A 72,089-nucleotide genomic window follows, 5' to 3' on the forward strand; every position below is an offset into this window, starting at 1 on the left:
GTTTCATATAGCAATTTTTCGAAGGAATTACTCCATACTTCAAGGATATCTTTTTCTCAAGTTTTCATGTCACCTTTATCATCTCTAATTCTTTTTTGCAGCACTCTTTCCTCCATTTCTGAGCTTTTTCAACAACCTCCAGAATATCTTTCCACCTTCTTAATATTTATTATCTATGTTCTTGCTAACGCCTTCCCATGACTTTGTTTAGCTAGTTTTACACATTGTTCAGCATTCTTGCATTTGTCTCTATATTCTCTACAAGCAGGAGCTGACCTATTTGTCAGTAACTTTTGATATGCTTTCTTCTTCTCGTTAACTTCCTGTGACCAACATGGAGTTCTGATATTTCTATCCTTGCAGACTACCTCACCACATGCCTCTCTGGCAGAATCAATCAGTATTTTCTTCAGGGCTTGCCAGTGAATCTCCAAGGTTTGGTTCCTGTTCTCAAACTCTTTCAGTTTTTCTTCAATAATCTTTGTGTATTTTAGTCGACAGTTCACATCTGAGAGCTGCTCAACTTTTATTCACTTTAAAACTTTCTTACATGTTCTTCTTTTCAATATGAAATTCCATTTTATCCTGCTCAAGACTAAATGATCACTTCCTATTTCAAATCATGTGTACACTCGGGTGTCCTGCACCAGGGAGAAAACATCACTATCAACAATAACATAGTCAACGAGACTTTTCTTATTCCTTGCCTCTTCTCTCCATGTGAATTTGTGGACATTTTTATGTTGGAACATGGTGTTAGTAATAACCAGTCCATCTCTTGAACAGAAATGCATCAGATATTTGCCATTTTATTAGCTTTGCTCTTTTCTCCAAATTTTTCCCAAATATTTTTGTATGTCAGCCAATCATTTCCTACTCTGCTATTTAGATCCCCCAATAAGGACCATTTTTTTCATTGTGTCAATTGCTTGCTTTAAAGCCTCAAATTCCTCCACTTCTGCCTTAGTAGAAAATTCTGTGGGACCAGAGGCACAAATAAATCTAATTTTCCAGTTCCCCATTTTCGTATTTGCCTACACTACTCGAGACTGCCTGCCGTTCAAGAATATTAGCCTCGTATTTATTGTGTTGAATACTATGGCTACTTCTTTTACTTGATTATCATTGCCTGAATATAATATTTTGTATTTATTGCTCAGAAAGATCTCACCAGTATTTGTATTTTTTTTCCAGTCACCCTATTATGTCGATATGATACTTATCCAGTTCCTTAGCTAACTCCATTTCTTTGGCATTCTGGCTTCATACGTTGATAGTCCGATCTTGAACTCTGATGCTGAGTTAGGGTGGGTTTTATGATTTTTTCTAGTTGTGGATTTTTCGCTGTTTGACCTGGTTCCCTGGCGAAAACCACAGGGGCCTTGTTTAACTGGACGATGCCCTACCCGACATGAAATTCTGTCATGTTGTACCATCATTTTATGTTTTGATTTAAGCCAATAAGAATACAATTTGTTCAGCTAAATCCCAAATTTCCAGCCCATTCTCGTTCGTTCAGTATCCAGGTAGATACCTACCAGGGCGCACCACGAGAAGGTGAGGATTGGACATTAGGTCAGAAGCCCTGATTGGTTCTTCACATTCCTTTAAAGGCTATGTGAAGGTCTCTTCTCAGTTATATAGCTTTGATCCTTAAGCACCCAATATATATATATATATATTATTCTCCAATTGGGATAACAGGCCTTTTGTTCTGACTATTTGGTGGCAGCAAACTCTAACCTTAATTGTCAATGATAGCTCACCACCACTATCATTAATTTCCATAAGCATCCTGAAGAGAAGAGTACGGCGGCCAGTCGTAATGTCATGATTCCTTATTCTAAATCTAGAAATTCGACAGTATACCGCACAATTCTGGACAATAATGAGAGTTCTATGGTCGATTTTCTTGGATTGTGATGTTGAAACACGTTTTCGAAAGAAAAAAAGCTTGCTTCCCTGTTCTAAAGATAGACTACTTTAGGAACTTGCCAAAAATCCTAGAAAGAGCTTTGAGCTCTGCTAGTTGGTGAACTAAACTTGTAACGGTCTCTCTTCTAGCAATCCAGCGGTGCGGAAACATTTATTTCCACAGGACTACATAGACAGCTTTGCAACTCTTGTTTTTGTTTTAGATGTTTCATGGTCTCCAGTTCTGTAATGCGTTTATATTTTCAATATTTTGTAATTTTAAGTATAACAATATGACGCTTGTTTTGTGCAAAGGGAATAACGACGGATGCTTTGCTTGGAAAAACCTGAGTTCGATTCTCATCATAACGAAAGGAATCTTTATATAGTGAGTTACATGACCTCATACAAAGGTTGCAGGGTATTTCTCCCAGAAAGTCGTTTTTTTTTTTTTTTTTTTTTTGTTTCATGAAGGCAAATCTGCGCTAGTGCACGCAATTTACAAACAAAATATGGTGTTAGTGGCGGTAGATGGCATTGTGCAGGCAGGATAGTGCACATGGTGAATTGAGTGGAGTGCCCTCTTGCTTTGAATCCTTGGAGGTGACACTTAATATTTTATATACGAATTACCTACTTTTTTAAGTTTAAAAGCTTACTGATAGAATTGTCATGTCATGATTCCTTATTCATGGGATTCTTCATTCTTTATGAAGAACTTCTCTGCCTCTGAACAAATTATGAGAAATTTGATTTTGATGCTATTGAATCTAGTATTCGTGTAAACACGAAAGGTATGAAATTACCAAAATACTAAAACTTATTCTACAATTAGTTGTAAACCGTAGGTAATTTAGTGCGATGCATGAATAATTTCCAGGCCATCGTAGCAAATACTCAAAGGATATGAAAAATATATTAGCAACTTCTAGAAACGGTATTTGTGGAATGGTTCGGGGTTCAGTTTCCGAAATGACTTGAAGGACAAAACAAATTATCAAGGGGAAAAATTATCTTCACTATCGACAATGGCGTAGTATAAACTGGTTAGGAAACGTTCCTCTAGTCGGCGACTATAATCGATCCTAGGTCATTCCCTGGGTGATCTAGCGCTAAGGAGTTCAAACGCCACTTCACTGAGCTAGGATTCATTGCGGGAAGCTACTGCATATATTATAATCTACTATATTTATTTGTGTGTGTTTATTACCATTCCTAAATATTTTTGTATAAATCATATTATCATAAGGCTTGTGTAGCTCAGTGGAAGTGGCGCTTGCGTTCTCTGCGCTTGAAGTTAGACCTAGGTTCTAGTCTAGTCGCTGACTGGAGGAACTTTTCTAAGCCTATCTTCGACCCGTTTCCGAGTTCGTCGATCTCTGGCACAGGCAAGCGCGTTTTTCCTCCCGGAAACTCGGGTTTTTCGTCCCGTAAACTCAAGAAAATCGACCGTAGTACCCACATTATTTCAGACAGTGACATATCTTGTTAGGGTTAGGTACCAAGCGATGGCAGCACTTGTTTACCAACCTCTTTATCGGCTGCTGCTATAATTAGTGATAGACATGGGTCAATATATCTGATTGGCTACCGGGGGCGATTGAACTGCCAACTCAGTCTCCAAAAGCTAGATAGGGTATAAAGGCCTCGCCTACTCCCTATTAGGGAATAAGATATAAATATTGAAAGTGCTAAGAAAAAAGATGGCGGCTCGTGTGTTAGTATTTAGTGTCGTGTATTATGGATGATGAATTGGTTTGATATGTTTTTAGCGATTTATATTTATGCTTATTTATTAGTAATAGTAGTTAATTGCTTGCTACCATAAACAGTCACTTTATTGTCCATAGTGCTTTATCCAGGTAAGTCATTTGTAATTACAAGGGAAATTCGCTAGGCCTACAGCCGCTAGTATCGCCTTTGTTTCTTATAGTGACATTTTATTGCTGGTAGACACCTAAGAGTGTCGACGGGATTTGCTAGTAGACGTTCAAAAGTCCACAGGATTATCTTTACCTGCTCGGGACACCTGAGAAATCTCTACTCTTTCTCCATCTGTCTTGAAATGGCTAAACTTGTGAATGAAACCAAATTCGTGGAAGTATATAAGGAATTCCTCAGACTGGGAAAGCTGCTGAGTGATAATTGGCCGGGAAAAGTGAAATTGTATGACACGTTTCCCCCGAATGTGTCTCAGACGTTGCCGCTGAAGATCATTTAGAATCGGTGCCTTCTACTTCTTCAGACTTTGTAGAAGTGCGCGCACGTAAAAAGCGAAGAACAACAGATGAACCGCACAATGACTACTGAAATGGAACAGGATTCTCAGGGTTCGGACGCCGCTATTTCTCCCAAAGAAAAGGATATCTTTTCTTTGGGAGAAATAGCGGCGTCAATGTCCAATTTGCATAATGGCTTCATTAAGGCCAAAAACATGGATGAAGGCATAAAGATCCAGCTAGTGACAGACTATAGAAGGTTGTCCAAAGAACTGGACGACAGAGGCATCCAGTATCATACCTTTGCGCTGAGCTCCGAAATAAACTTAAAAGTAGTCCTTCGTGGTTCTGTGAAGACATTGACACAGCAGAAATAGCTGCTGACCTAAATTCTCAGGATCTGCCCCCAGTCAAAGTGAGCAGAATGTACAAAGCTGACAAGACTCCCATGCCATTGGTCCTTGTTGAGATTCATAAAATATACAAGGATATTTACAACTTAAAAACAGTCTGTGGTCTCATCGTCACACCGGAACCACTCCGTAAAAGATCATCCTCTGGGCAGTGCCACAGGTGCCAGAAGTTTGGCCATGCCCAGAATCTATGCAGAGCGGAATATATATGTTTAAAATGAGGAGACCGCCACCGAACCAATATCTGCACAAAGCCGAGGACTACCTCGGCCAAATGTGCCAACTGCAGTGGCCCTCATCCCGTGAACTACAAAGGATGTACTCAACACCCAAAGAACAGAGGGATGGAGGCAATCAATCAGCCCTCCTCCTTCAGCACAAGAACACCAGAGGCCCAGACATCAAAACCGGAGACTCAGCGGCCTCAGTCGGAGACCTACAATAATAGAGACACCCGAAAGCAAACAAGAAGCTATGCTGATGTGACCCGTACAACTAGACCAAATCCAGAACAAAATCAACCAACAGCACCTAAAAACCTAACAGCTGTTATTACGGCCTCACTAGCAAACATACTACAAAATTTCAGCCTATCCAACCCTACTGAAACCTCCACTAAAAGATTTCTTCGTGAAACACAGGTCATGCTCACAGCTCTCATAAATGAATAATAACAAACTCATTCCAGCATCTCTTCAGATAGTTGCGTGGAACGCAAATGGCCTTAAAAACAAAATTCTGGAACTCCGACACTTCACATCTAGGTATCAACCAGATGTTATTTTAATCAGTGAAACTCATTTAAAACCCTCAGACAATCCTAAAATAAGGGGCTATCACCTATACAGAAATGACAGACTACTCTACAGAGGCGGCGGCACTGCCATCTTTATAAAAAACTACATTAAGCACCACTCTGTGAGTATTCCTTCAACCACTAACCTTGAGATCACAGGAGTGGAAGTAGTCACTTGCTCCACTGGCAAACTGAAAATCTACTCAGCTTACAACCCTCCCCAAAAATCTCTACTTCACTCTGATTTTAATGCCATTTTATGCAGCAGAGAGCCCACCATTATTGCCGGGGATCTGAATTCCAAGCATCCTGTGTGGAATTGTACAACCACAAACAAGAATGGTTGCATCCTTTACAATTACTTAGGATCAAGCAACGCTGTTGGGGCAGGCCCCACCGAACCAACTCATCTCAGTACGTTCGGCACTGCTGACATCCTGGATATAGCTATCCTTCAGGATATTAAACTTCAATTCAGCATCATATCTATGGATGAACTATCATCCGATCACAATCCAATTCTACTACAGCTGGGAAATCAAGAATACCCATGTCCTCCTTCTCACTCCTACATTGCATGGGAAAGACTATCAGCAGCATTGAAGGATTATATTGGACCTGTTCCTCACTTATGCACAAAAGAAGAAGTAGGAACTGCAGTTACAAATCTCGCACAACAGATTAATTCTGCTATTGGACCTGTTCCTCACTTATGCACAAAAGAAGAAGTAGGAACTGCAGTTACAAATCTCGCACAACAGATTAATTCTGCTATAAAGGTAGCTTCCTCCTACAAATCTGCCCGCAAGCCAGATCGTTTGCCTGAAGACATCATGAACTTGAGCAGAGACAAAAACAGAGCTAGGAAAAGATACCGAAACACGTGTGCACCACAAGATAAAATACATCTAAACAGATTAAATGGGGCAGTAAGAGATGCACTCAAAGCCCATAGAGACCAAGTATGGGATGAAAAGTTATCCTCCATTTCACCTACTGATCACCTACTCCATCTGGGGACTACTGAAAACTATCAAAAACAAAGACAGATCCCTTCCCCCAATATTCTCTGACCAGGGCCTTGCTCACACAGATGTAGACAAAGCAGAAGTTATAGCACACAACTTAGAGGAGCAATGCAGGCCTTCGTATGGAAACCTTGACTTTGACCACATAAGGTTCACAGCACGGTCAGACACTCACTCAAATTTCCTATCTCCAGCACTGACCATATTGCACCAACATCACCTGCTGAGTTATGACATTATTAAAAAATTAAAGAACAGAAAAGCTCCTGGGCCAGCTGGCATTACTAATCGGGTGATTAAACTTCTGCCCCGAAAAGCAGTATTGCACCTGACCAGTATAATATAAATGCAATTTTAAGATTTCACTATTTTCCTTCCACCTGGAAACTGGCTGACGTTATTCCTATACATAGCTCAGGCAAAGACCCACACCTACCGCAAAATTATCGTCCAATCAGTCTTATCTCAAATCTGGGTAAGGTTGCAGAAAAGGTCATCCTCTCACGACTCCAAACCTCAGTAAATGACCTAAACATCCTCCCTAAAGAACAGTTTGGTTTCAGGCAACACCATAGTACTACCCAGCAAATCCACAGAATTGTGGAATACATCACCACCAGCTACAACTGGCACCAGTGCACAGGCGCTGTTTTCCTAGACTTATCCAAAGCATTTGACAAAATCTGGCATTTTGGACTCCTGCACAAACTTATCTCAGCCGGTACCTCACTAAAAATGGTTCACTTAATCCATTCATATCTTCAGAATAGATCAATGCAAGTAAAAATCAATGGTTCTACATCCTCCCAGCGCCACATCTTTGCTGGAGTGCCGCAGGGATCTCTACTGGCTCCATTGCTGTTTTCTATATACATGTCAGACATCCCACACAATCCGATGACTTCCATTTTGGCCCTGTATGCAGACGATACAGCAATACTAACCAGATCTCTCAAACCCCATTTCATTACCAGAAAGCTTCAAGAAAACATTCTAAAGCTGGAGGGTTGGTTCTCTAAGTGGAGATTGGAAGTCAACCCCCAGAAAAGCCCAGCCGTTTTTTTCTCAAAAAGGCCAAAGTCTCCTGTAGGAGATGTGTTACTATTCAATACTAAAATTACCTGGGTGTGATTCTCGACAAAAAGCTATCTTTCAATCAGCATACTAAGTCTGCATGCACAAAGGCATCTAAAGCCATAGCTCAGATCTATCCGCTAATTAATAGAAATAGCAAGCTCAGCAACAGAATCAAATTGCAACTATACCTGATGACAATTCGTCCTATAATCACCTATGCCTCTCCGGCCTGGAGCCACACCTCTAATGCTAACATTGTCAAAATACAGCGAGTGCAGAACAAGTGCTTGAGAATGATTCTGAACGCCCCGTGGTATGTTCGAAACAATCAACTCCACCGAGACACAAATATTCCCTATATTTTCTCTTTTCTACAATCCTTAGCATCCAAGTTTTTCCTAAAGACGTCCACACATCCCAACGATTTGGTTCAGCAAGCTGCAGCATACGATCCAACGGACATATTCAAATATAGAAGACCAAAAGCTATATTAGCTTTTGGTCTTCTATAATCTCCATGCCCTTTCAGGGCGAGCAATCTGCTCATAAATTTTACCTTCACTGTAACCACAACAGACAGTGGGGAATATGAAAAGCATCTTGCTTCACCCCTAAAGTCATAAATGTCGATTGTCAATTAGGGAATAAAAGGCGTTAGTTGATTTTTTTTTCATATTATCATAAAATTAATATTAGGACAATAGAAGGAAATGAATTGCGCAAAACATAATATTTAAGTGTAATAAATAATATTCCCTTTCTTATTTTGCTAACATTGCTGATAACGATATCATGTACACAGATAACATTTTTTGATTAAGCTGCATTCTGTTCTTCTCTTTGATCTGCATAATACTCATGCCAAGTTGCATACATGTATCAGATGGAATGTCCATTTCACAAAATCTGCATCAAGAAATATTAATATTATTCTATTAAAATAAAATTATGTGAAAAATTTTTTTTTTTCATATTATTACACACACACATACAGCTGAGTAGCGAAGTGGTAATTATTCGGCTAGTAGTGCAAAAATTAATTTCGTGTCGTACCTTTTTATTATCTAGCTCGTAATGGATTACACTGTACGCTGATACAGCTCCACCGAGAGGCTCGCTCCTTGCTTTGGTTAACCATCTATAATTTCCCGAAGGTGGAAGAGAAAGTGTGAAGATGCTGATCTTGTTCATAACAACATAAAAGTATAACATAACAAACTCGTGCTCGAATTTTTATAGTTCTGGACCTCCTGCGCTTATCTTGTACTTTTTTGTCGCTTAAATTTCACGAACTCGTTTGCTAGAGTGTATGTTACAAGTATGAGAGGCATCGTTTTTTCTCCTTGTTTGTTTGAGTCGCTGTGTAATGAGCTAAGTTTTGGTTTTAATTATTATTGAAATGAATTGTCTTACGCTATATTATGTAGATGACATTGTGGATTTAATATTTTAGGTAAGTTTAGTTTAAATGGAGTTTAATAGTTGTCCTTTGCACTTTTGTCAGTAATGACATGTACGAGTGTTTGTAGTTACGTCAAATGAAAAGCAAGTATAGACTTAACTTGTTTGATACCATCTCGGAATAAATTAATAATTATTAAAATTGTAACAGCACAAAAGTGCTCCTTGTGTATATTAATTTTCTGATAAATCTTCATGCAAGATTTACGAGAGAGAAAGTGAAAACCAATCCAACTCCAAACTTAAAAAGAAGCTTCTTGCTGGTTAAGTTTTTATTAAGGAGCAGTACAGGTTCTCAGACAGTTTTGGGAAAAGTGTTGATTGACAGCTATTAAAAAGCAACTGAAAATGTGAAGAACAAAGAACGTAATGAATTATTCAGTTGGCTTCTCCATAGCTTGAAACCTTGTTGAGCAGGCCCCTCTTACACATTATTACACGTCTATTCATACCTCACTCTCCAAACAGGAAATGTAGTCCTCACATCCCTGTTACTTTTTTTTTTTTACTGAATTTCCAAGGGAAATTGAAAATTTTTCTTTTGCATCTTTCTCTGAAACCTAGTAATAATTTAATAATAGTAAGACAGTAATTATAATAATTTACCCATTTTAATTTTTATCATCCAATTTTTGAAGAGTCTCCATACCCAGTTAACCAGCATGATGACCTGGGTTCAATTCCCCTTTAAGGAAGCAAACAGCCTTTATAAAAAATTGAACACGAGTTACCTAGTCACATATGAAGGTGGCAGGAGTTTTTTTCCTACTCCAAGAAACTCGAGGTTTATATTCTCTATAAACAAGCAAACCAGCCTGTTTTATGTAATTAACAGAAGACATTAGCCTCATAATAATTACAGAACAGCATATAGCAGCATTAAATTCCTTATATACTCTCATGGAGTGTATAGGGTGCTATGATGGTACTACATGAATATGTTTATTACAAAATGTATTAAATAATTAAAACAGTTGCAAATTATTAAAGTTCAAAAAGTATATAGGTAAGGTTTTGTTAATTCGTGAAAAATTTACAAGAGTAGATTTCACATCTTCATTGGGTGAAAAGGTTGGAGGTATTGCCTGAATGGGTGATTATGACCTGATAGTTGCAGTTGGTCAACCATTCTTGATATTTATTTTAACCTAATGAAGTGTGGATTATATATGACCAAGAATGTGTCTGTGGATTTCAAGAGAATTTTATTGATAATCATATTAAATTGTGAATTTGCATTAGAACTGTATAACAGAAGGAAAAAAGAAGTTTATAATAATTTCTTTGTTTAGTGGTATGTAAGGAGACATAACTCAAACTGGTGCTAGATTGATTTATATAAAATACAGAAGCCTTGTATATTCAGTTTAATGAAGGCTGATTCTCTGTTCTTAATTCTACACCATCTGTGTAAACTTGGACAGGACAAAATAAAACTTGGGAAAAAAAAACAACATTCAAATCCTTACCTTCTCAAATTTATAGGCTCAACAATTCATAAGATCTATAACCCATACACAACTGATCTATAAGATCAGTTGTGTATGGGTTCTAAACTGATTATTGTGGTTTCTAAGAAAAGAGTACAACTTAAGGAACCCCCCCCCCCCTGTACTCTGCTTCACCAATAAAATATATGGCATCACACTAGATGAATTGTGAATTAGCTTTGATATTTGTTGTTCTGCTCATGTATGTCCCCCAGAAAACTCTTTTCAGAATAAAAATTTTATACTGAAGATGACTTTTCTGGAGACTTACATGAGCAGAGCAAAAATATCAAAGCTAATTCACTTATTTCTAGTGAGAGAGAGAGATTCTAGAAATTATTATTGCCCCAAGACCTCATGGAATCAAAGACTCACCTGGGAGGTCCTTTTATCACACACACACAGCTCATCATACAGTGTCTTAAACACACTCAAACACCTTGCAGACACCACACTCTCAGGCAAGGTATTCCAATCATTTACAACTCTGCATGAAAAAAAACCTGCTTCTCACTTCCCTACTCACACCCTCTTTATACAGTTTCCAGGGATGACCTCTGGTTCTCCCCTGATCTCCCACTATTTTCTGTAGAACTTCTCCAGCATTGATCCTATAACAACCCCTTACTAACCTGCAGGTCTCTATCATATCTCCCCTCTTCCTGTCCACCAGACTGCAAATTACATCTTCTCAATCTTTCCTCATACTCGACATTCCAGAGGTCAGAAACTACCTTAGTCAGTTGCCTTTGGACCCTTTCCATCATCTCTTCATCCTTCTGAAAACCAGGTGACCAAATCTGGGCACAATAGTCCATGTGTGGCCTAATCATAAGCCTTATACAATGGAACAAGAATCTTCCTACATCTACAAGTCTGTGTCCTCCGCATCATTCCCAGAAGCCTTTGTTGTCGTCACAATTTTGGCTATGTGTCCCCTAAATTTCAGATCCTCATCCACTATCACCCCAGATCTCTTATTTCCTCTACTTCCAACAATATATTCTCACCAAGCATAAATTCTGCATCCCATCTTTGTTTTCCAAATTTTAAAACCTTACATTTTGCAACATGGAACTCAAATCCCCATTTCCGTGCCCAATCACTCAACTTATTCAAGTCTTCTTGTAAAGCCACAACATCTCTACTCTTCATGGTTAGTCCCAAATTTGCATCATCTGCAAACAACTGAATATCTCCATCCAAATCTTCACCAATATCATTAATATACAAGTTAAACAGTAATGGCCCTAAAACAGACCCCTGAGGCACTCCACTAGTGACTTTCCTTTTCCTGAATATTGCTCCCCCATAACAGCTTGTTGATACCTATAAGATAGCCAGTCTCCAATCCAATGCATTAATCTAATATCCAACCCCATCTGCTGTAGTTTAACTGTCAACTTATGAGGTAATCTATCAAAAGCCTTTGCAAAATCCAAGTATATTACTGTGTATCCTTCTCCTCTGTCCAAGAAAGCAATCACTTTATTGTAATAAGTAAGTAGATTACTAAAACTTGACCTCCCTTTAGCAAATCCATGCTGTCCATCAAAGATAATACCATTGTTGTCAATCCAGTTCTGGATCCTAGTTCTCACAAGCTTCTCCAACAACTTAACCACAATCCCTGACACACAGATAGGCCTATAGTTTGATGCTTGAGTTCGATCACCTCCTTTATGAAGTGGCACAATCTTGCCCTCTTTCTACTCCTTAGGAACTTGACTGAGTGTAAGACTTGTGTTTAAAAAATATGTCAAGGCAGGTGTCAACTCCCTGGCACATTCCTTCAGAATATGTGGTTATATATTATCAAGTCCCACAGCCTTATTAACATCTAGTTTGCTCAACTCCCCATACACCGCTTGCTCACTTACAGTCAGTCTCTGCTCCCCATCACCAACTGCTCTCCTCTCAATCTCTCCATGAAGTCACATTCACAAGATTGAAAGACCTTCATGAACTGCTCATTAAGTATCTCCACCACACATTCTGCAACAGCTGTCTTTATGCCGTTTTCTCCAATCTGTCATCCTTCCATAATTATTATAATAAATTTAGTTTAATCCTTTATCCAAATGTAAGCAAACAAAGTTTGCACCTAAAAAATATTTTCAGGACTGAGGTAAGGTGGTACAATACTTTGGCAACTCGCAGCAAAAGTTGAACAAACTCTCATCACTCCTTGTCTCAGTATCTCCCATAATGCAACTTGTATAGGTAAATTTGCTCTCTCCTATTGCTTCTGCCTTAGTATCACCACTTCTGGGTCTACCTCCCACTGACGAGACCTCAATAAAGGTCAAAACCAGTATGGGTAGTGGCTCTTACCTTAATGCATAGCATTATACATGTCTGCAAGGAGATGTGCTTTGCATTATGGGAGACACTGAGACAAGGAGTGATGAGAGCTTGGTCCACCTTTGCTTTGAGTTGCCAAAGTATTGTACCACCTTACCTTAGTCCTGAAGATATTTTCAGGCGCAAACTTTGTTTGCTTACACTTGGATAAAGGATTAAACTAAATTCATTTAGTCTAATCTAACCAAGTGAATAATAAACTCCATAATCATTCTTTCTTTTCCTGACTACATATCGAAAGAACTCCTTAGGATTCTTTTTGGCTTCATTAGCTAACTGCTCTTCATACTCACTTTAGCTATCCTTGCCAACCAAGTCACCGCCTTGCCTGGTCTTTGTAAACCTCTTGGAATTGGTTATTTCCACTTCTCTTATGCTGTCTCCATAATGCCCTTTTTCTCTGTATTGCATGCTTAATCTCTTTATTCATCCATCTCACACCTACCTTATTTAACCTTCTCACCATTGGAATACATTTAGACATTCTATCTACTAGATAGTTTTTGAAAATCCCCCAAGCTGCATTGATCTCTTTTCCAGCTAACTCCTCATTCCATGCTACATCTGCAAGCTGTTTCCTGAGCGCTTCATAATATCACCCCTCCCCCGTAGTTCCACATATACCCTTTTCTCATAGAGATCCTCACACTGCTGGCAATCACCCAGGTAATCACCTCATGGTCACTCTCACCAATTACCTCATTTATAATTACATCCTCTGATGAGATGACCAAATCCAAGACCCTGAATCCTTGCTTGCCCTCTGTTACATACTATCTGAGGTAGTTATCCCTCAAAAACTCAACTCATTTTCTTTACTTCCAATTGCTATAGTTTGCCCACTGTTTGTAGGTCTCTGCTTGGCGTTTTGCCAAGAATAGTCTATTCATGCTGAAGGGGAGAAAGAAATGAAGGACGTTTGAATTGGTTACCAACATGCAAAATCACGTGTTTTATAGGTAAAATTTTCCAACTGTTATACAAGCAACATAGTTAACTACAATAATCATAAAAGAGAAGTTAATTTTCCGACCTGTAATAATAAAGAACTCATTCCACAATACAGACCGATTACCCTATTATCGGAATGGATTCTCCTTTTTCTGACATGTGCAGAAGTGTCGAAGGATCTCTAATTGGTGGGCGAACTAAATCTCATCATTCCAGTCTATTTTGCCATAATTAAAATTGCCCATAATATCACCCTTTTCTTATTTGTTTGACTAATTTGATCATACATTTCATTATCACCACCATCCACATTACCTGGTCTATAACAACATCCAACCAAGTATTTGATTCCATTCACCTCTATCTCACACCCTACTGCCTCAAAACCACTGGCACTATTTCCCTCTTGCATCTCTACTTTGTATGGACATAACTCTTTCTCTATCATCAATGCTATTGATGATAGAGAAATCCCTCCCTTTTTACCCCTTCTATCCTCATGAAACACATCATACCCTTCCATCTCTATTCCTGTCAGGATGTCATCCTCTTCCAACCATATCTCACTTATTCCAACAATCTTTGGGTGAACAGACACAATTAGTGCAACCATTTCATCTGCCTTATTTCTTATACTTATAGCATTTGTATACAAAGACAACAGCTCATTTCTGGATCTACAGCTAGTTCCACTGATACCACTCATTCGATGTGATCTCTCCATGCTCGACTGGGGCCATTTCCTTTTCTGCTTATTCATTTTAGAACCCTCTTGATCCCAGGTCATCTCATTCCTTTCCTGTCTACACATCCTCTTGGAGCATCCACTTTTCTCACGCTGTGTATCCCTGTCCACCCTGAGCCTCCCCATTTCCCTGTTCCTCTTGCACACCCATTCTCTCATTTTGTATACTCATGCCACTGACTTCCCCATTCATAACCACCTCTTCAATCTCTCTCCTGCTCTTCCTCATCACTTCTCACTTGATCTGATTCATTCTCTCTACTCACTTCTCTACCTTTCAGCAGCAGTCTCCAAATGAATCATTCATTTCTAGAATGAGGATTCCTTAATATATTCACCAGTTTTTCCCTCCCTTCTTGGTAACAATTACATGTAGCATAATTTTGATTTCATTGCATGGGCTCCAGGTGCTATCTTCAGCCACTTTGATAACCAACGAGACAGTAGGTGATTTCAGCCTGAGTAATCCATATATAAAAATCATTTTATTTTTACATTTTTGTGAGTCTTTATTTTAATATGCAATATTTAAAAAGTCTGATCATACAGTTATGTCACTTAATGAATGCATGTTTATTCATTATTCACAAACGAAATTATCGATGCATGCCATGAATATGAAACCCACCCCCTAATAAAATAAAAAATGAGTTGTGTATAATGCAAATCTTCCTTAATTCTTAAATTTGCAACACAATTTAAATATTGTCTATAAAAGTGGAAATAAAACTGCATTGTGTTATACTAATTTATTGTTATTTTGATTCTGCTTTTTAGGAATCCATGACTGCAGTGAGTTACTTATTCTAATACAGATCACAAAGAAAACTGATTGTATTCTTAAAGATTAGAGAATGAGTTAGAAAGTTGACGTGAAAGATATTTCACATCAACTTGAGAGTGTGGTAGAATGTTGGAAATCAAGCCTTAGACAAAATGCCATGCATCTAGAAATTGGAGAGCTTGAAAAGTGCTTAACAAAGAGTAGGGAAGGTATGAAACAAAACATGCAAAGAATTAATGGAAGGCTCAAGAAAGAGATGAAAACATGATACATTAATCCTTCGATTAATGCACCCCCGATTAGTGCGTCATTTTTTTTTTCAATACCCAAATTCGATTAGTGTGCCTATATACATCTTAAAAATAAATAGTACAGATTTTAAAAATGTTCTATGTATACATTTTTATGGCTAACTATTTTAAAAAATCACTCACCAGAATGAAATAATTTAGTTACCGATTTAAAACATTTTACAAAGTTATTTTTAATGGCATACTACACAACTTCCATGTACACTCTGTATACTATGTTCCAAATTTTACCTCCAAAATTTATGTTGTCTGCTATTGTACGTGCACAGATTCAAAATCCTTTGAAACTTCTGCGCATGTCACAAAAAAGAGTCCATTCCGATAATAGGGTAATCAATCCTTCTATGATGAGTTGTTTATTATTACATGTCAGAAAATTAAATTCTCTTTTATGATCGTTGTAGTTTTAAAGTGGTAACTGTTTTGCTTGTATAACAGTTGGGAAATTTTATCTATAAAGCTTGTGATTTCGCGTGTTGGCGACCAATTCGTACGTCCTTCATTTCTTTTTCCCCTTCAATGATAACGTCCAAGAGTTAATTAAATCTCATTCTGAAGAATTGAGTGATTCCAACCTGCTAAATTTAGATGCACAGCGGGAAGATCCCGAAGAATAGGAAGAAAATTTAACCACTGATAGTCAGCCAAAAGAGATTTCACAGAAACAATTTGAAAATATTTTTCGCGAAGTTTTTAAGCAGCTTTTAAGTTTTTAAGTTTAGAGCCTGACCCTGATGAAAAGAGAAGCAGTAAAATTTGCAGAAGAGTAGAAGAGGCAATAGGACCATACTGTCAGTTGTATGAAAAAAAGAAACAAAATGCCCACCAAACTACATTAGCTCAATTCTTTGTAAAGAAGTAGAATAATAAAATTTATATTCTGAATATGTTTTATTGCCTTTCAGCTTCATGGTTTTCCTTTAACTAGGTCCTGAGACATACCTTACTTCTTTTATAAAAAAATTAATGTTCAAAAAAGAAATTTGAGGAACGAATTATACATTTTCCCATGGGTTATTATATTCGATTAGTGCATTTTCGATTAATGCACCTGTTTTAAAGAACACATTACGTACACTCATCAAGGGATTGCCGTAGTTGTATATAATGATTCCATGATTATGGGTATATGTACTAGACCACTGAGCAATGAAAACGTCTTTTTCTAGCATGTAATGATGTATGACATGACTAAAGCAATAAGTAGAATGAGTTGACAGTGTTGGTTGGAAAGAATTTTAAAAAAGTTATGAGTATGGTATGAAAGAGTTGTGGAGTAAGGCAAAACAAAAAAGAAAAAGAAAAAGAGTCAAGATTGAATCTGTTGCAGGAATGAACTAACAAAGAGAGCTGTAATTGCAAATGTTCAGTACATAGATGGCATTGATGGACAAAAGGATCTGTACATGCAAGATGGACTGCACTTAAGTGCATGAAGAAACTGATATTCATTGAAAGAATGAAAGTTAACAATCAGAGAAGTTGTTGGAAGTTTTTCCCACTTGGTTATATTATAAATTAAAGATGCCAAGATATAATAGCCTGAATGGCAAAGAAATGGAGCTAGCTGAGGAATTAGATAAGTACCAGATTGACATAATAGGGGTGACTGAAACAAAAAAGACCAAAACTGGTGAGATCTTTCTGAGCAATAAATACAAAATGTTATATTCAGGCAATGACAATCAAGGAAAAGGAGTAGCCATAGTATTCAACACAAAATACGAGGCTAATCTTCTTGAATGGCAGTCAGTCTCAAGTAGAGTAATGTGGGCAAATATGAGAATGGGTAACTGGACAATGAGACTTATTTGTGCCTATGGTCCCACAGAAGGTTCTACTAAGGTAGAAGTGGAGGAATTTTTTGAGGCTTTAGAAAAAGCAACTGACACAATGAAAAAGGAAAAGTTGGTCCTTGTTGGGGATCTAAATAGTAGAGTAGGAAATGATTGTGAGACATACAAAAAATATTTTGGGAAAATTTGGAGAAAAGAGCAAAGCTAATAATAATGGCAAATATCTGTTGGATTTCTGCTCAGGACATGGACTGGTTATTACTAACACCATGTTCCAACATAAAAATGTGCACAAATTCACATGGAGAGAAGAGGCTAGGAATAAGAAAAGTCTCATTGACTATGTTATTGTTGATAGTGATGTTTTCTCCCTGGTGCAGGACACCAGAGTGTACAGAGGATTTGAAATTGGAAGTGATCACTATTTAGTCTTGAGCAGGATAAAATTGAATTTCATATTGAAAAGAATAACATGTAAGAAAGTTTTAAAGCGAATAAAAGTTGAGCAGTTCTCACATGTGAACTGTAGACTAAAATACAGAAATATTATTGAAAAGAAAATGAAAGAGTTTGAGAACAGGAATCAAACCTTGGAGATTCAGTGGCAAACTCTGAAGGAAACATTGATTGATTCTGCCAGAGAGGCATGTGGTGAGGTTGTGTGCAAGGATAAAAAAACCAGAACTCCCTGGTGGACACAGGAAGTTAAAGAGGCAGTGAAGGAAAAGAAGAAAGCATATCAAAAGTTCCTGACAAATAAGTCAGCTTTTACTATTACAGAATACAGAGACAAATGTAAGAAAGCTAAACAGTGTGTAAAACTAGCTAAACAAAAGTCATGGGAGGACTTTGGCAAGAATATAGAAAATAAATATCAAGAAGGTGGCAAAATATTCTGGAGGTTGTTGAAGCTTAGGAATGGAGGAAAGAGTGCTGTAAAAGGAATTAGAGATGATAAAGGTGAAATGAAAACAGGAGAAAAAGATATCCTTGAAGTATGGAGTAATTACTTTGAAAAACTGCTAAATGAAACAAGCAGTGATGACAGCACAGTGATAAAAAAAACACTGACCAGGCATGCAGTCAGGAATACATATCCATACTTGAAGTAGAAAAAGCCATCAAAGGCTTGAAATGTGGAAAGGCAGCAGGAGTAGATGATATTCGACCAGAAATGCTGAAGTATGGTGGTATAAGAGTCTTACAGTGGCTGCACTGCATAGTTCAGAAAGCCTGGACAGAGGGACGAATTCCTGATGATTGGAGTAGAGCTCTCATAGTACCCATATATAAAAAGGGAAATAAAACTGAATGTGAGAATTACAGAGGTATTTCCCTACTGAGTGTTCCTGGCAAGATCTATGCAAGTATACTTGAGAAACGGTTGAGAAGAATTGTGGAAGAAAAGCTTGGTGAAGAACAAGCTGGATTCAGGCCAAATAGAGGCTGTCAAGATCAGATCTTCACTTTACGACAAATAGTCGAGAAAGCATGGGAATATAACAAAGATCTGTATTTAAGTTTTGTCGATTTGGAAAAGGCATATGACAAGGTGCCAAGAGAGAGAGAAGCTATTCAATACGCTGCAGTTATATGGTGTCAATGGGGCATTATATCAAGCAATACTTAGTCTTTATTTGAGTTGTGAGTCAGCAGTTAGAATCGAAGGAAGTACAGGAAGATGGTTTAATGTTAAATCTGGTGTGAGACAAGGATGTACATTATCTCCTCTGTTATTCATTATCTATATGGATAACATTATGAAGGAATGTGGTATTAAACCTGATATCAAAATTGGAGATGTTAATGTCAGCTCTTTGCTTTATGCGGATGATGTTATACTTCTAAATAAATCCGCTACAAGTCTGCAAGATTCTCTGACTAAATTGAATAGCTGTTGTAATAGATATGGTATGAAGGTCAGCAATAAAAAGACAAAGACAATGAAAATAGGCAGAATCATTGAAAATGTCAACTGTGTTGTGAATGGAGAACCTGTGGTACAAGTAAAACATTTCAGCTACTTAGGCACAATTTTTACTGAAGATGGTAAACTAAATATAGAAATAGACAATAGAATCAGCAAAGCTGGTATCGTGGGAAGTCAGTTGAATAAATTCATATGGAATAAGAAAGAAATTAGTCGGAACACTAAATTAGCTGTATACAAGACTGTGTTCAAACCAATTTTAACTTATGGATCTGAGAGCTGGGTCAGAAGTAAAACACTTGACCAAAGACTAGAGACCGCAGATATGAGAGTCCTGAGAAAGATTAGAGGCGTGAACAGATGGCATCAATGGCAATATCATATTAAAAATGAGGATATTAGGAAAGAACTTGACATTGTCAGCATCCAAGAATGCGTTAGCAGAGCTAATCTCAGATGGTATGGTCACTTAAATAGAATGGGAGAGGAAAGATTAGCAAAACAAGTGTTCTCTGCCAGGTTGGCAGGAAAACGACCCAGAGGAAGACCAAGATATAGGTGGATTGATACGGTACAAAGTGCCTTAGACGATAGAAATATAAGATCTGATAATGTTGGAGTCTTGACAAGTAACAGACTGATTTGGAGGAAAATTGTAGATAGGAAGTTAGTAATGATATAATTTTTTCATGTAGTACTGTCATATCCTGTACACCCCTTGAGGGTACATGGCAGGAATTTGATGATGATGATGATGAGATATAATATTCTTGGTTTAATTCTTTATTATTATTATGTTACACCTCTAGGGAATCCAAAGACTCATTGAGGGAGGACACCTACTCTACAACACTGTCTCCACCAACTACATCAACACCATCTACCACCTACTATCACCACTAGTATTTTCAGAGACAGTTGCAAACATCCATGTCCACAGCAGGATTCAGACCCGCAGCCTTTTGGCTGAAGAGCAAATATCACTCAGCCAACCAGGCCAGCAAGTTCTGAAATATTTCCAGAACAGGACAACTCATATATAGAAGCTAATGACTGCACATCACTTGTCTTAGTATCCTATAATGCAAAGCACATATCCTTACGGACATGTATAATGCTATACATTATGGGAAGGGTCACTACCCAAATCAGTTTCAACCTTTATTGAGGTCTCATCAGCAAAGGTTGAAACAAGTCTGGGTAGTGACCTACCCATAATCATGGCATTATACATGTCCATAAGGATATGTGCTTTGCATTATGGGATACTAAGACAAGTGATGCAAAGTCATTAGCTTCTATATATGAGTTGCCCTGTCCTGAAAATACTTCAGGTGCAAACTTTGTTTGCTTATACTTGGATAAAGGATTAAACAAGAATATAATATCTTGGCATCTAATTCATAATATAACCAAGTGGGAAAACTTCTAACAACTATCTCTAATCCAGAGAATTTTAATAATAAGGTGTGACACCTTTTGGCTACTTGTATATGGAAATATTACTTCAACCTTGGTATCACCTCTGCATCTCCACCCACTGATGAGACCTCAAAGGTCAAAACCAGTCTTTGTGGTTTTGACCTTTGATATTCCCATAATGCATAGCATTATATATGTCCATAAGGATATGTGCTTTGCATTTTGGGATACTAAGACAAGTGTTGTGAAGCCCACTCTTCTCTGAACCCTTTCCAACATATCCTCATCACCATGAAAACCTGGCAACCAAATCTGTACACAATAATATGAGGCCTGATCAAGGCATTATACAATGGAATCATAACTTCTCTATTTCTGCATGTCAGGGTCCTCTGCATCATTGTCATTATTCGATGTGATGTCTTCATAATTTGTGCAATGTGGCCCCTGAATTTCAGGCCCTTGTCCACCATCACTCCTAGATCTCTAATTCCATTAAAGTTTCTCTACCAAGTGTATACTTTGCATCCCATCGTTGCTTACCAAATCTTAAAACCTTACACTTTGTAACATTGAACTGATAGTTCCACTTACCTGCCCATTCATGCAATCTATTCAAGTCCTCTTGTAAGTCAATAACATCCACTTGACTCTGCATTGCTCTCCCCAGTTTTGCATCATCTGCAAACAGCTGGATATCAGTAGTTAAACCCATCTCAATATCATTAACATATAAATTGAACAACAATGGTCCCAAAACTGACCCCTGCAGTACACCACTAGTGACCTTCCTCTTACAGGATACCACACCCCATATACAACTTTCTGATACCTATTCAACAGCCAGTCACTGATCCAATTCAGAAGTCTGTTATCCAATTCCATCTGTTTCAATTTATTTAAGAGCTTGTTGTGTGGCAGTCGTGTCGTGTGCCTTTGCAAAATCTAAGTATGCCACTGTATATGCATCTCTCCTGTCTAAGGTATTTGTCACCTTATTATAGTACATAAGTTAGTGAATAGTACATAATCTCCCCTTAACAGACCCATGCTGATAACCACAGAGAATATTGTTATTATCAACCCATTTCTATATCCTACTTCTCACCAATCTCTCCAGGACTTTCACCACAACTCCAGATATACAGACCTGCCTATAATTTGAAGCTACAGCCTTATCACCACCTTTATGCAGTGGAACAATTTTACCTTCCTTCCACTCCCTTGGAACCTGTGCTGTTGTAAGACGTTTATTAAACAGGCATGCCAACGGTACTGCCAGTTCTCTGGAACATTACCTTAAGGTGCATGGTGATATGACATCACACCCTATTGCCTTAATGACATCAAGGTTGTTTATTTCCTTAAATACCTCCTGCTCACTCACAATTAACCATCCCCTCCTATGTCCTCTACACTAAATTTCCTCATGATTTTGCCCTGATCAGGATGAACTATCCTTATAGTTGATCAGTGAATACTTCCATAATGTCTTCTGCAGTTACCATTCTACCACTTTCATCCCTTAACTTAATCTCACTATGATCATTCTTCCTTCTACTTGCCACATATCTAAAAAAACTCTCTAGGGTTTTTCTTTGCCTGATTTGCCAATTTCTGCTCATATTCTACCTTTGTTTTCCTTACTGAGTCACTCTGTTGGCTTGTTCTTTATACTCTTCATGTGACTGATTATTACCATTATTCATCTTGTACTTCCTCCAAAGTCCTTTCTTTTTCCAGATTTCATGCTTAGCTCCACACTCATCCATTTTACAACTACCTTATTCAGCCTTAAGGGAAATATTATTATTGTTAGACACCTCCAGGGAGTGCTAAGACTCATCGAGGGAGGGCACCAACTCTCCGTCTCCACCACTCAATCTCATCCACAAACTGTCTCATCTACTGTCCACCATCACCACTATTATTTTCACAGACAATCACAAATATCCATGCCCACGGCAGGATTCGAACCCGCATGGAGAGCAGATACGCTAACCACTCGGCCAACCAGGCTGAGTGGTTAGCGAAATATAGATTACACTATGAAAGAAAGTGATATTAAACCTAATATCAAAATGAGATAACAGTCTATTCTCTTTGCTTTATGCAGATGATGTTATACTGTTAAATAATCCAACACATATTGTCAGAATTTCTTAATAAAATTGAATAACTGCTGTGACAAATTTGAGACAAAAATCAGTGACACAAAGATAGACATGAAAACATTAGTTTCAACCTGAATGAAAAACCTGTAGAATAAGTAAACCCTTCAGCTACTTAAGCAAATTTTTAGTTAAAATAAAACAAATTAAATTTTTTCAGAATTCTTTAGTTTCCAGGAGAGCAAGCTGATGTATGGTATATTCATTGCTAATGAATATAAAGCGATATAACCCTTGGGGTTGTCCTGTGTCTCTCTGTTGTTTTGAGGACGGCGGTATAGTTGTTTATTGATAGTTTTTGAAGAGTAACCATTATTTATGAAGGTTCTTTTAAGATGTTGTAGTTCATTTTTTATTGGCAGAGTACTAGACCTGGCATAATTAGCCAGAGTGGAGATGATACCTAAATTTTATGCTGGATAGTGGTATGAGGATGCATGCAGGTATCTATCCGTGTGCATTGATTTTCTGAAGATCGAGATTTTTAAGGAGTCAGACATCTTAGTAAGTTTGATGTCTAAAAACAGCAGAGGTCCATTTTCTTCAATTTCGATGGTAGACTTGATGTCTGGGTGGAAGTTGTTTAAGTGATCTAAAAAATGTGAAGATTATCTATACTATATTCCCAAATAAGGAATATGTCATCCACTTAACAGAGCCAGATTTTAGGTTTAAATGTAGCAATAGAGATGGCCTTTTCTTCGAAATCCTCAAAAAATGTTGGCTAGTATTGGAGACAGGGGGCTGCCCATTGCTAATCCCTTATTTTGTTTATAAATTTTTTCTTCAAACTTAAAGTAGCCTGAATTAATACAATGTGAGAGCAGAGCAAACATCTTTTTTTTTGAGATCTTGTTACTTAAAATATTGAGAACCTCTTGAGTTGGAACATTTGTGAAGAGTGCCACTACACTATACAGGGTGTTCGGGATAAATTTGACAGTTTCGTAAGGAAAAAGAAAATCTTCTTTGTATCTATTAAATTTAATGAATTGACAAAAAAACATTACAGGCAGAGTTAATTACAATACTATCAACAAGATTTACTCAAAATAACCACCATTAGCATCGATCACAGCTTCAATTCTGCTTCGGAACCTCGAACAAGCTGATGCTACAGTCTCCCTGGGAAGGGCCGCAAAAACTGTTTTAATTTTATCCATTAACTGGGCTTTTGTATTACTGGAAGTGCGATTGGTGTCTTTTTCAACTGCGCCCAATACAAAATAATCCATGGGGTTAAGGTCTGGGGAGTTTGGAGGCCAAACATTTGGACTGGTGAAGTCGTAGAAATTTTCAGACAACCATTTTTGACTTTTCCCAGAGGTGTGGCAAGGGGCCGAATCCTGCTGCCATACATACGGCCTACCATTGGCTACCCTTGTTATCCAGGGCTTGACTACAGTTAGCAACTCCACGAACAAAGCCCGAATTCCAATGCCAGGGTTCTTCAACACCTGTTCCTGCAGATTTGCGAGGAATTCTGCTGTACGAACGCAATCAGATCGTCTGCTAGGGATCTTTCTTCTTGCTACATCCTCGTAGTCACCATTGCAAGTCTCTAGTTCATGCCTGATTGTTTTTACTGTATTCAGGGAGCATTGGGCAGCAGTCGTAATATCCTTATTTTGATGGCGGGCACGAATCATCATGATACAAGTTATTCTCTTCCATGATTCAGGTGGGTTCCAGCTATCCATCCTTTCTGACATCTTGTATATGAATGAAGAAGGGTCCAAACTTTTAAATGAAGAGAAGTGTGTGTTAATACATGTAACTTACGGAAAAATATAATTAATTATAAATATGTCAAATTTATCCCGAACACCCTGTATGTGTGTGTGTGTGTGTGTGTGTGTGTGTGTGTGTGTGTGTGTGTATGGAGATTGATTTACTCGGTTGTTATACATATTTTTAAAAAGAATTGAATGACTTAAACTGAGAGAAAAGGAAAAAAAAAAAGGTTTATTATTATCACACAACCAGTTTCAGTTTTTTGACAGCCTTTGTAAGGTGCACATTATAAAAGCAATAACCATTAAACATGGAAGAAACAACTGTAAACATCACAGAAAGTAAATGTATATATTTAATGTTAAAACGTTGCAGTCACCATATTCAAAGCTGCTGGTTTTGAATATGTTGACTGCAATGTTTTAACGTTAAAAATATATACATTTACTTTCCGTGAGTTTACAGTTGTTTCTTCTATGTTTAATGGTTATTTCTTTTATAATGTGCACCTGACGAAGGCTGTCAAAAAGCTGAAACTGGTTGTGTGATAATAATAAACCTTTTTTCCTTTTCTCTCGATTTAAGTCATTCAATTCTTTTTAAAAATATATACATACACACACAGAAGTATGTGTAATTCATATTCTTAATATAGTTCATATTCAAAAAAAAAAAAAACTTTTTGTACATAGCCCATCTCTTACCCTATTCATTATCTCATTATCATTATATACTTACTAGATAGGGTGACAAGGTGGGGAAAAAACAGCTTCAGTCTTGCAAATAATAATGAAATGAATATCAACCACACACACACATAATGATTTTATATATTCTTCAAACTGAAAAACAGAATCAAACAACAACAAAAAAAAAACTACATTACTATTTTTATTGAGGTCTCATTAGTGGGAGCCAAACCCAGAGAGTGATAGTAAGGTTGAAGTAATGCAGAAGTCATTTTGATATATATGAAAATATGGCTCTCACTGATGAGACCTCAACAAAGGTCGAAACCAGTCTGGGTAGTGACTCTTCCCATAATGCATAGCATAGCATAGCATTATACATGTCTGCAAGGAGATGTGCTTTGCATTATGGGATACTAAGGCAAGTGCTGTGGAGTCTTAGCTTCTCTATATGAGTTGCTCCAATCCTGAAAATAGTTCAGGCACACTTGTTTGCTTACATTTGGATAAAGGATTAAACCAAGTATATAATTTCTTGGTATCTTTAATTTACATTACTATTATACTGTAAATGTCAAAATTCAATAAAATTGCATAATCTTTTTGTACTACCAAAAAAGAAACATTTGTCTTGTTATTTCTTCTTTAGTTTTGCCCAAGTGAATTTATGATATGCTGACGTTGGATGTTATTCACATCTGTCAGCATGTCACAAAGTTTATTACTCTTGTTTTACAAAATGAAAAAAATAAAGCTGCAAGTGGAGTTTGCTTTTATAGTGCTAGGCCACTGAAGAAATACCATTCTAAGTTTAATTCTAGTTTCTGACTAGAGGAAATTCTCGTAGGCCTTTTTTTCAACTAGATCCTGAGTTAATCTGCCTTTGGCACAGGCAAGCAGTGTTTTTCCTCTCAGAAACTTATTTTTTTTTTTTTATCTTGCAACTCATCTGCCCATAGAACTCAAATTATTTCTGATTTCAGGCAATAATATGTAGTATTAGTAACCACAAGATAGCAACAGTTGTCTACCACCCTCTCCTTCCCAGATGCCTTTAGATCATTGATAGTAATTGGCCAGTTATCAGTGCGCTAAGGGACTGACTGATGCCATCAGTCTTAAAAAAAAAAAAGAAAGTCTAAGACAAAAAAAAGTTAAGCTAAAACAGCCTTGTCTACTCCCTTTGGGGAATAAAAGACATAGCAGAATTTTTATTTAAAAAGAACAAATGATATCATCGTACTGAGAAGGTAAAAATCATCTCCTGTGTTGCTTCTGTTTAACATGTTCATTGCCAATTACGCGATATCGTGCGATGCGAGTTCTCACCAAACGGCCGATCACGCGTTAGCGCGTGGACGTCGTTAACTAAATAAAAAAATTTTTAAAATTTGACCACCACACGAAATTCCAATTTTCAGCTTGTCAATGAAAGTGTTAATGAGAGCAGTGATATTGCAGCCCAACTTGGATTTATGAGATGAATTAAAATTTTTATTTCTGAAGAATTTGAAACTTTGCAGTTCCTTTGAAACTTCAAAGGAACTGCATTTACCAAATATATTTATTAATGAAATGGACTTTTCATGAGAGCTTGACAAAATTGGAGGTTGAAAAAAATAGTTTGTACAGCTTATAATTATGGGTGTGGAGGAGACTTAAGAATCATGGACTGCAAGAATGACTAATAAGAATGTTTTAGAGAAAGAGTATAAAGACAGAATGCGCCTTGGAGGCAATGACCACTAAATGGAAGTTAATGTACTTTGAGCATATTATGTGATCAGATGAAATTGGAAAAGACAGCTGTGGAAGATTGAGGGCATGAGAAGGAGAGGAAGACCTCAAAAGAGCTGGATGGAACACATACAGGATTTCAAACTTACAACTGTGGAAAGAAAAGACAAGGTCGTTTGAGATGGAGAGCCTTTATTCATAAGATCACTAAATGTCCTAAACGACCAGATGGCACATAAAACATATTTCCCAACAGATATCGTATAACCCAGTTTTGAAATGGGCATAGTTATTCCTGTTATTAATTTCATTTGCACTAATATATATTTTAATAGTTAGGTCTCTTTACTCAAAGCAGAGTTCTTATCAATATCTTCATTTCCTCTTTCTTAAAGAATATTGGAGGTGAAAGAATATAGTCAGTCAAAAAAAAAAAAAAAGCTAAAGTATTGTGTACCCTAAACATTAAAGTTTTATTTAATTTACATTATAAGAGCATGTATGTGTTTGTATATGTGTGTTATTAAAAAAAAAAAACTTGCAAGCTTGATATATTTATTCTATTTATAGTACTGTGAACATTTTTGGACCTCTAAAAAATGGATGGCAATGATGAGGACTCCACAGTTAACAATTTGCAATCGGGACCTTCAATAAGACCTTCTTTTGTTCGATTTCTTAATTGGACGCAGCGTCGAGTTGATGTGATATGGATCAATTATGATGGTGTAAGAGTAAGATACAAAACACTCCAACCACGTGAATTTTTTGATGTTGATACTTATGTCAATCATCCATGGATTTTTCGGGATACTGATACACGAGATGTAATGGTAGTCAGCAGCAGTGAGGTCTTTCTTCCAGAAGCTTGGGATGCTTCACTTCCAAATGATGGACCTCGGTCTCCCCACCGAAAGCTGATTTGTATTACTTTGCCAGGTATTTATACTTCATTGATTTATGTTGGACATTATTACTACTTTATGCACAGTACTTTCTGTATGGAAACTAAGTTGAAGGTTAATTTTTTTACATTACTACTGTGATTACAATTTACATTAGCTTAACTACATTTTTTGTTAACTGAGTTAACATCTGTGAAAATTTCTATAATCATCAGTAGTCATTTAGTAAGATTCGTTTAGATGTGCATTCAACATTATTTAGATATACATAAATGCTTTTGCAGTAAGGTTCTGCTTGGTTGTTATCAAAAAAAGGAGCATCACTTCTTACCCTGTGTAAATCCTTAATGTTGGTTGTACATTTGCAAAATATTATTATTATTATTATTTTGGTAACCTCCATGGAGTCTGGAGTCAACACTCATTATGGGAGGCCCACTCAACCAGCAATATGTCTCTCATAAATGAGCTTTGAAGTTATTTACACTGCCTGCATTCACAATGCACTCTGGCAATGCATTCCACTCACTAACAACTCTACATGTAAATCACCATATCTTTATACAACTTCCAGGAATGGCCTCTTGTTCTTCCTATCTTAACATCCACTCTTTTTACAATTCTTTCTGTATTAATCTGATAGAATCCCTTAACTAACTTGAAGGTCTCTATCCTATCTCCTCTTTTCCTCCTATCCACCAACCTCTGTAATCCACATTCCCTCAAATGCTCTTCATAACCAATACTCTAGAGTCCTGATATCACTTTGGTCATTCGTCTTTGGACCATCTCTAGTGTTTCCAGATCACAGTGAAAACTAAATGACCAAATCTGAGCACAACAGTCCATATGTGGTCTGACCAATGCTTTATATAAGGGCACTACCACCACCTTCTTATCCCTGCATGTCAGTGTACTTTTTATCATAGCAACAATAAGAAGTGCAACCTTTGCAACACTTGTGATGTGCCCTTGTAACCTCAGTCTGCTGTCTACCATCACTCCACGATCCCAAATCTCATCCACTTTCTGAAGCACATCTACAACAATCTAATACATACCTTGTATCTTTGTATCCCAAAGTGTAACACCTTGCATTCATTGATATTAAAGTAATCCCAGTCATTTGCCCAAGCTAAAAGTCTATTCAAATCTTTCTAGAGAGATAATTAGATAATTCCTGTAGAGATTAACATCAGCACTACTGCTGACAGTTCTACTTAACTTTGCATCATCAACAAAGATTTGAAGATCCCCCAGTCAATCTATATGAAATGTTATTAACAAATAAGTTAAGCAGTAAGGGGTCCCAAGAACAGAACCCTGAGGCATGCCACTGTTCACCTTCCTTTTCTGAAACATTGCTTCATCATACACAACTTGCTGATATCTTTCAGAAGGCCAATCTTCAATCCATCTAACCAATCTGCTCTCTCTAATTCCATCTTCTACAGGCTTATAAACCAATCTGTCATGTGGTAAACTATCAAATGCCTTTGCAAAGTCAAAAAAAATCACTGTGTATGAATCTCCCTTACTCAACACATTCATCACCTTATCATAAAGCATAAGCAGATTGCTAAAACAAGACCTGCCCTTCACAAACCCATGCTGACCATCATAGAAAATCTTTTGTCCATCCATCCATCCAGTCCTGTATTCTATTCTGAACCAATTCTACAAGACTTTGATCATAACTGCAGATATATACAGACCAGTCTATAATTGGAAACTTTTGTTTTAGAACCATGCATGGTGAGAGGTACTATTTTGCCTTCTTTTCACTCCTTACAAACCTTCCTCACTGCAAGACTTGGCTAACTCTTGCACATTCTTTAAAGATACATTTTGATATGCCATCCATTCCCACAGCTTTATTAACATCTAACACAATAAATACAGCATCATTTACACGAATATGATACACACTGATGAAGTGCACATTCAATAATTCCACTACATTCTTTGCAACAATCACTGTTGCTATTACTATCCACCAGTGTCAACCTGTGATAATTATTTTTCCTCTTGCTTACCATATAGCAGAAGAATTTCCTTGAATAACCTTGACCTGACCAGCCAATCTCTGCTCATAATATACCATTTCTTTCTTTACTATGCTCATCACCTTCCTAGACTTCACTTTATACTCTTCCTGGATCAGATCGCCACCAACTGCTTTGTACTTCCTCCATAACATTTTCTTTTCCACTTGCTTTGATTTCATTGTTTATCCATTTCACTCCTGCTCCATTTACCCACTTTACATTGCTTCTATCAGATACTAGCTTATGAATTTCCATGCACTCTTACCATCTTTTCTGTAGCTCATAAAGAAGCCACTGTTTAGTTATCCCTTGATAATTTCATAAGAAAGAATTGAACAGCCAAATTAAACATTTTTTTTAAGAAATTTTATATTTTCTTATACTATTTATACTGTATTATATTAATTTGTATTAATAATTACATACTGAAATCCAATTTGTGTGTGACTTCTCTGACTGAAACCAACAGATTTAACTTTTAAAACATTTTAATATATTACCACATGCACAAATTGTAAATAAGCCCTATGTGATTAACGGGTACAGGGATTAAATCTGACTTACTTAAAATTCGAGTTGCATACAGTTTGTGTAATGTAACTCTTATTGGAACTGTTTGTATTTAATTAAGAATTATTAAAGAAGTCTCATAAATATGCTATAATTGAAGGCACTGTATGTGGGTGGTCTGAAATGTTCTTGGCCTCGACCATAGATAGCAACACTATCGGCAAGATTTTTTTTTTTTTTCCTATGTTGGTCGAAATTGCAAGTAATTTGTTTTATAAACCTGTCTGAAACAAAAGTGCTGTCTGTATCCCTTGAAATGGATAAAATTGAGTATCGTGCAGCTATAAAATTCTTTGTAAAAGAAGGTTTAATGCCAAAAGAAATTCATTTGAAGTTCATAAAAGTTTATGGTCACTCTTCTTCTCCATTTTCGACAATTAACAAATGGGCTGCCGAGTTTAAACATGACCATAGCAGCCTTGAAGATGATCCACTTGAAGGATGTCCAAAAAGTGTAACAACACTAGAAATCATTGATCAAGTGCACAATATGGTGTTGGATGATCGGTGAGTCAAAGTGCATGAAATTGCTGAGACTATAGGCATTTCAAAGGAACGTGTAGGATATATTTTGCATGAAGAATTGTAAATGAAAAAGCTTTGTGCAAGATGGGTGCCATGCTTGCTCACAGCAGATCAAAAACGTACTCACATGAAAATCTCTGAACAGTGCTTGGAGCATTTTAACAAGAACAAAACTGATTTTGTGCATCGATTTATTAGTATGGACGAGACTTGGATTCACCATTATACACCAGAATCCAAATAGCAGTCAAAACAGTGGACAGAAGTCAGTTCAGCTCCAAAGAAGACAAAGTCGTTTCCATCGGCAAGAAAGGGCATGGCATCAGTGTTTTGGGATGCTAAAGGCATTTTGTTTATTAATTATCTTGAAAAGGATAAAACAGTAACCGGAGAATATTATTCTGATCTTTTAGCCAGACTAGACAAAAAAAATCATGAGAAAAGACCTAGTTTGCAGAAGAAAAAAATCATCTTTCATCACGACAATGCACCTGCTCACAAAGGTGTTTTGGCAATGGGAAAATTAAGGGATCTGCACTATGAATTTTTTGAACAGCCACATTATTCCTCAGATTTGGCTCCCTCTAACTTCTATCTCTTCCCAAAACTAAAACTCTTCCTTGCTGGTCAGTGTTTTTCTTCGAAACAAGAGGTGATTGCAGCTGTAGAGGGGTATTTTGCAGATCTTACTGAGAACCACTACAGGGATGGGATAATGGCACTGGAGCATCACTGGATTAAATGTATTGGTCTTAAGGGAGATTATGTTGAAAAAGAAAAATAATTTTGAAATTATAAATTCATTTTTTCATTATTAGGCCGAGAACTTTTCAGACCACTCTCATATGTTCTCCAAGAATGTGCTTTCCATTTTTATCATAAATTAATTATGCCAAGAAATTATATTCTTGGAGTCATCCTTTATCCAAGTGTAAGCAAACAAAGTTTGTGTGTGAAATAACTTCACGACTCAGCTACTTGTATATAGAGGCTAATGACTTCACATCAATTACCTTAGTATCCCATAATGCAGAGCACATATCCTTACGGACAAGCATAATGCTATGTATTATGGGAAGGGCCACCACCCAGACTAGTTTCAACCTTTATTGAGGTGAAAAAGTAAAGGGATGCTCAGTATAGGCTTAGAGTAGTTAGTATGGGGGTTGCAAGAGAGCCTGATAGTATTAAGAGAAAGAAAAGGCAGATAGATAGATATAGTATGAGAGATAGAGAAAAGGCCTCAGCTCTTTTATATCATCGTATAGCCAAAGGCTGTTAGTTTTCCTTTTTCACCAATCTCATGTGGATGAACAACCAAAAAACCAATTGAAACTAGATGACTGATATCCATGTGGTTAGCCTTATCTGAGTTAACTGCCTTGAGTTGGCCTTCTCTGCCTGGGATTGCTTTACAGTCATTGGAACCATTAAGAGGATGCAAGGGCGTGCCAGTAGTGTCTGGTACCTGTGTGCAAAACCCTTCCCCCCCCCCCCCCCACTTAAAAAAAATGTTTTTTTTTAAAGTATTTCCTCTTGTTTGGCACCTTCACTATCCTGGCACTTGTGCATCGCACGCATTGCACATATGGCCAGCACGCCCCTGAGAGGATGGAACTATTTAAAAAACCTCTCATAGCAAAAACAGACTGAATTTTATTTTCCACTGGTGAATATTGCATAATGTGGGTGGTCTACACCATCCAGTCAGAAATTTGATATCTCCTAGAATGCTTCTTTCTAAATACAAAAATCGTCTGACTGAACAATAAAATTTCCAAAATATAATATTATAAACATTTGGATGTCATATTGCTAGTTTTCAAATTCATGTTTCTTTCTAACCTTCCATAGGTATTTTAATTCATCATCATCAAAATCCTGCAATGTACCCTTCAAGGGGGTATACAGGATATGATAGTACTACATGAAAAATTTGCATCATTACTAACTTCCTATCTACAATTTTCCTCCAAATCAGTCTGTTACTTGTAAAGACTATAACATTATCAGATCTTATATTTCTATCATCTAAGACACATTGTACCGTATCAATCCACGTATATCTTCATCTTCCTCTGGATCGTTTTCCTACCAGAGAACACTTGTTTTGCTAATCTTTCCTTGCCCATTCTGTTTAAGTGACCATACCACCTGAGGTTTGCTCTGCTATCGCATTCCTGGATGCTGACAATATCAAGTTCTTTCCTAATATCCTGGCTTTTAATATGATATTGCCATTGATGCCATCTGTTCACGCCTCTAATCTTTCTCAGGACTCTCATATCTGTGGTCTTTGGTCAAGTGATTTGCTTCTGACCCAGCTCTCAGATCCATAAGTTAAAATTGGTTTGAACACTGTCTTGTATACAGCTAATTTAATGTTCTGACTAATTTCTCTCTTATTCCATATGAATTTATTCAGTTGATTTCCTACCATATACCAGCTTCGTTGATTCTGTTGTCAATTTCCATATTTAATTTGCCATCTTCACTAAAAATCGTGCCTAAGTAGCTGAAATGTTTTACTTGTTCCACAGGTTCCCCCATTCACAACACAGTTGACATTTTCAACGATTCTGCCTATTTTCATTGTCTTTGTCTTTTTATTGTTGACCTTCATACCATATCTATTACAACAGTTATTCAATTTAGTCAGGGAATCTTGCAGATTTGTAGCGGATTTATTTAGAAGTATAACATTATCTGCATAAAGCAGAGCTGACATTAACATCTCCAATTTTGATATCATATTTAATACCACTTTCTTTCATAATGTGATCCACATAGATAATGAATAACAGAGGGGATAATGTACATCTTGTCTCACACCAGATTTAACATTAAACCATCTTCCTGTACTTCCTTCAATTCTAACTGCTGATTTACAACTCAAATAGAGACTAAGTATTGCTTGATATAATGCCCCATTGACACCATATAACTGTAGCATATTGAACAGCTTCTCTCTTGGCAGCACCTTGTCATATGCCTTTTCCAGATCGACAAAAAACTTAAATACAGATCTTTGTTATATTCCCATGATTTCTCTATTATTTGTCGTAAAGTGAAGATCTGATCCTGACAACCTCTATTTGGCCTGAATCCAAGTTGTTCTTCACCATGCTTTTCTTCCACAATTATTCTCAACTGTTTCTCAAGTATACTAGCATAAATCTTACCAGGAACACTGGTAAGATTTATAGGGAAATACCTCTGTAATTCTCACATTCAGTTTTATTTCCCTTTTTATATATGGGTACTATGAGAGCTCTACTCCAATCATCGGGAATTTGCCCTTCTGTCCAAGCCTTCTGAACTATGCAGTGCAGCCACTGTAACACTTTTATATCACCATACTTCAGCATTTCTGATCGAATATCATCTACTCCTGCTGCCTCTCCACATTTCAAGTCTTTGATGGCTTTTTCTACTTCAAGTATGGATATGTATTCCTGACTATGCCTGTCGAGTGTTTTTTACTACTATACTATCACTGCTTGTTTCATTTAGCAATTTTTCGAAGTAATTACTCCATACTTCAAGGATATCTTTTTCTCCCTTTTCATGTCACCTTTATCATCTCTAATTCCTTTTACAGCACTCTTTCCTCCCTTTCTAAGCTTCTTCAACAACCTCCAGAATATCTTACCACCTTCCTGATATTTATTTTCTATGTTCTTACCAAAGTCTTCCCATCACTTTTATTTAGCTAGTTTTACTCACTGTTTAGCTTTCTTACTTTTGTCTCTGTTTTCTCTAAGAGCACAAGCTGATTTATTTGCCAGGAACTTTTGATATGCTTTCTTCTTCTCCTTTACTATCTCGTTAACTTCCTGTGTCCACCATGGAATTCTGATTTTTCTATTCTTGCTGACAACCTCACCACATGTCTCTCTGGATGAATCAATCAGGGTTTTCTTTAAGGCTTGCCACTGAATCTCAAAGGTTTGGTTCCTGTTCTCAAACTCTTTCATTTTTTTCTTCAATAATCTTTGTGTATTTTAGTCTACAGTTCATATCTGAGAGCTGCTCAACTTTTAATTCGCTTTAAAACTTTCTTATATATTATTCTTTTCAATATGAAATACAATTTTATCCTGCTCAAGACTAAATAGTGATCACTTCCAATTTCAAATCCTCTGTACACTCTGTTGTCCTGCACCAGGGAGAAAACATCACTATCAACAATAACATAGTCAATGAGACTTTTCTTATTCCTTGCCTCTTCTCTCCATGTGAATTTGTGCGCATTTTTATGTTGGAATATGGTGTTAGTAATAATCAGTCCATGTCCTGAGCCGAAATCCAACAGGTATTTCCCATTATTATTAGCTTTGCTCTTTTCTCCAAATTTTCCCAAAATGTTTTTGTGTGTCTGACAATTTAGATATCCAACAAGGACCAACTTTTCTTTTTTCATTATGTCAGTTGCTTTCTCTAAAGACAAAAAATTCCTCCATTTCTACCTTAGTAGAACCTTCTGTGGGACCATTGGCACAAATGTTTCATTGTCCAGTTCCCCATTCAGATATTTGCCCACATCACTCTACTTGAGACTGCCTGCCATTCAAGAAGATTAGCCTCATATTTAGTGTTGAATACTATGGCTACTCCTTCTTTTTGTATTTTGAAAACATTTTGTATTTATTGCTCAGAAAGATCTCAACAGTTTTTGTCACCCCTATTATGTCGATCTTTTACTTATCTAATTCGTCAGCCTAGCTCCATTTCTTTGCCATTCAGGCTTCTTATGTTGATAGTACCGATCTTTATCTCTGGTGATGTTGAGTTGGGATGTGTTTTCAGATTTGTTCCAGTGGCTGACTTTTCGCTGTTCGCCCTGGTTCCCTGGCGAAAGCAACGGGGGCTTTGTTTAACCATGTGACGACCCAGCCGTCATGAAATTTTGTCATGTTGTACCATCATTTTGTAATTTGGTTTATGCCAATAAGAATACAATTTGGTCAGCTAAATCCCAAATTGTCAGCCCATCCTTATTCGTTCAGTATCCAGGTAGATACCCAACAGGGTGCACCAAGAGAGGGTGAGGATTGGACATTAGGTCAGAAGCCCTGGTTGGTTCTCTGCATTCCTTTAAAGGCGATGTGGAAGTCTCCTCTCAGTTATACAGCTTTGACCCTTAAGCACCCCTGATAGTATTTAATTATAAAAATCAAAATTCTCTTCCTATTGCCGGCAGGTGGTGGGTTCTGCAAAAAAAAACCTGTTCTGTTGTAAGTAACGGAATGCCAAACACATTTGTTCCAAATATGCAGCGCAAGAAGGCAGCTATAGAATGCATGTTCTACATGTTCTACTGTTTCCAATAGGTAACAGATGTCACAGATTCGATCTCTGATGTTAAAGCACCTCCATGGTATTGACTGTAAGGCAGCCATATATGCAATTCTCCAAGCAAGATCCCTTCTGTTATGGTATCCTTGGAACTGCAATCAGTTATGAAACAAAGTGTTGTTGTCAGTACCCAACTGTGGAAGTTTGTGGCAAAAGAGATTAAAGATTTCTTTATACCCAATTTTACTTTTTTTTTTTTTTTTTTTTTTTTTATGGAAAGAATGTCAATGCCAGGGTGTTGTAGCAGTCTTAGAGTTAAGCACAGAGTGTTATAGTATTCAGGAACATTCTCAGCTTTTGGACCTTTATAATCATTTACCAAACAGGGGAAGATGAAAACCCAGGTAGTACAGGAGAAGGCCTGCACATGTATGATTAGTCTGCAATATTTTAATGATATTTTAACTGTATTGCCTGAATAGCAGAATTTTAAGACTGGAAGTCCAAATCCTCCATGCTTCTTTGAAGAAATTCCTTTTTAATTTCTTGGTATTGACTGGACCAAAAAAAATTACACAGGCTTACTCTATAATTGCTATTCTTCAGCTTGTGTAATGTCTGTAATATTTATTATGTACAACTGAACAGGAAAGATTATGGTTTTGAGTACTATGGCTTTAGAAGGAAAGGAAAGTGGCCCTATTTTCCAATCTTCTAAGGTTTCAAAATTCTTATATATAAATTCATCATCATCATCATCATCATCATCAAATTCCTGCCATGTACCCTCAAGGGGTGTACAGGATATGACAGTACTACATGAAAAAATTACATCATTACTAACTTCCTATCTACAATTTTCCTCCAAATCAGTCTGTTACTTGTCAAGACTCCAACATTATCAGATCTTATATTTCTATCGTCTAAGGCACTTTGTACCGTATCAATCCACCTATATCTTGGTCTTCCTCTGGGTCGTTTTCCTGCCAACCTGGCAGAGAACACTTGTTTTGCTAATCTTTCCTCTCCCATTCTATTTAAGTGACCATACCATCTGAGATTAGCTCTGCTAACGCATTCCTGGATGCTGACAATGTCAAGTTCTTTCCTAATATCCTCATTTTTAATATGATATTGCCATTGATGCCATCTGTTCACGCCTCTAATCTTTCTCAGGACTCTCATATCTGCGGTCTCTAGTCTTTGGTCAAGTGTTTTACTTCTGACCCAGCTCTCAGATCCATAAGTTAAAATTGGTTTAAACACAGTCTTGTATACAGCTAATTTAGTGTTCCGACTAATTTCTTTCTTATTCCATATGAATTTATTTAATTGACTTCCCACGATACCAGCTTTGCTGATTCTGTTGTCTATTTCTATATTTAGTTTACCATCTTCAGTAAAAATTGTGCCTAAGTAGCTGAAATGTTTTACTTGTTCCACAGGTTCTCCATTCACAACACAGTTGACATTTTCAGTGATTCTGCCTATTTTCATTGTCTTTGTCTTTTTATTGCTGACCTTCATACCATATCTATTACAACAGCTATTCAATTTAGTCAGAGAATCTTGCAGACTTGTAGCGGATTTATTTAGAAGTATAACATCATCCGCATAAAGCAAAGAGCTGACATTAACATCTCCAATTTTGATATCAGGTTTAATACCACATTCCTTCATAATTTGATCCATATAGATAATGAATAACAGAGGGGATAATGTACATCCTTGTCTCACACCAGATTTAACATTAAACCATCTTCCTGTACTTCCTTCAATTCTAACTGCTGACTCACAACTCAAATAAAGACTAAGTATTGCTTGATATAATGCCCCATTGACACCATATAACTGCAGCGTATTGAATAGCTTCTCTCTTGGCACCTTGTCATATGCCTTTTCCAAATCGACAAAACTTAAATACAGATCTTTGTTATATTCCCATGCTTTCTCGACTATTTGTCGTAAAGTGAAGATCTGATCCTGACAGCCTCTATTTGGCCTGAATCCAGCTTGTTCTTCACCAAGCTTTTCTTCCACAATTCTTCTCAACCGTTTCTCAAGTATACTTGCATAGATCTTGCCAGGAACACTCAGTAGGGAAATACCTCTGTAATTCTCACATTCAGTTTTATTTCCCTTTTTATATATGGGTACTATGAGAGCTCTACTCCAATCGTCGGGAATTCGTCCCTCTGCCCAGGCTTTCTGAACTATGCAGTGCAGCCACTGTAAGACTCTTATACCACCATACTTCAGCATTTCTGGTCGAATATCATCTACTCCTGCTGCCTTTCCACATTTCAAGCCTTTGATGGCTTTTTCTACTTCAAGTATGGATATGTATTCCTGACTGCATGCCTGGTCAGTGTTTTTTATCACTGTGCTGTCATCACTGCTTGTTTCATTTAGCAGTTTTTCAAAGTAATTACTCCATACTTCAAGGATATCTTTTTCTCCTGTTTTCATTTCACCTTTATCATCTCTAATTCCTTTTACAGCACTCTTTCCTCCATTCCTAAGCTTCTTCAACAACCTCCAGAATATTTTGCCACCTTCTTGATATTTATTTTCTATATTCTTGCCAAAGTCCTCCCATGACTTTTGTTTAGCTAGTTTTACACACTGTTTAGCTTTCTTACATTTGTCTCTGTATTCTGTAAGAGTAAAAGCTGACTTATTTGCCAGGAACTTTTGATATGCTTTCTTCTTTTCCTTCACTGCCTCTTTAACTTCCTGTGTCCACCAGGGAGTTCTGATTTTTTTATCTTTGTACACAACCTCACCACATGCCTCTCTGGCAGAATCAATCAATGTTTCCTTCAGAGTTTGCCACTGAATCTCCAAGGTTTGATTCCTGTTCTCAAACTCTTTCATTTTCTTTTCAATAATATTTCTGTATTTTAGTCTACAGTTTACATCTGAGAGCTGCTCAACTTTTATTCGCTTTAAAACTTTCTTACATGTTATTCTTTTCAATATGAAATTCAATTTTATCCTGCTCAAGACTAAATAGTGATCACTTCCAATTTCAAATCCTCTGTACACTCTGGTGTCCTGCACCAGGGAGAAAACATCACTATCAACAATAACATAGTCAATGAGACTTTTCTTATTCCTAGCCTCTTTTCTCCATGTGAATTTGTGCACATTTTTATGTTGGAACATGGTGTTAGTAATAACCAGTCCGTGTCCTGAGCAGAAATCCAACAGATATTTGCCATTATTATTAGCTTTGCTCTTTTCTCCAAATTTTCCCAAAATATTTTTGTATGTCTCAGAATCATTTCCTACTCTACTATTTAGATCCCCAACAAGGACCAACTTTTCCTTTTTCATTGTGTCAGTTGCTTTTTCTAAAGCCTCAAAAAATTCCTCCACTTCTACCTTAGTAGAACCTTCTGTGGGACCATAGGCACAAATAAGTCTCATTGTCCAGTTCCCCATTCTCATATTTGCCCACATTACTCTACTTGAGACTGACTGCCATTCAAGAAGATTAGCCTCGTATTTTGTGTTGAATACTATGGCTACTCCTTCTTTTCCTCGATTGTTATTGCCTGAATATAACATTTTGTATTTATTGCTCAGAAAGATCTCACCAGTTTTGGTCTTTTTTGTTTCAGTCACCCCTATTATGTCGATCTGGTACTTATCTAATTCCTCAGCTAGCTCCATTTCTTTGCCATTCAGGCTTCTTACGTTGATAGTACCGATCTTTAACTCTGGTGATGTTGAGTTGGGGTTTGTTTTCAGATTTGTTCCAGTAGCTGACTTTTCGCTGTTCGCCCTGGTTCCCTGGCGAAAACAACGGGGGCCTTGTTTAACCGGGCGACGCCCCAGCCGGCATGAAACTTTGTCATGTTGTACCATCATTTTTTATTTTGGTTTAACCAATAAGAATACAATTTGGTCGGCTAAATCCCAAATTGCCAGCCCATCCTCGTTCGTTCAGTATCAAAGTAGATACCCAACAGGGTGCACCACGAGAAGGTGAGGATTGGACATTAGGTCAGAAGCCCTGGTCGGTTCTCCGCATTCCTTTAAAGGCTATGTGGAGGTCTCCTCTCAGTTATACAGCTTTGACCCTTAAGCACCCCATATATAAATTCTTGAACTGATAATATTGGGTAAGTGAAGAAGGGAATTCCAATTATTCATCATTGGGAGCCAGATCCAGAAGTGATACCAAGGTTGAAGTAATGCAGAAGTTATATCTCCATATACAAGGAGTGAAAAGATGTCACACCTTATTACTAAAATACTCTGGATTAGAGATAGATGTAGAAAGTTTTTAAAGAATAAAAGATGAAACCAAGAATATAATTTCTTGGCGTCATTAATTTATAATGTAACCAAGTGAAAAAAACTTTCAACATCTACCTCTAGTCCAGAGTATTTTAGTAATAAGATGTGACACCTTTTGACTCCTTGTATATAGAGATATGACTTCTGCATTACTTCAACCTTGGTATCACTTCTGGGTCTGGCTCCCACTGATGAGACCTCAATAAAGATTGGAATCAGTCTGCATAGTGGCTCTTCCCATATACATGACTGTAAGAATATATGACTGTTGCATTATGGGATACTAAGGCAATTGATGTGAAGCCTATATACAAGTAGCCCAGTTGTGAAGTTACTTCACGTGCAAACTTTGTTTGCTTACGCTTGAATAAAGGATGAAACCAAGAATATAATTTCTTGGCATCGTTAATTTACAGTATTAACCAAGTGAAATAACTTTCAACATTTTTATCACTATTTAAATTTATATTGAAATCAGTTGCTTTAAGTATACAAAAAAAAGTCACAGTGTGTCTTTGTGTGTAAACTTTTGTTTGCATACATATGCATAAGTATGATGTGAGAGAAAGCAGGAATATAATTTCTAATCTAATATACAAGCTGATCTCGATTAACACAATTCATCCCATGAACACATTGTGCAAAAAGGAAATTCGTTAATTGAATAAATATGACATGCAAAATTGTCTAGAAGAAATTTTAAAATATTTAAATAACCTTTTAACTGTACACCATGTAAAAGTTAATGAAAATAGTCATACTGTAGATTTGCTGCCTCCTAGATCCCTTACAGTTTTTCAGCTAAGGTAATAACTTCTCATTTTTTTATTGCAGTCATTGTTTTTCATTCTTTCTTTTATCCATAATTGACAAGGGTAGAAAATTAGAATTTTTAAATGCAAGTCTGCACATGACTTTATCAGAGAGACAAACAAGTAACACATCTTCTTCCAATGATTCATGGAACACACTGAGCCGGGAAGTGGACAAATGCTTGTTCATTGCCTACCTGACACACATTAAGCTTAGAGCACACTTTGAATCTTTTTTCAACTATCCTATAAAAAGTTCATGTTTACTGAAATTTTCCTCATGTCAAGTAGAAAGTGGTATCATTTTTTTCAAAACGCAGTAACTGAAAAACATGGTAATCTTACTTGCATTATTCCAGGCCTGGCTGTACTACCTAATAAAGTAAAAAAAAAAAAAAAAGCTTTTGCAACTATCTCTAATTTAGAAAAGGCTTAGTTAAATATAATGCACTACTTAGCTTTTCTTGTATGTTTCATGGTGATTTTATATAATGTAAATTTATAACAAAATGATTTAGATAATAACTCTTCGAAAAAATTAACAGAGGGTATTATATGCTTCCTAAGGATGTGCTTTCATTTTTGGTTGATCCTTAAGGCATCCACATTGATTGGATATTTAAATCTACAGGAAAACCTCGCTTAACACAATTAATTAATCCATCAATTAATGTGCACTATGCGAAATTGCGTTAAGCAAATACAATAAACAATAGGAATAATTTATAATTCACCATCAGTTAGCGTAAATTTGGCAAAAAAAAATTTACAGTATAAGCTATATTAGAGGATAAAATCATCAAAGTTAATAAAAAATAAGTTGCTTAAATTTTTATTTAATGTCTTGACATTTGATTGGGTAGGAAATGATTGTCAGACATACAAAAATATTTGGAGAAAATTTGGAAAAAAGAGCAAAGCTAATAATAATAATGGCAAATACCTGTTGGATTTCTGCTCAGGACATGGACTGGTTATTACTAACACCATGTTCCAACATAAAAATGTGCACAAATTCACATGGAGAGAAGAGGCAAGGAATAAGAAAAGTCTCGTTGACTATGTTATTGTCGATAGTGATGTTTTCTCCCAGGTGCAGGACACGAGTGTACAGAGAATTTGAAACTGGAAGTGATTACCATTTAGTCTTAAGCAGGATAAAATGGAATTTCATATTGAAAAGAAGAACATATAAGAAAGTTTTAAAGTGAATAAAAGTTGAGCAGCTCTCAGATGTAAACTGTAGACTAAAATACACAAAGATTATTGAAGAAAAACTGAAAGAGTTTGAGAACAGGAACCAAACCTTGGAGATTCAGTGGCAAGCCCTGAAGAAAATACTGATTGATTCTGCCAGAGAGGTATGTGGTGAGGTAGTCTGCAAGGATAGAAATATCAGAACTCCATGTTGGTCACAGGAAGTTAACGAGACAGTAAAGGAGAAGAAGAAAGCATATCAAAAGTTACTGACAAATAGGTCAACTCGTGCTTGTAGAGAATACAGAGACAAATGTAAAAAAGCTAAACATTGTGTAAAACTAGCTAAACAAAAGTCATGGGAAGGCGTTAGCAAGAACATAGATAATAAATATTAAGAAGGTGGAAAGATATTCTGGAGGTTGTTGAAAAAGCTCAGAAATGGAGGAAAGAGTGCTGCAAAAAAGAATTAGAGATGATAAAGATGACATGAAAACTGGAGAAAAAGATATCCTAAAAGTATGGAGTAATTACTTCTAAAATTGCTAAATGAAACAAGCAGTGATGACAGCACAGTGTTAAAAAAACACTGACCAGGCATGCAGTCAGGAATACATATCCATACTTGAAGTAGAGAAAGCCATCAAAAGTCTGAAATGTGGAAAGGCAGCAGGACTAGATGATATCCAACCAGAAATGCTCAAGTATGGAGGTATAAAAGTTATATAAAAGACTTACAGAGCTATTTCTCTACTGAGTGTTCTTGGTAAGATTTATGCAATTATACTTGAGAAATGGGTGAGAAGGATTGTGGAAGAAAAGCTTGGTGAAGAACAAGCTGGATTCAGGGCAAATAGAGGCTGTGAGGATCAGATTTTCATTTTTCGACAAATAATTGAGAAATCATGGGAATACAACAAAGATCTGTATTGAAGTTTTGTAGATCTGGAAAATGGTGACATATGACAAGGTGCCAAGAGAGAAGCTATTCAAGATGCTACAGTTATATGGTCAGTGGGGCATTATATCAAGCAATACTTTGTTTTTAGAGTTGTAAGTCAGCAGTTAGAATTGAAGGAAACTGTTATATGCATGCTGTTCTTCTAGTTGAAGGAGGTCATTCTCACTTAAATGTTCTGAATGGGAATCAAGCAAGTTTCTCACATCTTCATTATCCAGTTCATTAAATCTAAGTTCTTTCCCAATTATGCTGATTTCTTCAATAATGTTAGATCTTTGATTTTGCACACGATAAACTAACATAGGCTTGAGTTTAAAATTGCCTTCTGCATTATCTCCGAATAGTGTAAGACGATCTTGAGATGCTTCAGTTTTAGCTAGGAAAGTTTTTGTTGGCTTATGCTTCCAAAAGATACCAATTTCGTCAATGTTGAATATTTGCCGATTATAAACACCTTTCTGAATTATCCTTTGTAATTCTTCAGGAAACTTGGCCACAGAATCTTTATCAGCTAGCAGATACCCCAGTTATTCTTAGGTTATGCAGTCCAGTTCGATTTTTAAAACGGCCAAACTATCCTAAACTCACAGTAAAGCTTTCACATTCCTCTTGAAATTTGGATTCTTTCAAATGAGGTAAAAATATTGAAAGCTTTTGCCTGAATATTCCCTGTACTAAAAAGTATTATTTATTGGTTACAATCCTCAATCCAGAGTGATAGAAGGCATTCCATATTGATCATTAACACCACAACCGGCCATGACATCTATAGACTATAGATGTCCAGCTAAATCTGGATATGATTCTGTAACACTGGCTGAATAACATGTATAAAAAGTGCAATTTGGTCTCACTATTTCATCCAATTTGGCCAGTGTGTGTGTGTGTGTGGGGGGGGGGGTAAATGGCATGTAGGTGATTTGCATGCTTAAAGAAACAGTGGCAACTTTTCCTTGTTCTTTGCTCTTATTTAATATAGTCCAAACTGTAGACTTATTTAATACAGTCCAAACTGTAGGGATACAAGATGGCACAAACCTAATAAAGGTTCTGTGCCATCTTGTATCCCAGGCTTTGCACAGTCATTGTATTACTAGCACCACTTTCATGTCTCTTAATGACTTCCAGCTTTTCCACTCGCTGCAGATTGGCGACAAAAAATTTGCGTAATGTAAAATTTCACATAACGTAAAAAATCACGTTAACTGATTAATCACTTGCTTAAAGTGGGAAATAGTGGCATTTCACTCAGTCATGCTAACTGATTATCGCACATATCGAATTTGCATTAAGCAAGGTTTCCTGTACTGTACTTATCAGTGCTCTCTATCTTGGGTATAATTAAGCAAGAAATTTAAAAACAAGTGCTTTACATACTCAAGCAACTTGTTCAGAGTAGACTTTTTACAAATGCCTGTGGAATATGCAGGATTCAAATCCATAGCTTTTGCAATAAATATGCAGTGCCCTTTTCGCAAGTGAGCTACCAAGGCAGGGAATACTTGCTTCAATTGATATAAGTTGGAATGTTGCTACACTTCTTCCCAGGAAGTCCTTAAACATAGTTACCAAATGATGGACTGCTGTCCATCCAGATGGTCAATGAATTTGTTGAGTACTATGAACAATGCTCCCTCTAATTTTTGCCTGCCCATGTGTGTACGAAAAATATTTTGTCTGCAAGTTTCCAGTCTCAGACTCAGTGTGCGCTAATGTAATATTTCTCATAATTAATGTAGCCCTTTTTCCATCTAGCTATAACTTGTAAAATTGCAAGCACACTAATTAATTTGCTTAAAATCTGTGTAACTATAAAGATCCATCATCATTTGCATGAATTTGAGTGACTGCACTATTTAGACCAGTGTTTTTCAAAATTTCTGATGACAACCAACAATAAAAAAAAATATATATATATATATATATATATATACACCTTACATTTTGCCCAGTACACACACACATATAACTAAGAGTTTATAAGGCAGGACACTGGTATAACTTTCATTTTAAGTAACAACATGACGTTTCATTCTAATTGTACAGAATTTCTTCAGGTATAAACCTAGTGAACTAAACAAAAGACTAACAAAGGTGACAACCACTATGTAGTTATAAAAGAGTTATTATGGTGTATGTTTACTCCTGGATATTGAAGTGGGCTATGTCAAGGTTTTGTAGATCAGACTAGTGATCTCATTTTGATAAAGGGGTAAATACTACTTTGATTTTATATTAAGTATTTTTTGTCAGTTTTATGGAAATAGAGCTAATATATGGAAGCGTGATAATGCCTCTGTTTTCTTTTTCATTAGAAATTTCATGTCTTGATGTCGGTTTGATTAGTCTGGAGATGTCCATAATAAGATGACCAGCCATTTTGCTGGTCATCTTACTATGGACAGACAAAAATCAATTGAATAATGTATTGAAGAACACATCCGACATACTGAATACCATAGGTGTGAAGCCTCAGTTTGTTATCACATGTGCTCTCTTCAGCTGACCCACAAGGTGCTTCGTGAATGAGACATCAAGTGTCATTGGATAAATCGAACTATTACACTGTTGCTGTGACACAACTGAGAAAAAAATTTGGGAGTCTTTGGAAATGGCACTGGAACTAAACATCTAAATATTAACCCAAGTAGCAACTTGTCTGAATATATACTAATGATAGCTAGTATATATTCAGACAAGTTTTCTTTTCTAGAGCAATCCCTCGATTAGTGCACCTAATGTGTTCTTTAAAACAGGCACACTAATTGAATATAATAACCTATGGGAAAAAGTATAATTCGTTCCTGAAATTTCTTTTTTGAACCTTAATTTTTTTATAAAAGAATTAAGGTATGTCTCAGGGCCTAGTTAAAGGAAAACTATGAAGCTGAAAGACAATAAAACATATTCAGAATATAAATTTTATTATTCTACTTCTTAACAAAGAATTGAGCTAACGTAGTTTGGCGGGCATTTTGTTTCTTTTTTTTTTTCATACAACTGACGATATGGCCCTATCGCCTCTTCTGCAAATTTTACTGCTTCTCTCTTCATCAGGGTCAGCCTCTAAGCACTGCTGCTTAAAAACTTCGATCGTATGAAAAATATTTTCAAATTGTTTCTGTGAAATCTCTTTTGGTTGACTACCAGTGGTTAAATTTTCTTCATATTCTTCGGGATCTTCCCGCTGTGCATCTAAATTTAACAGGTCGGAATCACTCAATTCTTCAGAATGAGATTTAATTAACCCTTGGACGTTTTCATTAAAGGGGAGAAAGAAATGAAGGACGTACGAATTGGTCGCCAACACGCGAAATCACGTGCTTTATAGATAAAATTTCCCAACTGTTATACAAGCAAAATAGTTACCACTTTAAAACCTACAATGATCATAAAAGAGAAGTTAATTTTCCGATGTGTAATAATAAACAACTCATCCCGGAAGACGGATTGATTACCTTATTATCGGAATGGATTCTCCTTTTTGTGACATGCTGAGAAGTGTCGAAGGGTCTCGAATCTGTGGGCGTACTATAGCAGACGACAAATTTTGGAGGTAAAAATTTGGAACATAGTATACATAGTGTACATGGAAGTAGTGTAGTATTCCATTAAAAATAACTTTTTAAATGTTTTAAATCGGTAACTAAATTATTTCATTCTGATGAGTGATTTTTTTAAAATAGCCATAAAAATGTTTAGATAGAAATTTTTTAAAATCTGTAACATTTATTTTTAAGATGTATATAGGTGCACTAATCAAATTTTAGAGGCACACTAATCAAATTTTAGAGGCACACTAATCAAATTTGGATATAAAAAAAAATGACGCATTAATCGAGGGAGTACTGTACATTAGTTGTCACCTTTGTTAGTCTTTACTGTTTTGTCTACTAGTTGTATGTTTACACCTGAAGAAATCCTGTGCAATTAAGATGAGACATCGCGTTGTTACTTAAAATAGATGTTATATATTGACTTTTGACTGAGATCTTGACCCATCAGAATAAACTTTTAATATATTGTGGTTGGTGTGATTTGCATACCCAGGTCTTCTCTTTTATATATGTATTGCAATTATAATTTTGTTTTACTACTAAACGTAATTATTTAATAAATTATGAATCTTTTTAATTACAAATAAATTATTTAATGAATAAATTATTCATTATTTCAGTATATGCTTTGAAGGAAAGGTGTCTGCAAGTAATTCGACCATACTTGCATAATGAAAATGATATTGACAGACTTCGGATTCCATATACCCTTCAGAAAGAACTGAAAGCTATTCTAAATAAAAAAAGAATGACAGTGGGATAGGATAAACAAAATCTGAGTTACGAGTACCAGTGCATCTGAATCAGCAGTAGCATCTATTTTCAAGTTGTTTGTGTGGAAATAGCTTCATCACAAGTAATCTTTTCTTTCAAGGGTGATATGTAAGGATATAATATAACAAATCAACATCTTATATTATATTATACCCTTTCAAGGATATAATATAAGCTGTTGAACTGTTTGCCTATGCAAGTGAAAAAAGCAGAGCGGACTATGCAATAAAATTGGCTATTTTACTTATTAATTTTCTACAATTTTGTACTCTGTTATTGAATATTTTATAACATTATTAGAAATATAAATTTATTTCATTGTATAATGTAACTAAAACTCTTATTAATGTTTGGAGTGTGCTATCTGCTGCTTTTTTCCTGTTAGCAATATAGCAGTTTTCAAGAACATGAAACATAAGCATATAGCATTTTAAGAACATAGTGACACCTTGGTCCTCATTGATTTATGGCAGTTCATGATAAACTTCACTAACAAAGGGGAAAAAAAATGAATATAAGTAATTGAAAAATACTGTAATATTTAATTATAAAGCAGTTACTTAATGCATTCACACAAACATGCATACCTGTCTTTTCTTTTTGGGTATAGTTCGACCACAGAAGCGAGAGCTGTTGTTGGCAGACTGCCAAGAAGAGTCAATTGTTGAAGAGGAGAAAGAAATAAGGCAATGTATGAATTGGTCACCAACACACGAAAGCACGTGCTTTATACATAAAATTTTCCAACTGTCATACAAGCAAAATAGTTACCACTTTAAAAACTACAGTGTTCATAAAAGAGAAGTTAATTTTCCAACGTGTAATAATAAACACTTATCCCACAATATGGATTGATTACCCTATTATCGGAATGGATTCTCCTTTTTTTAACATGTGCAGAAGTGTCGAAGGGTCTCGTATTTGTGGGCATACTATAAGACTGGTAAGGTTATTGTCGTTATCTTACTCTTGGTGAAGTTCTACTTTATGATTGATAATTACTTTCATGATGTTATCCATTCACATTAGTGATTAATGCTCTGAAATTTGGTTTGCTTGTAACTTTAAAACATCCCCAAGAAGTTACACACATTTTGGTTAATTTTCTTGCTTCAGCTTATCCAGCAGTACTTTCTGCACTGTCATTACAAATGAGTAGCATGTTGCATTACATCTTATTTAACCGAGCACTGAATATTTTATCCACAGCAGCACTGACTCAGCCAAAGAAACAAAGTTATTTGCACATCAAAAATAAGAATGCAATGTGGACACATGAGCATATATTCTGATAGAATATAGCAAAATGTAGAAAAACTAAGGTGTAAAAGTAACTTAACCAAATGGAGTATCAAAGAGAGACTCACCAAATCATTTGGTGATCATAAGAGGCAATATAAAAATTGTAGACATGAAAGTCTGAATCATAGAGTAAATGAAAAATTATGCAATGAAGTAGATGGTTGGAGTAATGTAATTAGGCTAAGTACTAAAGATGAAATAAAAAACAAAAAAAAACATTGGAAACCTGAAATATGAAATGGCAGTTTGAAATAGAGGATATCTAACCTGTCAAAAAGGTATTCACATTTTACAACAGTTAAAATCTAATTTAGTGGGTAGAATCTCAGATTGGAATAGATCTCTTGTTGTACCAATTTATTAAAAACAAATAATAATAAATAAATAAACAAGACTATGTCCAAATATGTAATAGCAAAATTTAGTAGAAATAGTGATGACTCACTGTGGCCAGTCTGCAAGACTAATAAATGAAATAAGTTAAAATTACTGATTAAAATTTATTTTAGAAAGAATACTGAAAAAAAAAAACATACTAGCCATGTCAAAAACTTGTGCAATTTTAAAATTCCTGTGTAGTCACAGCATCTATGAAGCCATCAGATGTTCTAATTACAAAATCGCCTTCACTACACAATAAACTAAACTTTTTATACAATATTGCAGTGATGCCATCCAACATGTTACTATATCACAATGTGATTTACAGATTTAACTGCCAATCCATATGCAATACCAGTTGCATTGGATCCACTGTGGATTCTTCAAAACTATGTTTAAATGAATATCACTGTGATTGCAATATCCCTGTACCCGAACACTTACATCAAGCCACAAAAAAAAAAAAAAACGTAGAAACAAATAAATGCTAGCAATATCGACAAAAATCCTACTACTGAAATATTGTTACATGCCATACAATTGAAACACCTCTGAAATCAAGAAGAGCGTTATTGATTTTCAAGGAAACTAAAGAAAATTACATTGCCCACAATCCCTATCCATAACAGCTTAGCTTAATTTCATTCACATAACAGTTACGGTAATCTATTGTTTATCCAACCACAGTGGGAAGGTAATTTGCTGTTCCAATAATTGAAGGGGATGCTTAAGAGTCAAAAGCTGAATAACCGGGAGTAGGGATTCTGGGCAATGTTGCTATCTTCTAAGGCACTTTTGCCTTAGAAGATAGAAATATAACATCTGATAATGTTGGAGTCTTGACAGGTGACAGAATGATTTGGAGAAAAATTGTAGATAGGAAGTTAGTAAATTTCTCATGTAGTACTATCATATCCTATACACCCCTTGAGGGTACATGTCAGGAATTTCATGATGATGAAGAATGCAGATAACTAACCAGGGCTTTTTAGTCTAATGTTTGGTCTTCTCATGGTGCACTCTTTTTTTAAGGTATTTACCTGGATGCGCACCATGAGAAGACCAAACATTAGACTGACTAAATTATATTCTTATTGGCTTAAACCATAATTCAAAATGATGGTACAACGTTTCATGCCAGCAGGGGTGTCAGCTGGATAAACAAGGCCCCTGTTGTTTTTTTTCAGAAAAACCTGGGTGAACAGCAAAACAACTACTGGAAAAAATCTTGGAGCATATCTCCACTCAATGTCAGTGTTCAAGATTGACACCATCAGCATAAGAAACATCAATGGAAAAGAAATGGTGCTAGCAGAAGAATTGGATGAGTACCAGATCGGCATAATAGGTGTTAATGGAAGTTTTTTCACTTGGCTATGCTACCAATTATATATTTGGTTTAATCCTTTATCCAAGTGTAAGCAAACAAAGTTTGCACCTGAAGTATTTTCAGGACTGGGGCAACTCGTGGTAAAGGTGGAACAAGTTCTGATCACTTGCCTTAGTATCTCATAATGCAAAGCACACATCCTTATGGGTATGTATGTCTGGCTCCCACTGATGAGACCTCAATAAAGGTCGAAACCAGTCTAGGTAGTGACCCTTTCCATAATGCATAGCATTATACATACCCAAAGGATATGTGCTTTGCATTATGGGATACTAAGGCAAGCGATCAGAACTTATACCATCTTTACCACGAGTTGTCCCAGTCCTGAAAATACTTCAGGCGCAAACTTTGTTTGCTTACACTTGGATAAAGGATTAAACCAAATATATAATTGGTATAATAGGTGTTACTGAAACAAAGAAGACAAAAACAAGTGGGATCTTTCTAAACAACAAATGCAAGATGTTATATTCAGGCAATAACAATCAGAGAAAAGGAGTGACTATAGTATTCAACACTAAATACAGGACTTATCTTCTTGAATGGTAGGCAATATAGAGAGTGATGTGGACAAATATCAGAATGGGGAACTGGACAACGAAATGTATTTGTGCCTATGGTCCCATAGAAGGTTCTATTACGGAAGAAGTAGAGGAATTTTTCTAGATACTGGAGAAGGTAGCTGACAGCAGAAAAAAAAGAGCAAGAGAAAGAGGAAAAGTTGGTTCTTATTGAAGATCTAAACAGCAGAGTAGGAAATTATTACCAGACATATAGAAATGTTTTTGGAAAATTTGCAGAAAATAGCAAAGTTAATAGGAATGGTAAGTACCTGTTGGATTTCTATTCGGACATAGACTAGTTATTACTAATTCCATATTCTAGCATAAAAATATGCATAAATTCACATGGAGAGAAGGTGCAAGATATAAGAAAGTCTCATTGACTATTATTGTTGATAGTGATATTTCACCACTAGTTCAGGACACAAGAGTGTACAGGAAATTGGAAGTGATCACCATTTAGTTTTGAGCAAGATAAAATTAAATATCGAAAAGAATGTTTAAGAAAAAATGAATCAAAGTTGAGTAGTTTCAGAAGTGAACTGTAGACTCAAATACATAAACATTATTCAAGAAAAAAGTGGAAGAATTTGAACTAAATAGAGTGGCATATGGTGAGGTAGTCTGCAAGGAAAAAAAAATCAGAAGTCTGTGGGGAACTCAGGAAAAATGCAGTGGTGGAAAAGAAGGAAGCACATCAAAAGTTCCTTGCAAGTAAGTCAGCTTGTGCTCTTAAAGAATATAGAGAAAAAAACACAAGAAAGTGAAGCACTGTAAAATTTGCTAAACAAAAGTCATGGGAAATCTGGGAAGAACATAGAAAATAAACATCCGGAAGGTGGCATAATATTCTGGAGGCTGTTAACAAAAAACTTAAAAATGAAGGAATGTAAAAGGAATCAGAGATGATAAAGATAACATGAAAAATGAAGATAAAGATATTCTGGATGTCTGGAGTAATTACTTTGGAAAGTTGCTAAATGAAACAAGCAGTGGTAGAAAACATTCAGCAGGGATGCAAACAGAAATACACATCAATACAGTACTTGAAATACAAAATGCTATTGAAAACTTGGAGTGGTTGAGAGGCAGCTGGAATAGATGATATCTAACTAGAAATAAGCAAATATGGAGGCATAAAACTTTCACAATGGCTATACTGATTTATGCAGTGTAGCACTACATAAATTAGGTCAGGTCAGAGGGTCAAATTTCAGATGATTGGAGTAGAGCTCTCATAGTACCCATCTTTATAAAAGGGAAGTAAAACTGAATGTGAGAATTACAGAGGAATTTTCTCTACTGAGTGTTCCTGGTAATATTTATGCAAGTATACTCAGAAAAAAGGTTAAGAAAAATTGTGGAGGAGAATCTTGGAGAAGAAATAAGCTGGTGTCAGGCCAAATAGAGATTGTTAGGATGATCAAAATGTCATTTTAAAACAAGTAATTGAGAAATCATGGGAATATAACAAGATCTGTATTTAAGTTTTGTAGAGCTTGAAAAGGCATATGACAAGGTGCCAAGAGAAAAGCTGTTCAAAATGCTACAGTTATATGGTGTAAATAGGATATTATATATAGCAATACATTGTCTATATTTAAGTTGTAAGTCATCAGTTAAAATTGAAGATAGTTTGTTAAATCAGGTGCATGAAGGTAGTACAGGAAGATAGTTTGATGTTAAATCAGATGTGAGGATTGAAGATAATACAGGAATATAGTTTCATGTTAAATCAGGTGTGAGACAAGGGTGCACGTTATCTCCACCATTATTCATCATATATATGGATCATATTATGAAGGAAAGTGATATTAAAACTGATATCAACAATTGGAGTTGTTAATCTCGTTCTTTACTTTATGCAAATAATGTTGTATTTTTAAATAAATCCAGCAAAGGTCTGCAGGATTCTCTGACTAAACTGAATAATTGGTGTAATATGTTTGATATCAGCAATAAAAAGACAAAGACTGAAAAAATTCATAGGAAACATCATGAATGAAGAATGTATAGAATAAGTAAAACATTTCAGCTATTAGGCACAATTTTTAGTGAATATGGAAATTGACAACAGAATTAGCAAAACTGGTATGATAGGAAATCAACAGAATACATTTTATGGAATAAGAGAGATATTAGTTGAAATACAAAACAGTGTTCAAACAACTTATGGATCTGAAACCTGAGTTAGAAATAAAACTTGAACAAAGAATTTATTCTCAGAACTCTCATTATCTGTAGATAATGAGAGTTCTGAGAAAGATTAGGAAAGTGAAATGGTGACACCAGTGGCAGTATCATATTAAACACGAAGATAATTATTGTTATTACTAACTTTCATATCAACAGTTTTCCTACAAATTACCCTGATGCCTGTTAGGACTTCAATATCATCAAGATCTTATTTCAAACTTCTAATGCACTATTAACTGCATCAATCCACATAGTTCTCGGTCTTCATTTGGATCTTTTCCTGCCATCAAACACCTGTTTTTGGTAACCTTTTGTCTCCCATTCTGTTTAAACGACTAGTACTCCCTTAGATTAGTATTCTCAGAACTCTCATATCTCTGATCTCTTGTATTTAATCAACTGTTTTGATTCTAATCCAGCATTCAGATCCATAAGCTAAAATAATTCATTAATTTCTCTATTTTTCCATGTAAATTAATCATTTGGCTCTCCACCATACCAGCTTTATTCTGGTAAGTTGCAGTTGATATTTACATGTTCTGCCAAACATTTTCATTGTCTTTGTTTTCTTATTGCCAATTTTCATAACAGTTATTCAGTTTTCTTAAGCAAAACTGATGACTTATACTGGATTTAGGAGTATAACATCATCTGCATTAAATGAAGAGCTTAGATTAACTGTAAACGTATGCTTATTTTCTTATATGTAATATCTTTATCTTTACTCTTCTATCTTTATTCTATTCCTAATTCTTTATAGCTTTACTCTAATGTGCTTTTTCTCTCTTATCCTTTCTCACTTACTCTATTGCATTTTATGTTTATACACCTTTAGGAATCCATGTTTATCCACCTTCTGTATTTTATTAGTCATATGCCAATGAACACTGAAAATTTATTTGTAAGACTGCACCATCAGTATATCAAATATTCAGCATAAGACTCAATAAAACTTCCAGTAGATCTCTTTCTCTCTTTCTTACTAGCGTAAATTCCTTCAACAAAGTTTATATAAGCAGTCGTGGTTCGTAGGTAACTATATTGCACTTTTATTGCCTTAATTGTTTCCTGCTCACAAATCCAATTTTATTTAGGAACAGTGCAGTTGTAAAATAAAGGATCAGGCAGCATTCTTTTAACAAATAATTAAAACACATTTATTTACATTAATATGAACTATACATGAATCAAACGATAGGGAGATTGCTTTCTCTACCCATCTAAAAATCGTTAGCATAAAATTAGAACCCTTTTACTTCAATATTAAATAATCTCTAACTCAAACACTTATTTACTCTCTGCTTACAAATTCAACTTGTTAGACTTCTAGTTTACTCGCAAAGAGGTTAGCCAACTCTCTGTTTAGTTATTTTTACAGATTTTTATGTTGACTTCTAACATTGCCAATTGACTCTCTTATGGACACTTCTAATTACTAATAAACTAACTCTTTACAGTCCATATACAATATATCTCCTAGATTATAAGAGAAAATATACAAAACGATACAACTTACAGAGGCTCTGTATCACACATTCAGTCAAGAGTCTTTTACTAAAGTCTTTATGGCTTTTCTTTCATCTCAAGTTTAGGCTTCCTTCAGGAGTATCTTACTTCAGTGGTATCACATCGGGATATTAGTGGGCTTTTGGACTGCAATCTGTGGTACTCGAATAGCACATATAAAAGGTTTCAGCATACGGGCAATTCTCCTCTGGATCTTACTTCGGGAACTTCTGTTTCTAACTGCCGCCACTTCTGCTACTAATCGCTGATGACTGCAATTGCCACCGACTGGCTCTGGCTCTTCTCAGCAACAGCGCTTCACCTTTGCTCTTTAGGCACTTGGATCTTGGCTCTCCTCTTTTTAACTGGGGCCATGCCTCTTCTCGTTCTTTGCCGCCACTGCTCTGATTCGGACTCCGCATATAGTCTCAGCTCACTTCCGCTCTGGTTCCAACTGCCTCTAGTTCCGACTTCTGATGACTCTCTCTTGATGCCTGGGAGCCCCTTTTCTGGTGACCTGGAAGCCTCTTATGCTCCGCTCATTCTCCTTTTATTTTGCGATCTTGGGGCCTTGCGCTAAGGGTAGTAACCCCAAAGAATTCGGCATGACTCTTTCATCTTCTTTTTAGTTTAACCCGCTCTTTATTCTCCTCCATGCAATCTGTTGATCATATTTTGCTGGGCAGTGAACACTTGTCCCTAAAAGTAGCGGACATCTTTGGTACTTTGCTTCTCCTTTTGGGCCGTGGAAACTTCTCTGAACCTAGCGGCACTCTTGAATACTAACTTTAAAGGTGTTAGCGCAGAGCTTGTAATTCTTATCTTATATACAAAAATAGTAAACAACTTTCCTGCGCTCTTACACATAGCTATACACAAAGTTCCCCAATGGCAAAGCATTGCCTTTGTTTTTGACGTTAAAACAGTAAATACATTTACTTCCCACAGGGTTAACTACATCAATATTTTGCAAAATATACATAGAAACAAACAAGGTTATTTACAGTTCTCATGGGACTTGACCTATGTAAAAAAATCGATGTAAAGCGTTTTGATATTTTTAAACTACATCGAGTTTTTACATAACATCTCCAATTTTGATATCAGTTGTAATGCCATTTTCTTTCTTATTGCGGCCTATATAGATTTGAATAAAAGTGGAGAATAGTGTATACCTAGTAGGAAGTTTTCAGTATTGAGACCACATTGTAATAAGGAGTTTATTAAAAAATAAATAATTAAAACCCGACAAGTTTCATGCATTGTAAGACTTACATCATCAGGGGTAGTGGTACATAAAAATTTTACACATAAAAAAGCCTATTAACAATTAATTACACATATTAGATGTTTTTTTTAATTTGATAAACCAGGATACAAATGGCAAATCCATTATTGTATGTGTGTTGGAACATTGCTAGTTGTTGCTATGATGCGTGCTATATCCCAGGTCCATGGCAGTTAAATTTTTGATGAAAGAAGCAATGCAGCCACTTTGTGACATTTTTTATGTAAGGCAGTGTGATTGCTTCTTTAAATCTTGTTTAAATAAGGGAGTTGCAGGATGTATTAAGGATGTTTCTGATCGTCTTGGATTCAAAACCATTAAGTGTGAGGTTCTGCTTCAGGTAATGCAGTTCTTCATTCCTTTTAATTAGCATGCTTGATATACTCTATGCCCTGTCTTGTAAAGTTTAAATTATGCCTATCTTTTGCAGTGGATGGTGATGTGAAGCAGCATTTAAAAATCCTACCCTTGTGGTAGGTTTTCTGTATTCAGAGAAGGATAACCTTTTTTTTTCCCCCTCTTCATTTACTTCAACTAGGATATCCCGGAAAGGTAATTTTTTGTGCTGTTTCTAGTTCAATGGTGAATTTTATATTGGGATGCAAGTTGTTTAGATAATCTTTGAAAGCAATCAGCTCATCCACTGCAACCAAATGACGAAGATATTGAGGTAACGTAACCAACTTTTGGTTTCTTCTGATAGGTTTTTAATGCATTAGTTTCGAAATGGGGACCCATGACAAGTCCTTCTTTTTGTTCCTAATATTTGTCTTGAAATATGAAAAAAGTGTTTTCCATGCAGTGTTTTAATAGTCCTACAGTGTCTGGTGGAAAAAGACTGATCTTTTTTCTTGCTTCAACAAGAAAAACATCTAGATCCGTCTAAAGTTGTGATTAATCTTTCTTCCAAACATGGAAAAAAATCTCCTAATGAAAAGTTTTAATTTTGCCTTATCTCCACAGAACATTCCAAAAGTAGACATCACAGTGCAAATTGAAAAAAGAATCTTCAATCTTCCTAGAGATTTGGCAAAATCTCTAGGAAAATTCTTGCATTTTATAAGTTACTAAATTCTTAGTAACTTATAAAAATTATTAAAAAATTTTTTACAAGTGGAACTATCTTTTAGAAAAATAAAAGAAACTCAAAATAGATGAGAAAATAAGAAAAGAATTCAGAAATAATTTGAACATTTAATATAAGTATTCAATAAATTACATCTTTACAGAATAACAGTAAATAAATTAAATTACATAAATATACTTGAAATTTTTTTATTAAAATTTCAAGGTTTTTGATTTCATATTCACAAAATTAGAAATAATGGTCTTAACGTTTAATTCTGCACATATATCATTTTCAATAGCTATTAATGCCAAACTAACAAGCCTTTTTTGTGGCATACATGTTCTTAAGTAGGTTTTAATCAATTTTCAACTTGGAAAAGGAATGTTCACTGCTCGCTACACTAACAGGTAAGGTTAATAGTATTCTTAAAGCAATTGAAAAGTTAGGGAAAGATAAATCATTGGACACAATAAAATTAAGAATATCGAAAGGGCTTTTGAATATTTAAATTATCCTTCTGAAAAATATCCCAGAAAGCACATAACTCGTCATATAATTCTATTGCATTTACGTCTTTATTGTTGCAGTCCTTCAAGAGAATCTCTAAATCGTCACAATTTTTTCGTAAATCTTCGTTATTAATTTGTAGTAATCTATACAAGAAATTGAAATTATCATAATGTTTTTAGTTGTTCAAAACGTTCTATTAACAAACACACATTGCAATGTCTATAAGTGTATAAAACACATTCACTCTAAATTTATCTTCTGGCGATTGTGGCGTTTCGTCATGATGCTCATAGTCAAATTGTCGTGTCTTCTTTCATCGTCAAACTTCCGTACCAGTTTTAAATTCTTGTTCTCCATCCACCTTCACTCAGTTCTTTTGCCGTTTTTAGAACTTCTTTAAAATTTGTATTTGATTGATACTCTTGTAAGAATATTTTTAAGTTTTCAATAGATTCTAAAGCAAGTGTAATGTTCATATTTTTGTCTTGAAGCATTTTACTCACAGGGTTTATTCTGTTAAGTAAATCATGCCAAGTTATAAGAGAGCAAATAAATTTTTAGTCCTTTATTTTAGCACATAATGTTTGTGCTTCATGCTGAGTTTCTTTATTAAAATTTTCATTATTTAAAATTACAAAAAGTGCATCATAATTTTCTCCTAACTGATATCGTAGAGGGCGGATTGCATTAATTTTACTATCCCATTGCATTTCGGATGGCTGTTTCAATGTTAGTTTTTTTATGAACTTTAAAAGGATTGCCCAATGTTTGTAAGAGACTGAAAATAAATTTTATATTTCTTGAATAATTCCAAAGAAACTAATTGTATCTGCATTCACTTTGGCTGCATCGTTAATGATTAAATTTAGAGTATGAGCAGCACATGGCACGTAAAACGCTTGAGGATTTTTGTTCAAAAGCAAATTTTGGAGCCCATATTTTTTCCCTTTCATATTTGCCCCATTTTCATGCCCTTGACCTCTCATGTCTTCAATGGGAATGTTCCATTTTTCCAGTTGTTCCATTATTGTTGCACATAAACCACATCCGTTCGAATCTGATATATCTGCAAAACCTAAAATGTTTTCCCTGATCTTGACAATTCCATTGTCACAGAAAATGCGAATAATAATGGTCATTTGTTCTGTTTTACTTGCATCAGGTGTGCAGTCTGAAATTATGGAATAATATTTAGATTTTCGAATTGATAATAAAATTGTATCCCTGATTGCATTACTTAAAGTTTCCAGTATTTCATTTTGACTGTCTTTACTCAAGTGTACCCTATTGTATTCATTGTAGGGCCCTTTCAACATGAGTTTCCATAACGGGATCAAACATAGCAAACAGTTCGACTAATTTTAAAAAACTGCCATTACTCCTTTCATATAATTTATCAGATGATCCACGTAAAGCTAAATTTCGACTACCAAGGAATTTTATAATTTCAATCAAGTGTTCTAAAGCACTCGTCCAATGTTTCTTTTCCATTTCATACATGCTTTGAGTCTGGAAATCAATAGTAGTTTTTTTTTTTTTTTAATTTTTATCAAGTTCCATCCATTTAAAGAAATTTTTCATGTGAGTTAAACTATTCTCATGTCTATGTAAAGTTGTACTTACATTTCTCCAATCGTTATAACCTTTTACAAGACTCAGTAGGTGATTCAGTTGATTTAGTAGGTGCGACAAGTTTGCAACAAAAGCAAAAAACAGAATTTAAAGTTACGGAATAAATGAGCCACGTTCTTGGCATGAGCTCCCGTTTTCCATTTTTCTATTATAATACGTGTCGCCAAATTTACGACCATATGTATCTCTAGGATATATTATATTTTTCTTTTGAACAGGCCCCATTTCAGTTAAAACAGCTTGTAATTTTTCATCAATATTTCCCCATTCACCTGGATCTTCTAAATTTACAAAGACTAGCAATGTGTTAGTTTTGTGGTCAACTACAACTAAATCTTGTTGTAGTTGACTAAATCCTAACTATTTTTCACTTAAATCGTGTTCAATTATCTTGTTCAAGAGTTGCAATAGTACTTTCATGAAAACTGGATGATGTGCGCAGTTCTTCAACTCTGATTTCTGATGTATCGAATTGGTTACAATCTGCATCAGAATATTTTAATATTTTAACAAATTTATTAAGAGCCCCAGTTTTTTTTTTTCTTCTTAATATCTGCTTCTTTCGCAGCATGATGCTTATGATTTTGTGCACCGAATAACTTTTTTTTTTTAATTTTTGATTCCATTTCTATTTTATACCCACAAGAAATTATTACACAACATGACACAGAGACAAAATAATAGTTGGCACTGCGCTACTGAGATGCGTACCATATGACTGGTTAACTAGCAACAAATGTTTTGTACGAAAATTTGTTTCTGCGCATAAAAACTGTTCATCGTTTCACTTTAGATAGATTGCAGTAGACACAACATTCTGCAGGCAAGCATTTAGCCTGCTCTAGCTGCAAATTGTAAACAGCCAGCTGATCAAAGAGGCGGCAATATATATATATTTTTTAATTTTTATTTGGTGTATCCGGCCTTATTTATTTTAATATTGATCATTCTAAGAATTTTTTGTTTCTATGATAAAAATTTTGTTTCTTAAAAATTAACTTATGAACCGCTCCCTGGCGGCAGCGCTCCCATACCCGCTTCCACTGGCCCTGGATCTACTTGTAAATCTTTTCCCACCGGACACTGTAGGACTATTGAAACACCTTGCACTTAATGGTTTTGAACCCAAGGTGATCAGAAAAATTCTTGATACATCTCATGCAACTCCCTTACTTAAACAAGATTTCAAGAATGCAATCACTCTGTCTTACATAAAAAATGTCACAGACAGAGTGGCTGCATTACTCCGTGAGTACAACATAAAAGTGGCTTTTATACCTTTACAAAAAATATCAAGATTCCTACATCCACCAAAACCTCCACATCACCCCCATGAAAAAACCAGGCATCTATGAGATTCATTTTCTTGTGGTTCTTGTGGCATTTGTTATATAGGCCAGACAGGAAGGTCAGGAGAGATCCACAGTCTGAACACATAAAAGATGTCGAAAAAAGAAGACAGCATAAATCAGGCCTGGCATTCCACACAATCACTATTGGTTACCAAGTACTCTGGCAACAGACAAAAATGTCATATATTAAAAATAACTGTTTCACAAGAAAATTTAAAGAAGCCTCACAAATGCTTAGGATCACTACATGATGCAATAAAAAATCTAATATGTGTAATTAATTGTTAATAGGCTTTTGTTGTGTAAAACCTTTATGTACCACTACCTCTGATAATGATAAGTCTTACGATGCATGAAACTTGTCGGGTTTTAATTATTTATATTTTAATAAACTCCTTGTATCACAGTGTGTTCTCAATATACCAAAAACTTCCTACAGAACTGCTTAACCATAGAAACCTAATGTACATATAGTGTATACCTTGGTTTTACAGATTTTACATCAGACTATCTTTCTGTAGCTCCAGTTGTAACTGCTGCTTAATTAGACTATATTGCTGGGTACATTGTTTCATTAAATGCATTTCTCTTGGCACCTTGTCATATACCTTTTCCAAATCTCCAAAACTTTAATACTGATCCCTGTTATATTCTCATTATTTCTCAACTGTTTGTGAATCTGATCCTGATAAACACTGTTTAGCCTGAACACAGCTTGTTCCCTTAGTTTCTCCAACCCAGTTTTTCTTAACCTCTTCTCAAGTATGCTTGGATAAATATTAACTGGGACTCTCAGTAGGGGAATTTTTCTGTAATATTCACATTCATATTTAAGTCCCTCTAATGGTCAGGCAATGTGCAATATATAGCTTTTCCCTGTCAATTCAACCCCCACCTTCCCATGTTTTGGCCTATTTCCATAAAAGGGGGTCTGGCAAAATCGATGAGTATTCCCACTACAAAAGGATGCCCTCCTAGTAGAAGGAAATACCAACTAGGTCCACTAAGTGGTGGATAACCTTCATTGTGTGGTGAAATGCCACCACCCAGTTTACTGGAAGCCTGAAGTGGCAAACTGTATTTTTGGTATGCCCTTGAGAGGTATTACATAGCACTAAGAAGAGGAGGGAAAGAAAACAGAAACCAAACTTTAGAGAACCAAAACCTCCTCCATTTCAATTGGTACAAGAGTTAAAACAATGATGCCAAAGACTGGCTGCCAATTAGTGCATGGGCCCAAACCTGTCAGTAACGAGTCTAGAAGCTTCACAGTCAACTGCCACATACTCTACCAGGTCATATCTAGAGAGAGTCCAAATAGTGGTGTATGGAAGGCACTGTTGAGGCCATGTTATGGCAAGGAGACTGGCCATTCTCTGTATGGATGTCATGCCCAAGAGCCTATACTTGGGCATGACATGTTGCCACTTCCATCTAACCCACAAATCAACTTATGTTGAATCTTACAGACAGTGACACTGCAACAAAAATGAATCTCCTTCATTAACTAATCCCAACAACAAAAAAAAAAGACAACTAATTGCAAAACACAACTCATGACAGAATCTCTACAATAAAAACTCATTTTCACATCCACTTTACTAACATCCATGATATTAACATCAACATAAACCATGTTCATTCACCCTTGCTTGCACTCATTCAGATAAACTTACAACTTACTCTTGACAGAAACCCAGATTGCAGCTACATCCACTACTGTCCATCTTCAATGCCCAAATTACATACTTCATGACTCCTTTCACCACAAGGGTGTGGTATGCCTTTGCAAGATCTCACCTTATTTGCACAAGAATGGCTAATTTAGAATCTCTAGATTTTCACCTTCTCTGGCTCAAGGTGTCCTTGTCCCTTTAGTAATTTTTATGTGCTGCATTTACCATTCTCCAGACTTTGATACCCACTCACACCTCTTCACCTTCCTTTTCATGAAACTTGACTATCTGCAATTCAGCTATTCAAATAGCAAGCTTTTCTTCCTAAGCAACCTCACTGTCCACAATTCCAAATGTCTTTCCTTTTCCAACACCATTGATCAAGCGATCAGAGGTGGAAGTCTTTGCTATAAGCAGTGATCTAATGCTGATAATCCTCTTCACTCTCCCAATACTCTGGATCTCTTTTTAACCAGCTCTCTTTCCAGATACATCTTAGAAGTCAGGTCACATCTCTCCTTTTGGCAACTCAAACCACAATATTGTGTCAATTTCCTCTCTCACAGAATGCTCTTCCTCAAAAAATCCAGCATCACATCTTCTGGCACTATAAAAGAAGCCAAGTGGAATTGACCTCTAGAATTTCTGCTGCTCCTTTCATGATCTGACTGTTGTTTCTGCTTGTGTAACCCTCACGCCTGCTCCAAACAAGTCACAGAAATGATCCTCACTGACTTAAAGGTGCCTTCATTTCCCATTCTACCCCAAATCCTTGTCCATTTTCCAAGGCTCAGTTCAACAGAAAGTGTAACAAAGCAGTTAAAAAAAAAAAAAAAATACAGATTAATGCAGGTGGCTCATATCAAGAACTAGCTTCACACTCAGCCTATACAAAGATCAACAGAACACTTGCTTCCTGTCCAAATAGAAGACCTTGCCTTCCATTTGGACAGGAAGATTTCTTGCTAAGGCCATCGGATGTTACTTCTGCTTACCTGTGCTTTGACCTCTCTTCATCCAGATAAAACCAGTTACAAAATCTAAAGACAAAGTTGACCTCCTAGCATCATTCTTTTCCTCAAATTCCTGGATAGATGATGAAGGCAAATTGTCTCCTATCACTCTGGAATCCAAGAACTATATGCCTCCTTTAGTTTTTCTGCAAAAAAGACATCAGAAAATTACTAAACAAATGCTAAAGAGTCTTCTGGTCCTGATGGCATCTCTCTCTCCAGTTGTTCTCAAACACTGTGCCTCAGAGCTAACACCTTTCCTGTATCATCTGTACAATCATTTATTGACTGCATTCTCTGTAGTGAAACCAATTTTAGCATATCGATCAAAGAGTGGGCAAAAATAAGCCAGTTGATTAAATACTGAACAACAGAGATGATGGGAGGTCTGGGAAAAATTAGAGCCATGAACAGTGCAGATGACATTGATGTCGTTATTAAAAATGAAAAAATTAAAAAAAAAAATAAAACAACATTAATTCTACTTACAGTCTTGAATTTTAATATTTTAAATAATATTGATGATTTAAACAGAATGGATGAATGAAGATTAGCAAAACAAGTGTTTTTGTTTGTTTGAAGTAAAAATGACAGGAAAAAGACTCAGAGGAAGATGAATATATAGATGCGATGCAGGTGTTTTAGAAGATTTACATATAAGAGTTATCATATTAGTTATTACTATGTACAAGTAGATTATGCACAGACTAAGGACCAGTGGCTTCTTCAGATTAAGAACAAATATATATATATTTCTTCAGTGTTTTAGATTAAGAAAGGACAAACGTGTGTGTGTGTATACACACACACACACACACACACACACTGCTCAGAAAGAAGTCAACAGACATCATATTGTGAGGAACAAACAGCCATAGTGCCCACCTTAATAAGATGTGGGACCTCCTTGCTGCAATGACTGCAACAATCATACTTTCCACAAGCATATGATAGTAATGAATGGTAATTTTGGACCATTCTTTCTGTTGGCATGTAATGAGATTCTCGATTGTTGTGGAGTGGACATCACCTGATACTCCAACTCATCCCACAAATGTTCAGTAGGGTTGAAATCAGGGCTCTGTGGCAGCCAGTTAAGTGTGGTGATGTTCACGTCCACAAACAACAGTGCATTGCCTTCCTGAAAGAGACAATGGTGAGTTCCGTAGAAATGCCACAAAGTTGGAAACATTGCATTGTCCAGAACGTTCAGATATCTCTAGAGTTCAATGTTCATGGCACTACAAACAGAGATCTTAGGCCACACAAAGAGAAACAGATATAATACCATCACACTGCCACCTCCAAATTTCATAGTTGGGGTTATGCACTCTAGTAAGAGACATTCACTGGGCATCTGCCACACCTATCCATCTGCTTGGTGGAGGATGTAGCATGATTTGTTTCTCCATAACCCAGCTTTCTAGTTTCCATTTCCCACTGTACATGTCATGTTCTTTGCACCACTAAAGATGATTCTGCATGTTGGTTCGGGTAATGTGGGGCTTGAATATTGCAGTCCTAAGATGGAAACTCATGTTGTGAGCCTCGATGTTTATTCAGATTCGTGTTCCAGTCAATGCGTAAAACTCCATGTTCAATGTGGCAGCCAACAAATGGTGGTTTTTTCATATTATCCTAAGTAGCACCCTAAAGTCATGTTCGGTGAGTGCGGTGGGTTGTCCACTGTGGGCAGTTGACACCCTATGTTTCCATCTCAGTATGGCATCACTGATTTTTGACCTGGGATGGCCAATTTGTCAACAGCTTACTGAACAGGTAAGTCTTCAACATGGCATCCTATCACAATGCCTCTTTCAAACTTTTTCTATTCTCTTCTCACAGCCATTTCACCCAGACACAGTTGCAATGACTTGGGAGCATCATATTCCTCCAATTTATACTGGCTGCAAACTCCTGAATTGTTACATAGCATGATGCACCTTGCCAATGGAGGTGTCCATTGACTTCTTTACAATCATTGTGTGTGTGTGTGTGTGTATATGTATATATTTGTCCTTTCTTAATGTAAAACACTGAAGAAGCCAATGAACCTTAGTGCACAAAACTAATCAGTGCATTATCCACTTATATATATCAACAACCCACATTTTCTAATAGAAAATGTTTAATATTACTTTTGTTAATGTGGTTCATATAGATTAACAAATAACAGTAATGTTAAGTCTAACTCCATACATTTTAGCATATTTTTCGCTTACATATTCTAGTTTTCATAGTTTTTATGTGACTCCCACCCATGAAAGTTTTTGTAAACCTATAGTACATTCATACTCTAGATGGGATAAGAATTTTTGTTTTCTGTTTTATTTTTATCAGATCCAAATATCCTGCTCTAGAGATCAAATAAAGAACTTTTTCAAGCTCCTTCAAGTCTCTAATAAGTGGGATTAGATAAGATACACTAGTAAGATACCTTGTCCTAGCATAGATCAACAAACGCTTGTCATGCCATATCTTTATACAACTTTCAATTTGCATATCATACTAAAAGCAGTTGACTTAAAGTTGCTCTAACTTATTCCATAACGAAGAACACATTTCTTGCTGATGTGAAAGTCATTTCTTAGAATGTTTTGATCTTTATTGAGCTCATTACTGGGAAGCCAGATCTGTGACTGAGCTTTGCATTACAGTAAAAGCCTAATTCTGGTAAGCACTTATTTGTCTTTATATGGCTCGTCTTTTGCCAAGTTTACCTTCAGTGACTTTTCTTAGATGCTCCTTGTCTGCTCATAAATCTTTCCTGGGACATTGAGATTATGGGAATTCTTTATATTTCATGCAGTTCATGTTTATTTTCTGTATATTGTTGCAATCAGATCTTTAGATGGTTTCTGATCTTCTGAAGAAGCCTTCCTGTAAATAGTAAAATTTTTATACGTCACGTTAGATATCATCCAGTCTTGCTGCCTTTCAACATTTCAGGTTTTAATGGATTTTTATTTCATAGTTCCATTAACAAAACATACTACATATCTAATTTAATTACTTTTGCAATTAATTACTCTAAAAATATACTTTTCAGTTTTTGTATTACCTTGTCATTTTTGATTCCTTTAGTGTTATTTTTTCATCCATTTTTTTTTTTTTTTTTTTTTTGCAGTAATTTATAGAAAATTTTGCTGTCTTCAAGATATTTATTCCTCTCAGGTCTTCCTATAAGTTTACTTTGGCTAATTTTATACATTCTGCTATTTCAGAAGATTTTGTTTCGTTTTGGAAAATAGAGGAGTGGTGAGTCTTTGTAGTCTTTAGGTGGACTTCTCCCAGATTTGATGATACTAACAGTATTGTTCATATTCTCCATTCTGATGGTGGATAGTGTTAGTATCTTCATGACTAGCTTACTTGTATGAGTCACCTATGGATCTGAGAGGAACTTCTTTGTGGATTTTTAGTAAGCCATAGAAATGAGGGGTATTCTTCCAAAATGGGCTTCAGTTTTTTTTTTGATAGTGTCCTCATCACACTATCAAAAAATGATGACTTCACACCAATTTCCTTAGTATCCCATAACGTAAAGCACACTTCTTTTGGAAGTGAATAATGCTATGCATTAAGGGAGGTTCACTACCCAGACCAGCTTGGTATCTTCCAGGAAGATACTAAGATTGATGTGCACTTCTAAAAGGAAGTGTGCTTTGCATTATGCGATACTAAGGCAACTGATGTGCAGTTATCAACCTACTATATTCAAGTAACCTAATCATGTGAAGATATGAAAATACTTCACAAGCAAACTTTGTTTGCTTATACTTGGATAAAGGATGAAACAAGAGTATAACTTCTTGGCAAATATGATTTTTGCTTTCTAACCAAGTGGGGGGAAAAACAACTGAATCTGGTAGTTGGAAGTTTATTTTCTACTTGGTTAGACTATAATAAATTTAGTTTAATCCTTTACCCAAGTATAAGCAAACAAAGTTTGTGCCTGAAGTATCTTCAGGACTGAGGCAACTCGTAGTAAAGGTGGACCAAGCTCTCATCACTCCTTGTATCTCCCATAATGCAAAGCACATCTCTTTGCAGACATGTATAATGCTATGCATTAAGGGAAGGGCCACTACCCAGACCGGTTTCGACCTTTATTGAGGTCTCGTCAGTGGGAGCCAGACACAGAAGTGGTGATACTAAGGCAGAAACAATGGAGAGGTCATATTTACTTATAAGAGTTGCCAAAAGGTGTACCATCTTATTATTAAATTACTCTGGATTTAGAGAAAGATGTTGGAAATTTATTTTCCACTTGGTTAAACTATAATAAATTGCCTTAGTATCCTCAATAAAGGTCAAAACCGGTCTGGGTAGTGGCCCTTAATGCATAGCATTATACATGTCCGCAAGGAGATGTGCTTTGTATTATGGGAGATACTGAGACAAGGAGTGATGACAGCTTGGTCCACCTTTACTACGAGTTGCCTCAGTCCTGAAGATACTTCAGGTGCAAACTTTGCATACACTTGGGTAAAGGATTAAACTAAATTTATTATAAACTGAATCGAGTAGAATTTTTAAAAAAAATTAACTCCTTTATAGATGTAAAGTCAGGTCTAAGAGGCTGCTCTTGAGATCAACCATAGATTTACATTTTCCTAACTTAAATACACCTGCTTCAAATCCAGAATTCTAGAAAACGTACTGTGAGACCATCAGCCCAACCTTACCATGCCCATATACAGGACTAATTGGGACTGCAAGGTTATGAAGTGCTTAAGGGTCAAAGCTGTATAACTGACCTCCACATAGCCTTTAAAGGAATGTGGAGAACCGACCAGGGCTTCTGACCTAATGTTCAATCCTCACCTTCTTGTGGTGCATCCTGTTGGGTATCTACCTGGATACTGAATGAACGAGGATGGGCTGGCAATTTGTGATTTAGCCGACCAAATTGTATTCTTATTGGCTCGTCTTTTGCCAAGTTTACCTTCAGTGACTTTTCTTAGATGCTCCTTGTCTGCTCATAAATCTTTCCTGGGACATTGAGAATCAATCCTCACCACTGCGTTCTACCTTCAACATCATCGAAGGGTGAGGATTGAATCTCCTCACCACAATCCTCACCACAAGAAGGTGAGGACTGAACTTGTCCTTATTGGCTTAAACCTATATACAAAATGATGGTACAACATGACAAAATTTCATGCCGGATGGGGCGTCGCCTGGTTAAACAAGACCCCCCCTGTTTCTTCCAGGGAACCAGGGCGAACAGCGAAAAGTCAGCTACTGGAACAAATCTGAAAGCACACCCCAACTCAACATCACCAGAGTTCAAGATCGGTACTATCAACATAAGAATCCTGAATTGCAAAGAAATGGAGCTAACTGAAGAATTAGATAAGTACCAGATCGACATAATAGGGGTGACCGAAACAAAAAATACAAAACTGGTGAGATCTTTCTGAGCAATAAATACAAAATGTTATATTCAGGAAATGACAATCAAGAAAAGAAGGAGTAGTGATAGTATTCAACACAAAATACGAGGCTAATCTTCTTGAATGGCAGGCAGTCTCAAGTAGAGTGATGTGGGCAAATATCAGAATGGGGAATTGGACAATAGGACTTATTTGTGCCTATGGTCCTACAGAAGGTTCTACTAAGGTAGAAGTGGAGGAATTTTTTGATGCTTCAGAAAAAGCTACTGACACAATGAAAAAGGAAAAGTTGATCCTTGTTGGGGATCTAAATAGCAGAGTAGGAAATGATTGTGAGACATACAAAAATATTTTGGGAAAATTTGGAGAAATGAGCAAAGCTAATAATAATGGCAAATACCTGTTGGATTTCTGCTCAGGACATGGACTGGTTATTACTAACACCATGTTCCAACATAAAAATGTGCACAAATTCACATGGAGAGAAGAGGCAAGGAATAAGAAAAGTCTCTTTGACTATGTTATTGTTGATAGTGATGTTTTCTTCCTGGTGCAGGACACCAGAGTGTACAGAGGATTTGAAATTGGAAGTGATCACTATTTAGTCTTGAGTAGGATAAAATTGATTTTCATATTGAAAAGAATAACATGTAAGAAAGTTTTAAAGCGAATAAAAGTTGAGCAGCTCTCAGATGTGAACTGTAGACTAAAATACACAAAGATTATTGAAGAAAAAATGAAAAAGAGTTTGAGAACAGGAACCAAACCTTGGAGATTCAGTGGCAAGCCTTGAAGAAAACCTTGATTGATTCAGACAGAGAGGAATGTGATGAGGTTGTCTGCAGGGATAGAAAAATCAGAACTCCATGGTGGACACAGGAAGTTAAAGAGGCAGTGAAGGAAAAGAAGAAAGCATATCAAAAGTTCCTGGCAAATAAGTCAGCTTGTGCTCTTAGAGAATACAGAGTAAAATGTAAGAAAGCAAAACACTGTGTAAAACTAGCTAAACAAAAGTCATGGGAGGACTTTGGCAAGAACATAGAAAATAAATATCAAGAAGGTGGTAAGATTTTCTGGAGGTTGTTGAAGAAGCTTAGAAAGGGAGGAAAGAGTGCTGTAAAAGGAGTTTAGAGATGATAAAGGTGACATAAAAACGGGAGAAAATGATATCCTTGAAGTATGGAGTAATTACTTTGAAAAACTGCTAAATGAAACAAGCAGTGATGACAGCACAGTGATAAAAAACACTGACCAGACATGCAGTCAGGAATACATATCCATACTTGAAGTAGAAAAGCCATCAAAGGCTTGAAATATGGAAAGGCAGCAGGAGTAGATGATATTCGACCAGAAATGCTGAAGTATGGTGGTATAAAAGTCTTACAGTGGCTGCACTGCATAGTTCAGAAAGCCTGGACAGAGGGACGAATTCCCGATGATTGGAGTAGAGCTCTAATAGTACCCATATATAAAAAGGGAAATAAACCTGAATGTGAGAATTACAGAGGTATTTCCCTACTGAGTGTTCCTGGCAAGATCTATGCAAGTGTACTTGAGAAACGGTTGAGAAGAATTGTGGAAGAAAAGCTTGGTGAAGAACAAGCTGGATTCAGGCCAAATAGACGCTGTCAGGATCAGATCTTCACTTTATGACAAATTGTTGAGAAATAAACTTCAGAACGAAGAAAATAGTGATATGACAAGAAATGGCGAGGTTATACCAGAGAATTGTGAGAGTGTGAATAATAGTATTAATGGTTTTACTGAGAATACAAAAGATGAGATAAACGCAATGAGTGAGATCGCATTGTTGAATGGTGCGATACAAAGGGCAAAACAGCAGCTACAGCGTATGAGCAAAAGTCGACTGAATGAACCAGCCAATAATAAAAAGTATGACAGGAAAAATAGACGTATGAGTGTGAACATGAAGAAAATGAAGGATAGAGTGCTGTATGGAGATTCGTTAGTACGAAGTGTGATAGTAGAGGATTTGACAAAAGCGTACCAACCTGGTGCGACCATAAAGGATGTAACTGAGTATTAGAGGGCAAAAGGAAAAGGTGAAAGAAATGATTGTTGTGGCAGGTACAAATGATTTGAAAGGAGACAAAATGGAAATGATATAAGACCTGAATGAATTGTTTGAGGTAGCAAAAGTCTTTTGCCACGGTATGACAGTGAAATGTTTAAAAGAAGGGCCAAAATTGTGAATGACTTTATGCATGGGTTATGTTTGACGAGTGCTGTGGAATTTGTGGACGTGTGGAGTGAGTTCGATGGGCGAAAGGATCTATATAAGATGGATGGCTCGCATTTGAATGGTTACAGTGTAAGTAGACTTGAGAAAGTGTTGCTGAATGTGGTGGATGTGCAAATTCAGGGAAACTAGATTTATTAAGGGGGAGGGGGTAGATATACAGTCCTTAGGGAGGCAGTTGAATGTAAGAATGAATATAATATGCCCGAGCGAATAAGGACAACAAATCAGAGTGGGATAGTTAATATAAGGCATCAAGGTAGGGTTGGGGTCTTAAATTCATGTACACTAATGCTAGGAGTATCAGGAACAAGAAGGAAGAGTTTTTGGCCATGGTTGGCACTTCCAGACCACAGGTTATTAGTGAAACATGGCTGACTGTAGATGATATAGCTAGTGGGATTGAATGTGATGGGTATAGTGTGTTCAAGAATCACAGGGAGAATAAAATGGGGGGAGGAGTATTGTTGATGATAGCTGATGAGCTGCAGCCAAGAAGAATAGAAGTTGAATTGCAGGATAGAGAAAAGAGCACATTTGAGGCCATTTGGTGTGAGATTGTGGC

The 72,089-nt window shown here is 36.1% G+C and overlaps 1 protein-coding gene across 2 annotated transcripts; it reads left to right on the plus strand.

Moving 5' to 3' along the window:
- Positions 1-8,522: 8,522 nt before the first annotated feature.
- On the plus strand, positions 8,523-48,350 carry Vhl (von Hippel-Lindau protein). 2 transcript variants are annotated; one of them, XM_090406379.1, is made up of 3 exons: positions 8,523-8,650; positions 27,603-27,971; positions 47,834-48,350. In XM_090406379.1, the coding sequence occupies exons 2-3, from the start codon at positions 27,632-27,634 to the stop codon at positions 47,974-47,976; spliced, it is 483 nt and encodes a 160-aa protein (XP_090262505.1). In that variant the 5' UTR covers positions 8,523-8,650; positions 27,603-27,631; the 3' UTR covers positions 47,977-48,350. The 2 variants fall into 2 exon arrangements, with proteins under 2 accessions (XP_090262505.1, XP_090262503.1); XM_090406377.1 differs by having other exon boundaries at positions 8,535-8,900.
- Positions 48,351-72,089: the final 23,739 nt, after the last annotated feature.

This window comes from Typopeltis vanoorti, chromosome 16, assembly GCF_054136105.1.
Source record: "Typopeltis vanoorti isolate ZY-2024b chromosome 16, IOZ_Tvanoo_1.0, whole genome shotgun sequence".
NCBI classification, from domain to species: Eukaryota; Metazoa; Arthropoda; class Arachnida; order Uropygi; family Thelyphonidae; genus Typopeltis; species Typopeltis vanoorti.

Coding starts and splice junctions, on each gene's coding strand:
- Vhl (XM_090406379.1), top strand. CDS start 27,632: ATGGATGGCAATGATGAGGACTCCACAGTTAACAATTTGCAATCGGGA. Junction 27,972..47,833: donor GATTTGTATTACTTTGCCAG/GTATTTATACTT, acceptor TCATTATTTCAG/TATATGCTTTGAAGGAAAGG.